Source organism: Athene noctua, chromosome 11, assembly GCF_965140245.1.
Source record: "Athene noctua chromosome 11, bAthNoc1.hap1.1, whole genome shotgun sequence".
NCBI classification, from domain to species: Eukaryota; Metazoa; Chordata; class Aves; order Strigiformes; family Strigidae; genus Athene; species Athene noctua.
The window spans coordinates 15296048-15357057 of NC_134047.1; the positions used below are offsets into that span (position 1 = coordinate 15296048).

Sequence of the window (61010 nt, forward strand, 5' to 3'; positions counted from 1 at the left end):
GGAAACTCCCACTGTGAACCGTGACACTTCCATCATGTGGGACCACTCTGTGAGACCTTGTCATTTTGTAGCTTTGGAAAATTAACTGCAAAATGATTTTTCCTGACAGTTTTGACAATGGAATGTGTTTTGTTTTATTCTGTAATGATCAGACTGACAGTCTCTCTGTAAATAATTCATACAAAACCCCATAATGTGTGACTATGCAATTCAGATCCAAAAATATGCACCTTTAACACTGGCAATATAGAGAATTATGTGCTTATTACAATGGATTTCACTGGGCAGTTCTAGTTAAATATGCCCTACATTTATTTAATTTTTATAGCTAAGAGAAAAATGATTAATGTTGGTGTGCGCCTTATTTATTAACACTTTGTTAGGTAATTGCCACCTTTCTGCAAGTTTAATTTTACTGATGGGGTGGTAAATAGTTAAACATAAAAAAAAGATGGGACATTACTTTATGGATATTACTTTATACAAGAGCTAGTACCTTGCATTAATGTTCTTGTATTATGTCTGAATTTATTACTTCGTGCTGCTCTCACCTCCAGGCATGGGAATGGCTCATCTTTCTGACCTGAAAAGGGTCTTGTGTGCCTGAATGCGTATTTGCCGTTCTCCTAAAACCAGAAGAAGATATTAATACTTGAACCCACATTTTTTCCTGGTTCTGGTGGAGGTGGTCAGGCCGCTGGGGAGTGTGAGGTTTCTCATTTGGGGAAATGCCTTCCCCCTTTTCTGGACCAGCTTTGCAGCTCATCTCTGACCCCCTGACTCCTCTCCATTCACCTCCTCTTCCCACAGCAGGTTTTTGCTTTTTCTTTCTCAGTTCAAGGCCTCTTTTGAATTAACTTCTCCACCACTTCTATGAAAAATCGTCCCTAAGGCCCTTGATTTCCTGAGCCCTTCTAGCAATTTTCAATGTGAATGTCAGTTTGGCAAATGTAGAAATTAGGACAGTTATGAGGCCACCTGTCCCAAATTGGACAGCCAGAGCCCAGGTGGGGAAAGGCTGTGGCAACACTCCCTGCCCAGAAGTGCAGAGTGTGGGGTGCAAGGGTCCAGGAACTTGCACCCCACATGCTCCTCGTGGGAGCCATGTGTCAGGCCAGCCCCTGGCTCCTCTGTGTGGGGAGCTCCTTGCCTGGTGTGCCCACCAGCACCAGCTTCCTCTGGGCAACCTCAGCACCACCCAGCGGGGTTGCTCCTGGGGAGACAAAGGGAGATTGGAAGGGAAACCCAGAGCTCCTCTGCCTGTGCGGCTGGGCTGAGGGAGCCAGAGCTGCCCATGCATGGGAGAAAGGATGCAGTCTTGTTTGGGAAGAGGGACACAAGCTCAGGAGGAGGCAGGGATGCTTGCTTGTAGGGAAGACAGGATGCATGCCTGGAGGAGAGTTGCAAACTGGGGCAGAGTTAGCGATGCTCGCAGGACAGGAGGGATGCGTGCACGGGAGGTGGGATGCAGGCAGGCAGGAGGTGGGATACATGCAGGGCACGAGGGATGCAGGGCACGAGGGATGCAGGGCACGAGGGATGCAGGCAGGGGAAGGCAGTGCAGAGCAGCCCGGAGAGGACGGGGGCGAGCGCCGGCTGGGGCCGCAGCTCCTCCCCCGCCCCCTTAATCGCCGTGCCGGGACGCCGTGATGGGCAGGAGCGCAACCCAATCCGGTCGGGGCGGCGGGGCTGGGGCGCGCCGAGCGCGGGCAGCGGGGCTGGGGCACGGCGCGGCGGGATAGCACGGCTCGGCTCGGCTCGGCTCGGCTCGGCTCGGCTCGGCTCGGCTCGGCTCGGCTCGGGCGGTGAGTGCTCCCGGGAGCTCTTCCAGCGCGGCTCCATCTTGTGGGAAGTTGCCGGCTCCTGCTCGGGCGGAGCGTCCCGGCGGCGGGAGGGGAAGCGCCGACCGGCCCCGGCGGCTCCGCGGGGCCCGGCCCGGCCCTCGCTGCCGCCCGGCTCCGCTCCCGCCCGCCCGCGCCGCCCTCCCGGGGCTTGGGGACGGGGTGGCGGGTGTCCCGGCGCAGCGGGACGGGCGCGGAGCGGGGCGGCGGGCGCGGAGCCCAGCGCGCATCGGTGCCCGCCGGGACGCGGAGCGAGTATCCGCGGGGCGCGCTCCTGCCGCCCCTTTCAGCCTCCCCGCGGCGATGAAAAGGCACTTGTCTGATCCCTTCCCCTGGAAAACTTCAGCCCCGGGCGGAGCCGGAGCGGGCCCCGTGGCCGGGTTGGCGGGTTCGGTACGGCCGGGCCGGGGCTCCGCCGCTGGGATGGAGCGCGGCGCGCAGCGAGAGCCCCGAGCTGGGCGAAACTTCGGGCTTTGTGCGAGTTGGTGGAAGCGGAGCCCGGCTGCAGCGAGGGGAGGTGCTGCTCTCCCCGCTGCGGGTTCCCGCAGAGCAGCCCTGAAAAGGGGATTCGGTTTGCATTTCCCTTTTATCTTTTGTGCGAGGTAGTGTTCCCAAAAGCAGAAAAAGTGAGAGAATTGGAGCCGGCTTCTCGTCTAATTGAAGCGGGGTGAAATCAAATGAATTAGCGAGACAGCTGTATGGGTTTATTTTTATACATCTCTAATTTGGACTGGGAGAGGAAGTGTCACCCTGCTCCCCCGAACAATGGCTTCTTGTTGGGAGTCTGCGAAGGGGAAGAGCAGGGAATTTTTCAGGAGGTGAAGCTTTAGACTTGCCTTTGCATGGGAAAGGCTGGGGCACCCTGGCACTGGGTGTAAGTATTCTAATGGATAGCATCACATCCCGCTGCTCGCAGAAGTAACAAACTCTGCAGGCATGACTTTTCTCCAGTGGTTAAGTTTTTATCTACGTGGAAATAGCAGTGAGACACGTGGATGGGAATCTATTCTCCAGTTAGTGCTTCCTTGTGACGGGCTACATGTGTCTGCTTTATAATAGCATCCATATTTTCAAGCAGGGCATCACTTGAGCTCATTTATTTCTTTTCAGGAGAGCTGTTGGTATAGCTCTGAGCAAATGCCATTGAATCAGCCTCCGAGGTTATTGCTGTTACACAATCCCAGTGGAATGCGTGTGCACACGAGAGCTGGGCTTCCTGTTTTTGGTCAGTCTGCAGAAGAGACTATAAAACATAATAGATATCTCAGATAAATTGCTTTTGCATGAGAACTTGGAGCCATTGTTCAACCGGTAACACTTGTGACTTCTCCAGTGAGCTTGGTAACCTGAGAAGAAAAACTCCTTAATGCTGGGAGACTTGCTCGGAGTAACTTTAAAGACAACAGCTGGAACCTGGGTATAAAGAGGGAATAGTTACAGAGATCAACATATGTTAGTGCTGTGCATAATGATGTACAGAAATTCAATCTGTTTTCAAAAGAAATCTTGTGCAAAGAGGAGCTGCTGGTAGTTTGTCACTGGAGAACAGTGTTTCGGGGGATTAGTTGACACAGGGCGAGTCCCCTGGGTGCAATATTCTGCAGCTGATTTCTGCCCTGGGGGTGTTTGATGGCCTTTTGTGGGGTGTGTGCATGCAGAGAACTTAAATACTAGATCTGCTGGTTTGGTCTGAAAGACTTTTTTTTTTTCTTTTTTTTTTTTTTTTTTTTTTAAAGTATGTCATCAAATAATTTGTTAAGAAAAATCTTTTCGAAACACTGCTCTTATCATAGCCCGTTAATCTTGCCAAAAGTTTAACAATTTGAGGATGTTGCTTGGTTGTAACCAAGCTCCTTCGAAGGAATTCTCTGCTTGTGAAAGATGAATTACTCATTCTTTGTCTGGGTTAAGAGATCATTATTTGATTATTAAACTCTGTTATTTAGTGCTAGATATAAAGAATTATGCTTAACCAGGGACTTTGTTCTCTTACCAAAACTAATCTGACAAAGTTTCCCCTCCTATAAAGTAGGCAAACATCTCCCCAGATTAAAGAATGCCCAAAACTCCAGAAATCTGTTTACTGGTTTTGGCTAGATTAGCTTCACAGTGGCGGGGGCTCTGGGGGCTGACGACTTCATTAGGTATTCGGCTGATGGATGCTCGGATTTGGGATAAATGCAGAGGAACTCCTTCCCCTGGGGCTCACTCACTGACTTCTCTAGTCTGGGTTTCAATTGTTGTGAGATTAAGATGGTGAGAGAAGGAATTGCAGTCTTGTTAAATGGGTTTGCTGCTGAATCCACTCATGCGGGATCTTCTAGTAACTCTTTCCTGTGTTTACTGGGCTCTCTAGTTCAGCAACTTAGTTTTGGAGAGGTGGAAATACAACAGTTATGACTTGAAGGAAGTGGATGAGAATGCTACTCAATGATTGATTGAAAAGGATGCTGGGGACAGTAATTCACTAATTTTGCTTAAGCAGCTGCTAGTGATCCAAGTGTCTTGTGGATAGCTTTACAAGTAAACTTCACGTTGGAAATAGTCTTGTCTTTTGTGTAGTAAAACTGTAAGTGTTCCACTTCTTGGAGCATCGGGGCAGGGGTTGTGTTTTTGCTAATGTGTATTGTGTAATGGATTGGGAGAAGTGCTTTTCTTTTTACATGATTGGCAGTGGGTTTAGGAAGGATGTGCCCATCATCTTTCTATATAGACATTTTAATTAACTTCCTTATCAAAGTAGATGGTAGTGGTCAGTACTAAGTGCACATGGTCACTTAGAGAGCTTCTTTTAGCTCTTGAGATTGCCTTGGTGGTGATATTTCAGGTCACAATAGTTTATTTGATGATGTTGCCTAGGTATACCCTATCTGTGTTCTTGGTAATCTATTTTAGATAGCATTAAATGGTAGGTGGTGAAACACAAAGAGGCTCTGTTTTCAGTAAAACCAAAGGTGGAGTGAGTTCTGCTTTATAGCAAAATTTCAGGTGTGGTTTGTTTTTTGTTTGGGTTTTTTGTTTTGTTTGTTGGGGTTTTTTTAAAGTTACAATGTTTTTCATCTCTTTTCGTCTTAAAATGCTGAATGCCGTGAACCAGAATCCTCTGGGGACATTTGACATTTGTCCCTCTTTACTTACATACAGGTCTGTTAGCTTGATTTTCTTGCATGTGAACTGCCTGTACCAGAGGAGGTGATGGTAAAGCAGCGCCTGGCCTGTTGGCACTATTCTGGGGTTTTGTATAGATCCAGCGGTGCCCTGCAAAGCCGTCCCAGCTCACTAATGGTGTTCCACAAGGGTGTTTAAGGATTGCTCTCCACCTGCCATGTTGGGAGGTAGGTTAAACCAGTGCAGGGACATGGTGATGCTTCTGATCAAGAAGAGAGTCAGAAGGCGAATGTGGAGAAGGAAGAACAGAGATGTCACCTGCTATGGCATTGCTTTGCAGTTTGCAGAGAGTTGGACAGGTGAAATTTATGTGGCTACAACTTGATTTTTGTCTGTGTGCCACAAGGTAGCAACAAACAGCAAAAGAAACATGGTTTCAGTTGGTGTTTTGTTCAGGCTTTGAGTATTACCTTTGCCTCCGTGTATGTTAGAGCAGTCATTCAGCACAGAAAAGCAGATTCTCATCTCTCGGGGCCAGCTGTTTAAACACGTGACTAACAAGCTATCAACCAGCATGGTGCAATAACATATTAATTTTTAACTTGTTACTACTGAGAAATATTGGGAATAGCCACAATATGATGTGTTAATATTTATTAACTAATTACTGACCTTCTCATACTCAGCAGTTTTTGAACTAAGTATTATTGTGTATTAAATATTTTGTGTATCTTTTTGGACATTGAGCTCATGGAGTAATTAAAGTTGCTAATTACAACAAAAAAGCCAAACACGAATCCAGAAACATCTACCAACAGATCTGTGTGAAAGGTAAAGTTTAAATACTGAGTTTTAAAAGTTTACCAAATAACCTTAACGTGTATGCAGAGTAAAACATTCCTGAATATCTTTTCATTTCAAGTACATTGCAAAACTGAGACTAACTCTTTTAATGAGGGTGATGCAATATTGTATGAAATCACTATTTGTTGGGTTACTCTGAACGTCACAATACCACCTTTCTCTTTTCTATCCCTGGTCCCCTTCGATAGGCATCTGTTGACATCTTTGCACATACATTCCTGTTGGCACTTTGGGAATTGGATTATTGCACAAGCTGCAGTGGCTGTGTTTGTGGTGAGTAGGTCTTGGCTGAGCTCTTCCTGCAGCGCTACTGGTGGGGGCATGTGTGGAAGGACTGTTTCCCCTCTGACCATCCCAGAGAATTGCTCTGACTCTAATGTAGAATCAGCTTTCCCTGCTTGCACCATTAAAGCCCTTTTCCAGCCTGGAGGTACCTGCTGTATCACCTTCCTGGAGGTGGGAAGGGTGAGAGGTGTGATCTCATGATTGAAGGCAGTTGGGTGATGGTCTAACATTGAGGCTCTGGATGGTGTGGCTGGGAGAAATGATGCTAACAGGCCATCCTGGAGGTCCTCTGAGCAGTGGCTGCTCAGCTGACAGTGGCTATAATTGCTATCAGCCATGTGACTACTGCCCATGAATGTGCTACTGTTGTATCCCCTGCTCCACACACTTGAGTTTGAGTGTTCATACGGGTCTCTCTTGGATTTATTGGATGGCAGGGAATTAAAGCAGGTATTTTCATCATGGTCTGTGCTGGGAGCAGGTATGGGGTGGGTGGTGCTTAGGCACAGCAGCATTTAGTACAGCTTCAGTCTTAGCAGCTGCCTACTTCATACTCTTCAATGCTGAAGTTGTAGGTGATGGGTCAGGCTTGTTCTGTCCTAGTGTTTCCTGCGCTGGATATTCTTCCTGACTCTAGGTCAGGTTTTCCTGAAGTGGAGACTTCGATAATGCCTCTCCATCATGTTCTGTACTGTGAGATTCACCTGGAGTGCTGCAGCGTGGCCTGCAAGAAGTCTTCTAGTTTGTGCAGATCCCTTTCCCAAGTGAAGGGCGAGGTCGGGTGTAGATTTCATCTGCTTTACCAGCAAGCAGCATGAGCCTGTCTGGGTGGCATTGCAGCACTGTGCCATCAGCTTGGGGACAGGGAATCCCAGCTGTCAGAAATCTTCCTGCCCCATCTCGCTGTGCTGCAGCCCCCAGCCTACCCAGTCTCCCTTGGCACATCACACCAGTATACCTCCTGGGGTAGGTGTGCTGCAGCACTGAGTACGTGCTGCCTGTGGAGGGTGATGGATGCCCACACTTTTAACGATCAAAGAGATGATTTGATTGCAGCCAAAATGTGGGACTTGTGAATGTTTGTGGCTGCAGAGCCCAAGCCTGGGCAGCAGCCGCTGGGTTTTGAAATTCCAGGTATTTGGTGTGACCCTATGTGATAAGGTGTTGGTGTACCCTATGTCATCTGCCAGCTATGTGAAGAGCAGCCTGTCTTCTTGTACCAGCTGAGCAAGAAAACATAATAAATTGATGGAGATGGAACACCTAAGTCTCCACTTAAAAGGGCTGGACAGTGAGGTGGGAGGAAAGGACATGCCCATCTCCCTCTGTGAATACCACAATGTTTGATCCAGAGGTGGTGGCATTGGAGGTAATCGAGCTCTTCCTGGTGGTGGGCATGTCTGACGTCAGTGCTGACAGCAGCCCTGACAGCAGCACTGCCTGCTTGGCCCGGTCTACCCTCTTCCAGCAGGTCTGTTCCCATCAGAGGGGTGTGGACCTCCCTGCACAGGCTGCTGAGCTGTGGTGGCCAGTGCACTTGGTTGCTGTGGCATCCGCTGGTCTCTTGGGAATCTGGAATCTGTTGGCTTTTTTTGGTAATAGATGAAAAACGCCAGGAATGACAAGCAAGTCCTGTCTAGCCTGCTTATATCATCTGTGCTCCTCTAACAGCTAGTGTTTCACGTCTCAGTTCTGTGGGTTAATGCTTGTGCTACTCAAAGCTAGTTTTGTCACTGGGCCTGTGAGTGGCATGATGATGAAGAGGTAGCCTCTATGTCCCCAGAAGAGTTGCTATCAGCAGAGACAGAGCTATCGAGAGCCATTCTTTCCCATTTGTTTATTTTGCCCTTTGATTCCTGCTAGTTTATCTCCACCTTTCAGCAGCTGTGAGCCACGAAGGCGACAGCTGCCCATGGAAATACAGAATTCCTGGCAGGTGGGCTGCTTGCCTTGGGTCCCCTTCCTTGTGTCCCTCTGCGCCGGCGGGTCTGTGCTCTCCAACACCCTGTGCTGTGGGGTGATGTGCATGTCCCAGGGGGTGAATTAGCCCCTCCTGCAACATCCAGACTCCCCACGGGGCGCGGCAGCCTGTGCACTGCTGACATTTGGGAATCAGTATGGAAGAAATAAAATTATTATAGGTTTGACATGCATCTGAGGATGTGGGGAGCAGGACAACTGTCTGAAATGGGAAACTCTGGTTAGGACTGCTGCCGATTGCCCATGTCAATCCATATGGGCCATATGCTTCTAACCAGTCTCCTTGTCTCATTTCCTTCTCTGAAACGATTACAGCTGTTTTTCCTGCCTCTTCAGTAGGTTTTTTGTTCCTGTAAAAAGAGTGACAGCTCACAGATGCTGCTGGGAGTCCCTACTGCATAGCTGGGAAGAGAAACTATTGCTGTGATATTCAAGAGAAGATAAGGTTTTGAAGTAAGCTTCTTTGTTTTTTCTTTTTAAAGCAAAGAGAGTTTGCTGTCTCATTTACTGTTTTCCCATCACATACTGCCCTTAGTGGTGGAAGTTAGAGAGAAGGTGCTGTCACTTATGGGTGGAACAAGGAAGGAAGAAGTAATGTTGGCCATGAACGTATTACCCAGTGTTAAGAGGCATTCAGCATCCAGTCTTGCTGCTATGCTTGTAAAATTTGGGTTCAACCCAAAGTGTTGCTTAGGTGGTGACTTTTTTCTTAAGAAGTCCATGACTGAAATGACAGCAGTGCATGAGATTCAAGGTTCATCATTGCTGGTCCTCCACTTAGCACAGTGCACCTTCTCTTCTGTTCTGCCCTTTTTGCATTTGGACAAGTAATTGCAGACTTCTGTAGTGGGGTTAATAATCCAGCTCTGGTCAGGTGAAGAAGGAGTCCTAGAGATACTGAAGCCTATGTGAGTGTTTTACAGTTTATGGATGGATGGATGGATGTTAAAGGGGGATCTGAAGACAGTGAGAGAATCTATATGTACCCTCTTTTAGACAAACGACCCATGTAGTGCAAGGAAGGTGGGGTTAACATGACGGAGTATATAGCTGTGTTGAGTTGGTTTGAAAGCCAAGTTGAGATGGTGCCTGTAACAAATAAAACCTACCGGTGTGCTTATGTGGGAAGTCTGTGTGATCTTGAGTTTTAGATGCTGAGAGCATACAGAACTTCTATGCTCTGAGTGGGTTGGTTGTCTGTTGGCCATAAACCCTAAACAAGCAAAGTTTCTCTTATTTTCCAATCCTCGGGTCACTTTGGCTCTGTTTTGCCTTTTTTTGCTGTCCCAACATAACAAAAAAGCAAGGTGTCCCAATAGCTGTTGTATTGGCGTCTGAGATAAGAAACTTTCTTGTACAGGATCCTGGTGATATGTCTGTGGCTGGTGACCATTTTCCTGCCTCATCTTCCCAACGGTCTCACTGCTGTTCAAGGAGCCACAGGCTGGCTCTTCTTCCTGTACAAAATATACTGGGGCTGTACTCTTTTCAGCCCATGTTATAAATGATATTTCATAAACTGCTGTAGGAAATGGAAAATAAAGTAATTCTGATTTATGTTCTTCTAGAGCCCTGTTCTTTAGACCAAAATACACAGGATAAGTTTGGCCCTTCCCTCTATTCACTTTTCATAGACTCCTTTGTTTTTAATTTATATATCTTTTTATTCTAAATTCCTCCCATCCCTAAAATAGAACAGACATCAGCCTGCAAGCAAAGGTTGCCAGACATTGGTCTTGTGGATTATAGTGGCTTTTTGGCCTGGTTGGAGACTGAGCCCCACCCTACGTAGGCTTGGATTAAAAATAGCTTTTCTTTTCAGCAGGCTGAAAACTGCACAACATATTCACATCTTGGTTTCTGGGGCACTGGCTGTCATGGAAAGTCCTTCAGCTATAAAATACCTCAGCAAATATGTTTGCTGCTAATTCATCCGAAAGTGCTAAGTTGACCATGTTGGAGCGGTGTACAGCCAAGTGTCTAACTGACAGCTATGTAGTTATTGTAGATATTTGGTAAAGTCTTAGTTGTGTTTCTTGCAGGACCTGAAAGAGCTGAAAACTGTAGACCACAGGCTCTGTAGTCCAGCAGCCTGGAAAGAAACCCTGTTAGTCCTTGTTAGTGGAGAGAGTTGACTGGATGGGATAGAGGTGAATGGATGCTGTATCGCTGAGCCTCGGTGGCAGGAAGCCATTTGATTCCTTAAATACTTACCTTAGCTTAGGCAGTTGTTAAGAGAACACCAGCAGAAGCTCTTATGCTTCATTACCTGTGATGGTAACATCTTAGTGTGATAGCAAGGTGTCTCACAGGTGGCAGGAGGACCCTGAGGCTCTGCTCTTGGGGGAGTGTTTAGGGGTGGAAGAGGTTCCTGGATGGAGAGGTGCTTTTATGGATGAAGGTCTGGCAGACTCACAGGTCACTAGCTCTAAGAAGGAAGGACAGAGCTCTGGCCAGCTGAAAAATGAAGGCAAGTGCTTCCCATCTGGTTGTATGAGCTTGGCAGGGAGTTGGGTGGAAAGGGCTCTGATGGCTGGAGGTCATGCATTCAAGAGGAGAGAGCAATCCTGACCTATAACCACAGCCTTTTATCATTTTGCCTTCATGTTGACTGGTGTTTTGATACCTGACAAGAACAGCAACAACATTTTGGGGCTGCACTAGGCATTAGGCTGCCAGTTTAAGTATGTCCTAGTTCAAGTGCTGTGGGGAAGTATGAGGGCCAGAGGATTTCTCCTGCCCTACAGCCTCCAGCTCAGTCCTGTCTGCCTATACCTCAGCTGCACACTCCTCCCTCCTCTTATAAAATGGAAAGAAGAAAAAAAAAAAAGGGCAAGAGGTTGACCAGTATCTGGTATGGTGATCTCACTCCCCACTGCCTGTTGGAAAAGACAGGCCTTGAAACCAAGACTTCTCAGGCAGGCCTGAGTAGCTGGCTGTGGGATAGCAGGAGGGAAGAGTCGAGCATCTCCTTGCTCTGGGTATCTGTTCTCTGCCTCGTGAACCTCAGCTGTTGACTTCTTGCATTGTTTAATTTGTTTTCCACTGTCCGGGCCATGCTTGTGTGAGGCAGTAAGTTGTTTTACAGGGTGGTAGCAGATGCCAGCTACTTGCAGGATCCTGTGCTCTGCGGGGGGAGGCAGCATGTGGCCCATCCAGGATGTGGAAGCAGGCGGTGCTGCCTAGCAGTTGAAGCCTCCAGCTTTGCCGTAAGCCTCTGCGGTTGTTTAGGGCTGGGGTAGAAATAAATGAGCAGGGCAGTGCGATGGGAGGAGGGCAGGAGGACTCTGCCCATTGCCTGTTCCATGTCTGTTTATGACTAGCATGCTCTGTGGGCCTGGAATGGTTTACGTGACCTTGTTGAACAAATATGTCTCTGAAAGGCTTTCTTCTCTTCAGTTTTTCTTAGACTCCTCCTTGGCCTGTTCTGTTTCTGGTTCTTCTATTCTAGACTAGACTGTGAAAAAAAACCCCTTAAAAATGTGAAATATTGCATCTCTCATAAAGCCTTTGTAAACAGTCATGAAACTGGCTGTAGAAGGACACTAGGATTTTGTTTCTTGTAAAGTCTAGGGACAGAGCCTTAAGCCTTTGTCTCAGTTGCATGTTTTCACTTTAGTTGCAAGTCAAGGGCCTATTTGTTCATATCTCAAATTCTTAAAGAGGAAAAATTGACTCCTGCAGTTATGCCTTTACTACAAACATTTTTTTGCGAGAGGAAACTGAATTTTTCTTGAAAAAAAATGCTAGCTGGGCTGTTTTTAAAAATTGTATAAATACAGGAACTTAAACAAGGCAGTGTGACCTGTTGCCCACTGCAGGTCAGGTCAAGACAAGTCAAAACCTGCAAAACACCAATTTGGGAAAAGCATAAAGAAGAAAATCAGAATCTCTGGGAGATGAACCAGGCTGAGTAACATCAGAAGTGCTGCTGTCCTGTATCAGTGTTTCCAGTATCAGGTGCTGAATGAGGTTGTGCTTTGGGGAGATGCTGTGTTTTGCAGGAGGTGTTGGTGACTGCTGGTGCAGTAGCCAGAGAGGGCTTGGCATGCAGTAGGTAATCCTGCCCCTGACCTGGGTCCCATTAGTGCAGCTCCTGCCGGAGTTTTGTTTGCTAGAAATGCTACTGTTGCCTTGACTCCTGATGATGGGGAGACTGTCTTGCTAGGGGAAAGAATCTGAATTAATTGCAGAGCTCTAGGGACATCCTCTTGGATTCCTACTGAAATTGTTATGTCTCATTGAGGTGGTGGAAATAAAGCTTAAGAAAAATCTCCTTTGTTCTCCATTACTTTTTTTCCTGAAGATTGACATATGAAAAGTATTTTGATACTAGAAGGAAAATAGGAATGCATGTGATTCTGCACTCAATTTATATATATGGGACAGATTGTTTTGCCAATATGTTAGGGATTACATTAGGGCTCTCCAGAGCTGAATGCACAAGACATTTAAAACGCAGGTAGAAGACTTTGGATAACAGAAAGTTGTACACTGTCTGGATTAGATGGAAGGTGATACATAGTGGGTTGTTAGTGAAACAAGGTTTCATGGTCACCTGTTACACTCTTTTTCTTGAGGTACCTTTGCAGCTTGGCATCGCAGGAGCTGACTGGGCGAGCAAGGTGTGATCCTGCTTCTGCATGCTGGAAGTACCATCTGCATTGTTAGTGCCAGAAACAGTGCCCACGAATGATGCAGTCTGTGCCAACATAGCGTAACAAGATGAGTGGTTTTGATTCACGAGAGCATCCCACCTCTGATGTACCCATTAGTTTTCAACAGAAGTTGAAGACTGGAGTGCTTTGGGTTACCCTATTCAAAGCAACGTGTTTCTCTCTTCCTAAATTTGATCAGGTTTGGAGTTTTAAAATGTTTGTATTGGTCTTTGCCCCAGAGATGTTGCTAGTGTATGTGGTACCGTCTCAGCCCTGGCCACAGATGTCCATGGTGCCAGGACATCTGCTTGATGGGCTGTGCTCAAAATTAAGAGAGAAGGGGGATTGTTGATCTGCTTTTTCCACTGTTTCTCCAGTGCTACAAGGCAGAAGAGTGTCTTGCTCTACTTTCACAAACAGTAGGACTGAACTTGCTGGCTTTGACTCTGCCCTGCTGGGAAGGACGAGGATTGTGGATGAGGTACCATGCTTTTTCACAGTTGCTGCTCCTGTTTTTAAGGAAGAGCTCAGCACAGCCCCTCCTGGCAAGCAAAACTGCTCCGTGAACACCAAAGTTCTCAGTGCGTCCAGAACAGGCTAACCAAGTGGAAACTTGAATTTAAACTACGCATTCCTGTAACTGGCATTTGTATTTTGTGAAGCAGTGCTTCATCTGCGTTGTTTGCTAAATAACCTCTGAAAGATCATAAATCCTGGGTCCTTGTTTACGCTGCCATTGCAATCTTATGCTTCTTCCTGCTAATCAGCTGGGAAGGGTCTGGGGAACGTTGTTTGGGTTTGGAGCAGTGCTGTGGCTTTGAGATTCCAGGATGCTGAGTCTCATCCTAGGGACAGGCTTGGATGCTCTCCTGTCTTGGAGCCTCTGCAGCAAGACGCTAATGAGCAGGCTGATGCTCCAGCCTGTTGCTGTTTTCCTTGGGTTAAAACAATGTTTGTCTTCTGCTATAACTGCTGAGCAGCTGCAGAGCTGCAATGGTATATGCATATATATATATATATTCCACTGTAAATCCTGTAGTTAAACGTTTCCTTGACCCAGCATAGAACAAAGTGCTTGTCTCCAGCTGGTCACGGAAATAAAAGGAAGTGAGTTCCAAAACAATATTGCAATTAAGCTTTTTCTTCCTGAATTCTGCACAAAATGTTTTGCCTTCAAGAGATGATTGTGAGTAAAATCACTTAGGGAATACATAGGGTGTTGTGGATATATGTAAAGTTATCCTGTTATGACTGGTATTGTGCAGACAAGCAGGGAGAAGGTTAGCCCCTGCTTATAAGAATTGTTTCTGAGATGCAACACTTTGAAGGAGGATGATAGAGAACAAATGGAAATACATCTGCAAATGGATTCATGTTTCTCAGTGCTCCTAGAAGTAATAAGCAAGTTTCTGAATCCTCACTTTGGTAGAATTCACCATGCCATAAGGAGAGAGGGGAAACTGGGCCTTCTGAAAACTGAAAATATTTTGAATAAGTGGTCTTAATGTCTGACTTAAACTTTAGCCTGTTCCTTTCTGCATTGTTTGTCCAAAACTGGGACTAAGCTTTCCTTGGGGACACGGATGGGAGGTTCCAGTGCAATCCTGCCCCTGCCCTTCTGTTGCCCACCCTTTTGTAACGTTCTTGTTGATCTAATTTTCAGCTGGGCTCTTGCCACTGTTTTATATAAACCAAATGCTCAAGCAAAGGCAGCGTAGTCAGACTTCTTGTTGAAAACTTGAAAAGCTTACATTGCTTTTGCCCAGAAAGAAGCTTCTGGAAGTTATCGTAGCTCTCCTGGATGGATGGTTATGGCAGCGCCCAGCCTACCTTAGTTAGATGGCAAGACCTTTTATGCCTCCCTCTCCCTTCTCTAAGGGGTATATACCCTTTTTCTGGGTTATATAGGGTTGTTTTAGGCAGTCCCTTTGCTCCCTGTCTTCTGAAGGTCTATATAAAGAGGTCTTGGAAAGCCATGAAATGGAGTAAGATTCTGTCATGTGCTAATGGCCTTGAAACCCCTGTTATGCAAGAGCCTTTACAACGAGTACTGGTCAATAATTCACTTAAACCAATGCACAAAGCTGTAATTGCTAGATATCAGCTTGGCACATAGCAAGGTACTGCACTTTATTTTAGTGCATTGCCCTTTCATGTGTAACACTCGTAGCTATATTCTTCATCAGCATTTGGACCTCTTTGGTGTAATCCATGTAGTACCTTGTGGGGTTATTGCTCCCAGCTATAGATCTTGCCTTCCCACCTGAGCTGCAAAGTTGCTTCATGCCTTCTATCAAATGACATGCCTTGCTTAGTCTTGGCTTTATGTAGGACCTGTAGATACTTTTGGTTTTAATTTGAGAGGATGAGGGGTTCTTTTTAATACTAATTCTTAAAGCATTAAACTCGGCAGCAGCAACAGACTTGAGAGTATAAGAAATCTGCAAAGTAAAGACTGCCTTTGCAGCATAGAGATCAGTCTGCTACTAGTAGCTGTTTTTTATGGGCTAGAAAATGTGAGACAGCTTACTAATTAACAGTGTAATGAGCTGTATGGTGAAGATATGGTGCTAGGGACCTGAAGGCTATGGGCGGTGACTTGCAGTGTATGTGTGAGTGGTAACCTGCCTCTACCTTACCTTTCTACACATCTGAAAAGAGTGCAATAGTTGTGGGAGCCCCTGAAGTTAACCTCTCCAGCAGGTCCATCCTACAGAAGATTTTCTGTTGGGCTTCGAGACAAAAAGACCAGTTAGGGGGGAAGCCAACAAATGCAAGCATGAGATAAATACCAGGAAAAGCTTCAAGGTCCCTTGAGATGAGATTCTGGACTAGTTCAACACAGCTGAATTTGCAGACCCACTTGCACAACATGATGAGCCATGTGCCAAAATCTTCTACCTCCAGCATCTGGCAGAATGTTCAGATGAGATACCAGTGACTCCTTAAAGATCCTCCTAGGCTGGGCTGGGTGTATGGGCTACTGCCCAGGTTGGTCTGTGACGGTATCAGCTTTGCCTTGACTACCCAGCACCGAAACTTTTCTGATAGTGGCAGGTCACCTGCAGATGAGCTGTGTGGGACTGAAGAGCCACCCAGTGGCAGTCTCCCACAGGCTCCCCACAGGCCAGCAGTGGTTTGCAGCAGACTGGTCTGGACAGTGGTCAACTGTTGGCTAATTGTCTATTTGCTTGTCAGAGCAGACTGTGACTGCCGTGATATAACTTCTTCTTCTGTATAGATGGAAGATATTAAGCAGTCCCTGACTGTTGGTTCTGAATAATTGCCAGTCTTGTTACAGCCCACGGATTTATTTGTTAAGCCACATCCTTTTTGCTGTTGTAATCTTATTTTGAAGATTACACCAATTTTATTAGTAATCTAATAGGCTGTTTCTGTAGGCAAGTCGCTGGTGGTGCTTGGCACTAGAGGTAGTTTTTGTTTGCTGTTGACTTTTTAAATCAAAATGAGGTACAGTGCTTGGCTTTGGTAAGAGTATTAATGTTTCAGTATTTGGGAAGTGAGTCTTCTCAGGGGAAAAGTCTGGCTCAAGTAGCTGAAAACTTTGCAAAGCTGTTGCTGCTGCTCAGAATGAAGAGTATTTATCATTGACAGAAAGTGGAAAGGCTTAAGACAGACTTGCATGAAAATATGAACCTCTTGTGAACAAATCTACTCCTGACATTTGTATTGTGGCAACAACCTGCAGTTAAGATGGTTTTCTGGTGTCAAAACTTCTTTTTTCTGCATGTCAAAAGACCTTAGTACAAAGAACTACATTCCTATTAACTAGCAGCATTTGCAAATTAATGTGAAGTTTATTCCATGAGGGTGCAGCCCATGTGACTGCTTTATACTTCTCAGCTGTAAATGTTTCTGAACTGGATGTTGCCAGAAAATGGATCAGAACAGCTTCCCTGTTTAGAAATCTTGGGTAGTCATTTCTGTTCCACAGTAGGGCAATTTTAGTATAAAACACTATTTCCTTGAGTACTGACTTAAGGTGGATAGTTGTCTAGAGCATCTTCTTGCAGAGGATTGTCTAAGCCATGTCAAGGACTAGCTTGGGTGATGGACAGACCTGGCAGCTGAGGTGAAAGACAAAAAATGTTTGTGCCTGCCAGACCCTCCAACTGGACCCTTTCTCCAGTGGCCTGATCTGTGGTGTAGCTGAGCTGGGATAACTGGGGTGCCGTGCAAGGGTGGTCCCTCTCTGCTCTGCCTCTCCTTCCCTGTGCTTATGTCCATTTGACCCCATAGTGAGCTGGGGTGGGGAAAATAAAATGCTGAGGAAGAAGAGGACAAGGTCACCTTTGGATGGCAGCCTGCAGTGATGTCTGCCCTACTTGGATGCAGCCTTCCAGGTCAGCTCCTCTTTGCATGCTTCAGTCTTCATCAGCCTTCTCCTTAGGCCATTGTAATCACACAAAGAAAAGTGTTTTCTTTGGTGCGTGATGGGTGTAAGATGCACTTCATAGTGGGTTAGGTGGAGCTGCAAAACTGGCTTAAAAATATTCTCTGCTTCAAGTTCCTTCCAGCAGCTTCTCTTTCGGCTCAAAGAAGATATAGCAGAAAGGATGGGAAAGTGCCTCAGAACTGGTAGTGCCCTGCTCAGACCTGAGACCTGCCAGAGGGACTGACTGGAGCAAACCCCAATGGTACCGCAAAGCCCTGCAGCATTTTTGGCGCTGGCTGTTGCTCCGGGACGTGCACCAGATCTGGCAGCTGCTTTTCTAGTGAAAGTGCAGAAAGAGTTCCCAGGTCGTCTTTAGTTTCTTTCTCCCTTTACAAAAAAACCCACCCAACCCTAGACTGCCCATTGCCCATGATCTCAAGGGAATAACTTGTTCATTTTTTTTGTCCACGTAGCCCCTCTCCACACCCACCTTTTGTGTCTTTCGAATTCAGTATAGTGGGTGACTCAGTACTAAATATAAAGCCTGCTTCCGGCATCATCTGCCTGTGGCTCATTTCCTGGAGCTGACATCAGTGGAGCCTCCGATTTCCTTATGAAATAGCGAGACATGAGATATCCTTTGCACGGTGTTCTGGGCATACTTGCTGACTTCTTTGGCGACTGCATGGCTCCCTGCTCAAAGCTGTGAATAACAATTACTAAGCTGAGCGCTGTTGGAGCACAGGGTAAATTGGGTGAGTCCTCAGATCTGTTTTGCACTGCAAAATCATAATGTAGCTTGCAAGTATTTTTAAAATAAAGACTAACTTTCAGTCCCTACTGCATATGCAAGTTTTTTATTAAATAAGCATGAGTCTGACTAATGTCTTGCTTTCTTCCTGATGACAGGCTCGCTGAAAGAGCAGCTCAGGAAGCTTTTCGAGGGGAAATCTAGCAAAGACTGATCCTTTTTTATTTAAAAAGACTGATAAATTGAGGAGTTAAGGTCAAATGCTTGCTCCAAAGTTGTCAAATCCTTCCATAGCTGTTTACACTGATGAAATGTACTCTGCAGTTAGTCGCAACTGAAGGTGAAGGCAAGAAGAGCCTAAAACCTCAATCTGTATTAAAAAGCACAGGGGAGAGTGCTTCTATCCATCTGTGCATAATTTCACTGAAATTCTTATCTTTAAAAGACAATGTGGGCAGAACTGGAGGAGAGGAGTGTCTGGCACATGGTAGATAGTCACTGATCCCAGTACAAAATGGGATGGTGGCTGGCCACTCAGCCTTGCTTTCTAAAGCCCTGGCTCATCAAGTGTGGTGTTTTCTTTCTGATGGAGTAGACTATTCAGGTTACCTGGTTTCTCTTCCAGCTAGTTACTCTTTTGGCCCTGTCCCCCTCCCCCCCCCCCTTTTTTTTTCTTAAGGAGAGGGATGCTCCTGAAAGTGCTTCATATTCAGCATCAGAGCAGGCAGGGCCAGTCGCAGGCAGGAGGTTGAGCCAACTTTGCTGCTCCTAGAGGCCTACTGAGGTCCACTGATGCTCTGCTGGCTCTGGAATCTCCTGGGGCTGGTGTGGCCCAGCCCTCTGGTCATAGGGATTTCTCTAGCATGGGGATGATGGAGGGGGCCAGCATGCCCTACACCACCTTGTCTGGATGACGGTGGAGCTGGTTATATCCCATCAAACAGCTTTTTTAGGCAGGAGCTGTAGGTGCCTGCAGGGAAAACCCTTCCCAGAAATCACTAGGGCTGGTGTAGCATGCTCAGGGACTTGTGCATTGCCATGGGCTTCATTAGTTGTCTTGTACAGCTTACAATATTAGTATGGCATTTCTTGGCGTTGCTAACTAGGAGTGAAAAAGACTACTGGAGTGAGCAGGAAAGCCTGGTTGTCTTCTCCTGGGCAGTGGGACTCACTGGGGAGAGCAGTGGGGCTGTAGAGCCCACTGTAGCTATAGGCCAGTGCACTGAATGCTTTCCTTCCCCCAGAGCTTTGCCACAGTGTCTATTCTTGAGGGTTAGTGGTGAGAGCAGAGGGACAAGGTGACTCCTGGATATACCCTCTCTGCTCCCTTGTCATCTGGAAGGCAGCAGCTGCCGCTCCCACAACCGTAGCTGAGTAACCTCTGGAGGGCAAATAGGTGTTAGTGGCCTCCCAGTGAAACTTGGCAGCTGGAGCTGGGGAGGAGATGCATCCTTGCGCAATGATGCGCTGGAGGGATCCTGTCGGTGCTGCAAGTCCTCCCTGTGTGTAAACCTCCATCCCAATGCTCTGTGCAGGGGAGCAGACATTACCTGAGTAGAGTAACTTCTGAGCACCTTGGGCATCTTGTGCTTCCCTAAAAGGCTTTCTTAAAGAGGAAGGAAGAGGAAAATACACTGGTATGCTGGCTTAACCATAAAACTTTCTATTTTGGAAGAGCGATGTCTGACCAGCTGTGCTCGAGGAAGTGGGCTGGGAGTGCTGAGGAGCTGCGTATCCGCTGCCTGCTGTCACCGCACCCCGGCACGGTGGGTCTTGGGGCATGACGCGGAGATGAGTGGTGCTGGCACTGCTGAAGGGCTATTTTAGTTTTGAGTGTAATTGCAGGTTGGACCAACAGGACTGGATTTGGAGTATTTGGAGAGCAGAGTGCCCTTGAAGCTGTGGAAAAACTGGCTATCACTGATCTTTTGCAAATGTGAAAGATAGGTGTTTCACATGCACTGTGTACGCAGCAGTTAAACTTCTCCTCGTGGTGGAGCCACTGAGGATCTGTGCTGACTACAGTGGGTAGCAATGCGCTTTTTCTTCCTGGCAGAGGGAATGGTAATAGCTGTTAGCCCTGTAGGATGCATTACACTTGCCTGAAAAGTGAGTAAGTAGAGGTTGAAGATCCATGGGCTGGTAGTTTTTAGGTGTCTGCCTCTGCAGTGTGAATCTGACACCTGCACACCTGCAGGTGCTGCTTTTCTATCCCAGCAACACAGATGCCAGAGACAAGAAGAGGTTTTTCTTTTGCATCCCAAAAGCAGACGTTACTCCTGCAATGATAGAAGTCGCAACCTATTTTGGGAGCTGAGTTTTGGCATGCTCCCCCCAGGACCTGTCAAACCCCAAATCCTCAGCACTTCCCAAACCTTTTAGCATGAATTTATTCTGTGAAATGTGCTCACACATAGAGTGAAAGTGGAGGGGCTGAACTTCCTGAAGTAAGTTTTTCTTCAGTTTTGTTGGATGTTTGCCCCAAGATTTCGCAGACTAGATGCAGTCACTGGTTTGGATCAGAATACTCAGATGGGCTCCATGCACCCAGGGACTGATGTGATGCTGAAACCAGTTGCTGATGCAAGTCGGAGCAGACTCAAAGTTGCTCTCCCCTAAACTCTGCCTGATGCATGGTGGAGTGCAAAAGTATTTTTCAAGCCAACTTCTTTCCTTTTAAGTTGCAGCTGCAGTTCTGGGCATAAAACCCTCTATTTTTATTTCCATTATATTTACCATCCTGAGGAAGCTGGCAAGTTGTGGGTTTTGGGTTGGTTTTTTTTTTGTTTTGGGTTTGGTTTTTTTTTTTTTTATATACCTCTTTTGAAGCTTTACAGCTGGAAGCTAAATTTTCAGGTGACACCCAAGAAATGGGACTAAGCAATGACTCGCTTTCCTGGCTGATGTAATTTTAAAAAGAAACAAAAAAACCCAATGACCCTATTGGTCAAGTATTTTTAATTTTTAGAACGGTCATGGGTTTTTCAAATTCTTCACTAATTCAGGTATTGTGTTTATTAGTAAGTGACATCATTTCCTTTTAGCTATAGGAGGGCTCAAACATTATGGACTCGATAGGAAGAGAAGTTTCTGAAATACGTGATTATAGTTTGGAAATCCCACTTAATGGTTGTGGTGATTGATTCTGCTCCTGCGCATTGCATCAGCAACCACGTAGTACATGATGCTTCTGTTGCTTGTGTCTTCCTGGCTGGTAGCAGATGTCTGCCTGTGTTCTGTCTGGAGCAGACAGGGATTAATTGTTGAGGTAATGCAATATATTACAGTACGGACCAGCTCTGAACTCTGTATTTACCACTCATTCAGACTACTTTTTTTTTTTTTTTTTTGAGGAACTGGGGGTGAATAGCAGGCATCCTCCTCAAGTGCAGACTGAGGCCAAATAGGTCTGGATCCTGATTGTTCTGTTTGTGAGTTCCTGGGTGGGTTTAGCGACATAAGTACATAAAATACAAACTCCACGTTGCTGTTTGGCTGGACAAGCCGGGAGCTAGCGCAGCGAAATGCATTTAATTTAAAACATTAAAGGTAAAATTCGGTGGTTTTTTGTTTTGTTTTTTTTTTTTAAGTTACAAAACTTAGTTTGCTTACCTGAAAGCGTTATCTCCTACTACCTGCTGCTCCAAGGGCCTGGCAGTAGAACAGGAGCTGGTTGGTGGGGGGGACACCCCCTGCCCGTGACCCGCCTGGCCCCTTCTGAACGTCGGTGGGCGGGGAGAAGGGCGGAGTGATTGGCGGTGGGCGGGGAGAAGGGCGGAGTGATTGGCGGTGGGCGGGGAGAAGGGCGGAGTGATTGGCGGTGGGCGGGGAGAAGGGCGGAGTGATTGGCGGTGGGCGGGGAGAAGGGCGGAGTGATTGGCGGTGGGCGGGGAGAAGGGCGGAGTGATTGGCGGTGGGCGGGGAGAAGGGCGGAGTGATTGGCGGTGGGCGGGGAGAAGGGCGGAGTGATTGGCGGTGGGCGGGGCGCCGCCCTTCCGCAGCCGCGCGGTGGGCGTGGCAGACTCATCAGCGCTCGGGCCGGGCGCGAGCGCGGGCGGAATTCTCCTTCGCGGCGCGCGGCGGACAGGTGAGGGCGGCGGCGGGGCCCCGCAGCGGCTCCTTTCGCTCTGCTCTTCTCCCCAGAACGTCTGGCGGTGCTTAATGCTGTAGGAGGGGAAGGAGAGTAGCCATAGGCGGAGCGGAAAGATTCGTTTCAGGTTTTAATGCGTTTTAAATTCGGTATTTATCTGCGCCGCTGGCTGAGCAGCGGCGAGTAAGTTAATTTTTCAAGTGAAGGACTGAGGGTGTGCCTTCCCAGAAACCTTAGTCTGGGGCACATCTTACCCCGTCTCAATCTGCAGCAGGCTTTTCAAAAGCAGAACTGCTTAAACCTGCGTGTTAGAAGTGTTAAAATATTTAAACCGTTGCCTTGCGGAAAGTGTGAGGAGCACCGAGTACTTTTGGGAAATGGCTGTAGGCTGCTGGCTGTGGTGACTCTCTAACTTTTTGGGATCTTTTGCTTGGAGAGACTGGGCTTTGCCGTGCTGGTGGGAATGGTGTGTGTCATCACAGCCTGGCAGCAGTTTGTTTCCCAACTAAGTTTATCTTGCTTGTTTTCTGGTGAAGACTGGCTATACTTGGTGCTGGGAGCCAGTGTAGACCCTCTCCAAAATACTTTATCAGTTGTTACTGGCTAAAACACTTATATACCAAGTCCTTTTAAGTATGGGACTGAAATGCTGAGTTTTTTGTGCTGAAAAACTTAGACTTGATGTGTCAGGAAACCTGTAAAACACATCTAGGGTAGCTTCTTCATGTCCTGATTTTGTTTATACTGAATGTGTTGCTCTGAGGTTTTGCTTAGTTACATTTTGCTCTTCCTGCATTTATTCTCCAAAACATCTGGCTGTAAAAAATGATTTCCACAGCTGGAGGACTCTCACACCCTCCTGAAATTTGGACTAATGATGAGGTTGTGTGCTGTTTACAGTGCACACATCTCTTTAACCACTACATTTGTCCTAGGGGTATCGGGCACTGCCTGAGCGATAAATCGAGGGAGGAGGCAAAGCAGCTTGAAGGGACCCAATGAGAAGTTAGTACTTGACTGCAGGAGTGTGCTGGATGTGTCTTGGGAGATCCTGCCAGGCCTTGAAACCTGCTAATTAGGGTGCATTTTGCAGAGATTATTAATGCTTGTCAAAAATCCAAGTGTCACTGAGTAGAGCTTGCCTGATCCTGGACTGGTGACTGCTACCTTTTGCTCCCCATTGCTACTCCCCATATTAAATTAAATTATAGAGAAGTGTGGGAAACACCCTGCTGTCAGAGTAAACGTGATTTCACTGTCATGGCAGCCTCCTGGGAGGCAAAGACAGCAGCTTTCCTGCTCTTCTAACTGTTTCACATTAATCTTTGAGATTAATCTTTCTGCTTTTGTTCAGGGTAGATAGGATCTGTACTATCTTCTTTAGAGAAAATCATTGTTGAATTTAAGGGCTTTTTTCTACTTCCAGAAGCTGCTAGGACATCTTTGCAGTGGCACTGATTTATTGCAGTCCAGTGATGCTTTCTTGCTCTGAATCAAATTATTTTGACTTCTTTCCCTTTTTCCCAAGTGCTTTCTGGACAAGATTACAGGCAGCAGGGGAAGGATGGAAAAAGGTTTTTCTCCTTTTATCAGTAGCTCTTACTAGTAAGAGATCAGTTACTGAAATTCCTGATTTTTAAGAGACTTTTGAAACATCATTCCAGTGCTTAGAGTATGGTTTATAGTTTCTAGTGTTTTGTTTCTTATTTAAGAAAACATTCATTGACACACTTCTCTGACTGTTTATCATCTGGGCAGCAGTTGCAGGGCTGCCGGGATTTCAGCCCTGGCTGTGCCATTTCAGGACAGCTCTGTTTACCTTCAAACTGATAAAACAGCCTGCAAAATTGCTTGACTGCTGCTGTACCTTCTAAGAGATTGCACAAAACCCACCCTCCCAAAATTAATTGCTGAAACTCCCTATTGTCCAGCTTGCCGGGGATCGGCACCGTCACGCTGGGTGTTTGGCTTGCAGGAGCTTGTTTGCTGGTGTTGAAAAAGCAGTGAGTGTACTGTGATTTAATTTAGGGATCGAGTTGATTCCCCTTCCTGGGCGGGAGGGAAGTTTAACAGACTGAGTAATGCTTCTTGCTTTATCATGGCATATTGAATACCAGTCGCTTTACCTGCCAAGCAAAGGTGCTACTTGAGAACGGAGGCTGGAAGTGCGGAGGAGGATGGAGATGGGTCTGGGCTGCATGGTCTCAACTCCTTTCAGCCTTTGAAGGGCTTTATCCACCTGCCAGGGCTGGGGCACAGGCTGAGGTCTGCAGCTCACCCTAGTGAGGAACTGGTCTCCTTTTGAGCTGAATCTTGGGAAATGGAGAGACACATGCTTAAAGCATGTTGAGGGCAACCTGCAGGTCTTAGCAAGCAGGTCCCAATCACTTCTGGGGAAGGAAGTTTGCACTGATTCAGCCTTGTGATCCTCATCCCTCCTTGCTTATGCAGGCAGGGAATGTTGGCTTTCTTACCATCACCATGAGAGTCTGTACTCAAGGCATCCCTCATTTTATGACAAGTTTTGCAATGAGTGGTAAGAGGGGGGGGTCCTTTCTTGGAGTTATTTATGGTTAAGATACAGAATAAGCAGAAGAGTTTAATGCTGCTCTTTATTTGGGGAACTATAAAAGAAATAAGAATTATCAGTATAAGAATCTTCTGAGAGGTTAGCATGATTTTTCTGTACCTGAGCCAGGAATTTATATTAAGCCTTCTGAGTCTCAGTCCATTAGCTGATATCTGACCCCTGCCCCCCCTCTCATTTACTTTCTTGAATTTAGATTTAAATTATCTCTGAATGTTACTTGCATTTGCAAGTTCCAGGCAGGATGAGCGTTCAGCTCCTCCTTTCTTGAGAGGTCTTGAAAGGATTACCTGTTTCATATAATAATTGGTTAATGGAGAATATTGCTGTTCTGTTTCCACTAAAGTGAATGAACTATAGAAATTCAAAAGTGAGTTAAACCAATCTAGCAGGTTATCTTCTCGATTGTGCTCTAAGCCTGGAGTAGTTGCTCTGCTAAAACCAGAAGTGTGCCAAAATGCAACATTTAAAACTATTTAGCAAAGAGGCTTTTGAGGACTGATTCATTGGTGCCTTTAGCAGTGTTTTATCTGGTTTCTACTGTGCTCTGCAGATTATAAGTACTCTGTAGATACATGCAATAGAATAGGAGCAGTGAGGTGGTTGATATGCTGTAGCTGTGAGCCTGCAGCATGATGGGGGTGTGTGATTGCAGTTGCAAGATCTAGCAGGCAGCTGCTCTCCTTGGAAATCAGCACTGCCCCCCTGCTTTGACCATCCATCCGATCCAGTTGGCCCTGGTCCTCCACATCAGGAGCCTTCAGAGAAGAGTGTAGGCCTGCAGAAAGCTTTCTGTGCTTCTCCCTTCCATTCAAGTCCCAAAGCAGTTTTAAGTTTCTTTTGGTTCAGCCTCCTCGTAGTAAACGCTGGGTCATGAGAGTAAGCAAGCATCTATCTACTCTATTCCAGGATTGCCTGTCAGCCCCTTAATGCGCATCAGAGGCAGATCTGGCTCATAGTCCTTTAGGGCTGGATGGGAATGTGTTGGGGTTGACTGCATTGAGGACAGGGAAACCTTTTTCTCCCCCATCTCGTGCACCTGGAGTGGAGGCATTTGTGTTACTCTGACTTGTGCTCCCCTCCAGCCTTTGGGCAACTGGATATCACGTGGCTGAGTGTCCTCAGCTGCTTGCTGTCCTTCTGTTTTCTGTATCTGTGAGACAGGGGGATTTGTGTACTCTAATCCCTACAAATTTCTGTGTCCTATCCCCAGCTTTCAGTATTCTGGATGCTGGCCTGAAGGACATGGCTTTCCTGGGCTCTTAGCAAGGGTCTGATTCCTATTTGATGCTGTGAGCAGGTTTGATGCTGGTTTGGGGGTTTCTGTGGGTACCTGCTATAGCTCTGTTCTGCATCAGGGCGCTGAACATATTGACTGTTACCTGGGTGTGGCTGCACCTCAAAAAAACCTCCTTGGCTGTGCAGAGGAGTCAGAGGCATGTGAATTGGCTGATGGGTCAGCAGTTGTTTTTAATGAGGTTTTAAGATGATCAAAGCTAGTGAATCTGGTTCTGTCTTGAAGGGGGAGAAAACACTTTGACAGCATCCAAAAAGTGAAGGACCAGGTTGTCCAGGCTGTCCATGGATGTTGTGGCAGTGGTTAAAGTCTAAGCAAAAGGTATAGGAAAACTGGTTTGCTGCAGTTGTTCCCATATTGTTGGAGTGATCCTGCCTCTGTGCAGCCCAGATCCCTGCTAGGCATCTACCCAAGTGCTGCTTAGAAAAATCTCTGGCATTGTTTGATTCAGCTAGGAGACATTGGGTTTGTAACCTGGACCTGCTGGAGGAAAGTGTGTGTCCAGAGATGGATACCCCATAGAGACATGCCTCCAAATGTAGGAAGAGCCACTGGCAAGCAGTGCAGTGACTAACTTCAGCATGTGTCTCTGCTCATGTTGGATTTGACAGATTTTTCCCCTGCAGCATCAGTGAGTTGTGTAACAACGGGACCAAAGTCTCACAGTCGGCTCCCAGGTGAAAATAAGCATAGGAGGGAGCTTGTCTCTCCCAGCATGAGGGTTTCAGGGACTTGAAAGAATATAAAGCAAAACCCTTTAATGGGACTTTTGCTAATTTAGAGATGCTTCAGAAACAGCGGCTGGCGGTAATCTCTGTATGGGATTGGGAAGAAGTGAGCCATAAGTGTCTGTGCAGTGGGAATCGCTATCTGTGGTCCTTGTGTCCTTTCCCTGTGATGCAGCAAGTGGCTGTATATCAGCTGGTGGGCTACACAACCAGCATGGACAACTCAAAGCATGTACTCTGTGTGTAAAGGCAGTAGCTTGAGGAAGCTGGAGAACTGGGAGGTGGGAAGTAGTCAGTTCAAACAGCAAGACAAGTTTAAAGAAATTCAGTATTAGAGTTGAGTTTCTGTGCAGTTGGTCCTTGGCCTGTTGACGTGGGTTGTTTAGTGCTGTGTATGGACAAGGAAAGCTGGATTATGAAATAAATGGAATAAGTCATAAAGCTGGATTTGAGTGATTGCTTTGCAGGTGTTACAGCCCAGTGCTGTCAATAATTAAAGCATTGCAGACCTTCAGAGCAAAGCTGTAGTTTTATCGGTGTTGAGCCAATGTGCATGAGGCTGGGGAAGCCTCGTTGAAGGGAAGAACCACAGATGAGAGATGCAGCTACTTGACCAAGTCTGGCACAGCAAAGAAATACCTGCTCAAATCTTCATGTGCCCCTTTCCCCCTGAGGGAGGGGAAACAGCTGAGTTGATAGGAGCACCTCTGTGTTTTGCGTGCATGAGCGCCACATTCATGCAAAGAGCAACAGCAAAGGAATTTCTGGGGGACAGTGGTTTGTAGCAGTGTCACAATGTTGGTAAATTTTTAAGACACCACAGTGGTGCAGTCTCTGTGGATGGGGTAGCATCTCCTAATCGCTGCTCTTATCAGTATGACACCTATTGCCATGTGGAAGGACAAATGCATGGCAAAGGCCAGGTTTCAGACTGTGTCTATGGCCGGTGACTGTCTGGAAGGTAATTGCCAAATGAAAAGTCATGTGCTTCTAGCAGCCTGGTATTTGATAATAACCACATGTAATGAGTGGGTGCTGTCTTGGAGGAATTTGATGAACAAAACATTGTTTGAAACACACAAAGTGATTATGAGCAGGAGAGGATGGATTGCATGATAGGTTTTCATTCACAGGCCATCAATCTCTGAATTTCCCTGTCTCCTCCCAAAGCAACAGTAAGTATTTATCTTGGAGGACTCATCAGACCAAGTCTGTGTATCGCAAGCTTTGACTTCCTCCTGTTGCTGTCACGTTTGAAGATGGCTTTGCTTGGACTGGACCAGAAAAATGAGCCAGCAGAACTGTTGGGTGCGCCTGATGATGAAGTGCAGGGAGGAGTATGTGTGCCCTCTCCTGCCTGCAAGCATTTCCAAATGCAGCATGAGTGTAGGGCTGGCTGGTGCCAGAGGAGGAGGGTTACTGCAGTCAGGAGATCCCTGCAGCATCCTCTGCATCATCCCAATCATCTGGGAAGGGATGTAAAGAAAATCTAGGCTTTCAGCCCTCACCAGGAAACTTGCTTCCCTCACTGCTTTGCCCTGAGCAGAGTGCCTGCCCTGGGCTGGTCCAGCAGCTCTGGAGCTTGCAGAGCCATGCTGGGGTGGGCACAATGCTACTGGCCCTGCAGAGGCAGTCTGTGTGGCATTAGGGGAGAGGCCCTTGCAGCAGAGGGCTAGAAAGGACTTTGTGGTGCCCGAGATTCACACATCTTGCAAAAGGAGCCAGGCTGGAGAGGAGCGGTGTCAGTGGGGCAGAGGAGCGCGGACAGTACCCCATTCTCTGATGCGGCTCTTGGCAGGGCCCAGCCTTACCTGCGAAACAGAGAGGAAGAGGAGGATGGGGTGAGCCACAGGAAGCCTGGGGGCCAGATCCTACGTCAGCTGAATCACCAGGATTCCCTCCAAATTAGTGAGGTGGCTGCGTCAGTGCCCTGTGCTGCAAGCCTGGGGGCTTTGGCACTTGCCATGGGTTGTGGGGGACCGAGTGCCTGGCTGTCAGGCTTGTTATTCCTAAAGCAAGACTGATATGTACTGGGTTAGTGGTCAGAGATACACGGGTTTTGAAGTATTTTTAATTGGCTAATGCTGACTGACTTGCCTTCTCATGTCTGGAGCCTTTGTCATGAAAAGGCAGCAAAACCACAGGTTCCTCTAAAAAGGGGAATACATACAGCGTGAGTCAGTGCTCCAGACTAGGCCTAACTTGCTCTTTTTTTTTTTTAACCAGATGGAAAAAGGACATATTAATACCATTTTGTTGACACTTTAATGTGTCTCTGTTTCCCTGTTTGAGTAAACAAATTGATGCTGTTCATCAGTCAGTTGTAGAGATATTAAAGCAGGGCGGGTCTGGGAGGGACGAAGCAGCTCGGTTTTCAAACTAATGTGGGGCTGCTAAGAAAGCAAATTCTTCCATTTGGATCAGCAGCAAATTCCAGCTCTGTTTCTGTTGGAAGTGTTCAAGTGGCTGTCAGGAAATATTTGGTTGCCCTGTACTTTCAGAACTGAATTAATCCTCCAGCTTTCAAGGAGCTGTGCAAATGCCTGAATGTTCCTTTCACCCCACCTTTTTCCACTGATCCCCTGTGCAGGATGCAGCTCCCAGGGCTTCCACTCTTGGGGAAGAGTCTTGGGGACTTTTTCTCCGGGCTTGAGTGTTTTTAAGTTGCTGTCTGAGCAGTTAATCTACCCAAATGTCCTGGTTATCTTCTGGCACTTATGCTGGAAGTGCTGAGTGCCACAGTGGAGGCATTCTCTCTGGTGACAGTCCCTGCTGCAGTGGCGTGTCTCCAGGTGGCCTGCAGATGTTAAAGCACACAGGCTGGGGCAGCTTTATTTGACCTGCCCATATTGCAGTTGTCTGGAGAGCAAATAAACTAACCCCAATTCAGTGACTGCAGTGTGTTTAGAAGCTATAAAACTTGTTTGCACAGAAACTTTATACAGTCGCTCTCTAGGAAGGAAGCTGATACTCAAAAACCTGAGATGCACTTAAAGCAGCTCTGATCTGCAGCATGAAGTGAAGTCTTCAGAGGACAGAAATGGGCTGCACTGTCTGCCAGCCACTCTTCTGTGAAGATTCTGTCAGGCATTTGTGTGTTACGCAGCTGCCTTTGCTTTTCTTCTGTAGGGTGGGGGATGAAGACACAAGCAAAAGGGACCTGGAGCAGGAATTGCTTCCTTACACGTGATGTTTATGTTGACCGATGGACCATCTGTCACCAGGGTATAAAATGGGTGTGAGATCACTAGATCACGTCTGTCTCCTCTTTTCCCCTCGTTCTCTCTAAAAAAGGAATTTAAATGTGAGTTTGTCTTTGGCTGTGATTGCATGCCCTGGCAGAGACTTTGCTCGTGGTAGAAGTGAATGTGATGTGGTGAGGCGTGAGCAGCGTGGTGCTGCATCCCCACAGGGCTTCGAGTGAGGCAGCTGATGTGTGATCCCCATGCCAGTGTGATAAAAGGGCTTTTTATGTCCATGAAGACAAAGCCTCTTGTTTAAAAATGCAACTGAATGAAAAACATGATTCTGAATGCAGTAGATTCGGCTATTAAAAACAAACAAACAAACAAAACCCACACAACAAAAAACTGTAAAGCTCCCCTGCCCCCCTGGCCCAGTGTGCCAGTGATGGTGTAATACCTCTCCATTGCAAAAAAACCCCTCTGTAAATTTGCTTCGGGAGCTTGGCAGTCTCTGTCAACTTGCAATTTTGTGGCCCACTAACCTTTTCCGTATACTGTTTTGTTACATCGTAACATATTTCCACTTCCCAGACAGCCATAACAAGGTCAGGTGTCTGCTTTTTCTCTGTTGGTTCAAATTCTCTCTTCTCAAACAGAGAAACAGAGAAGGAGGAAGCAATAAGAAAACCTGTTTTATAGGCTTACTGACTGAGCTGAACAGCATAGGGACTGGAAGGGAAATTTTCTTCTAAGTGAAGTCCCGCACAAACAACTGCAGGGCATATCCAGAGCTTGATATTTCCCTGATAAAGTCAAACAGCAGCTTTTTTAGAAACTTGGCTTATTGTGGTGTTAGCAGCTTGTTTTGGTGTTAAAGATGTTAAGAGATAGTCAGCAGCAAATTAAATTCCAATGAAGTGGTTAGCTAATGATACTTTTGGAAATCCCTTTTTAAGGGAAATCCTCATGGTTTCAAAATGAATTGGTGCAAATGAGGATTAGGAAGAAGGCAGAACTTGTGAAGGAGGGTTGGTGGAATTTTTTTAGTCTCGTAGCTTGGCCTCTCCTGCCTGGCAGCTCATGCCACCAGCCTGCCTGCATAGCCAAAACTGTCTCTCTTCCTGATAGTGTTCCCAAGTGTTTCTGCCAGTGGTGAAATCCACCTCTTCTAGTGTGCACCAAGCTTGCTCAGAGCTGATTTTCTTGCTGAGCAACTCCTTTATCCCCTGGAATAACAGCCAGGTTCTGTTGGCTGCTGGAGCACCTGTGGGAGTGTGGCAGGGAAGGGGCTGCTTCAGGAGCAGGGGTAGATCCCAGTCTGGCCGACTGGGCATCCAGCAAGACAGGTAGTACTGCACACAGCATTCCTGCACCTTGCAAGAACCTGCATGATAGCATTTCCTTGGTAACGCCTAATTTGTAATCTGTGAAACAATATAAAAAATCTACTGTGGTGAATTTTTTTTTTTTTCCCCTGACGCAGCTTTGCTGCACTTCCTCCCCCTGCCCCATTGCAGTATGACCCCAATGATGAAGTTGGCCGTCTCAGTGTTGGTGGCTTTACTGGCTGCTAAACATCTTGTCGTGTCCACTGGCAGCTCTGCAGATGCTGGGAGGTGGGGTCTGATGTGCTTTTCTTCATGTCTCTGCTAGGATGCAATTTCTTGTTGACTTTCTCTGCTGCTGGCACCTGTCTGAGCTGCTTTCCCAGGCTGCCACACCTGCTCATCGCTCTCATCTCTAACGACTTTGTTCTTTCCAGACTGAGTGAAGTGTTACAGAAAATGAGTATTTACAGCTACAGGCAAACTTGTGTTCTTAAGCTAACAAGTGCTTGTGAAGGCAGCTGGAGCCTCAGACAAAAGAGTCTTGCTAATCAGAACACAGGCATTTGTGAAACTGAGCCTCTTGTCGCTTGAGCGGCGAGCCAGCCTGTTCAGGATCCTGCTTTCTGACAGTCTGTAAACCTGAATTCACCCCTCATCCTTTTGCTTACAGAGGAGGAGACAGCTGTGTCTGTTCCCATAGGCAGAGGAGGAACCTTTTATTTCTGAACTTAGAGCAATTGTAGCTAACAGTGGGAGCTGGAAAATCTTGGGATGCAAATCTCATTTGAAGTTGTACTGATCCTGCTCAGATCCCCATTTTTAAAGACTCTAAGCTAGAACTAGCATATACGTGTGCTAGAATGTGCTAATCAGTGCCTACCTTTTTGTTCATGAACAGGGATTGCTTGCCTTGTTTGCATTGTTCCATCAGTAGTTGGTCTCCCTTGGTCATATTTGCCAAAATGCCAGCAGGACATTTGATGCTGCTGTCACGGTTGTCCTGGGAAGGGGACATGGACAGGTCACTGTCCTTTCCCATCTTTATGGTGATACCTCCTGTCCAGGCTGGCTGGGTGACACCAATCAGTGCTTGGAAAGGAGGATTATAACAGATGGCTGTAGGAACTGTATGCTTCATCCTCTCTGTTTCTTAAACACCAAGCAGATCTGATCAACGTGGAGTTTCTGTGTGCTTGGTGTTTGAGCGTGGCTGATGCTTGCTGTTCTGCAATTGCTTGCAGTGTTCCTGCCGTGCCTTGCTCGGGAGGGTGGAGGGGGTCAGTGGCAGTGCAAACAGCCTCTTGCTTACATGGCTTATTGAGAGACCGGCTCTGGGGACATAAGCAGGTGTTTATTCAAACAGTTTTCTTGTAGAAAAGCAGACTATTTCCTTTTTGCAAACAGTATCAGGTACACAACTTTGTGCAAAAAGACTTTTTTCAGGTGCTGTCCACAGTCTTTATTATTGGGTGTGATAGATTTGTACTCGGGTGACAGACAGGCAGAGCATTCAGTATCTTTTGCATTAATATTTTAACTCTAGATTCTGACTTTGTTCAAAGTTGTGGAAAATCCCTGGAGATGTGAGCTTTTTTGACCTACAGAACACACTGGTAGCACCTACCTTAATGTGTGCAGAACAGCATAGCCCATAAAATAAATACACAGAGCTAAATATTAACAAAGCTAATGGGATTTTTGACTTGTTAAGGGGTGCATTTCCCATCTTCTGAGTTTCACACATCTGGTTTCTTAGTGGAAAGATAAACATGGCTTTGAGAACTGTAGTGACCTGGTACTGGTTGTTGCTATACTGCTGCTGAAAACTGCATGCATTTGAACACAGCCTGGTTTCACACAGTGTCCTTTTTCTCTGTTTAGGTACTCCCTAAATTCATGAGATGGCCAACACCACGCAAATCTCCAAAGATGAGCTGGAGGAACTCAAAGAGGCCTTTGCCAAAGTTGGTAAGTCACAGTGAGGAGGGCACCTTGCTCCTGTCTGCGGTACATTTGAAATGGTTTCATCTCACCCCTGTGAGCAGCGGTGCCAGCAGGATGTGGGAAGTGGTGACCTTCTCCATGCCAAGGTGTCCCTTGGCAGCCTTGTTGCTTCTGGCTTGTTGCTTCTAGCCAGGGAGCACAGAGGAAGGGACATGGGCTGTCAGTGAGCACTGACAGACAGCCTTGCCAGGGTCGTCTTTGTTGGTTTCTGATGTCAGAAGAAATATCCAAACAGGTATCACATTACTTTGATTCAGGCAGCACTTCAGGGCTTGCCGAGCGCTTGGTTATGATGACGTTGGTTTTGGCAGAGCCGTGCAGATGGTCAGTGTAGGTGCTACATTTCTGGTTTGTGCAGGTGCATTTGAGGCACCACGTTTGGTGAACTTGTAGGCAAAATCTAATTAATGTCTGTTTACCTGGCCTTTACAGGGTAACTTGCGGTGATAATAAAATGCTTTGCGGCTGTGGTGCATGTGCATTGCCCTCTGGTGGCTCAATTTCTTCTCTGGTTCTCACCTCCCTAACAGCCCAAGCTCCCCTGCCTGCTTTCCAGCTTTCCTCCTCGCTGGCGTTGCAGAAGCCTCTGGCAGGCTGCTTTGGGAAGCTGAAATGGGCAGAAAACTGACATCATGGAGGAAATTGTTTTCTGCTGGTTTAGTTTCCTGATATGGCGTACTGGAGGATCAGAGAAAGGCCAGGGCGGGGTGGGATGGGCAGCTGTACCACAGCAGTGTGGACTGAGGTCAGTGTATGCAGCTGGAGAACCACACCCAGGACTGGCACCATCCAGCAATGAGTTGCACAAGTGATCAGAGCCAGTTGTTTCATTTTCCTGACTGGACATCAGTATCGCTTGAGCACTGGTTATAAATACAAATTGGTATTTGCCTTGCATTTGTATTGGGTAAACTGCCCTCTAGAGCAGGGTGACTATTAAAACTCTCACTTGCTCAAAATCTGCAATCTGCATAGAAAAAAAATGAATTTCAAAGACAACTGGTTCTCATGGACCAGTATTCCCTGTTTGGACTTGAAGCAAGTTGCATTTTAGGCAGTTCCCTCTCCTGTCTTGTTCTTCCTGAGACTTTTCCAGCAGCTGCAGAGGGAGATGAGTGACCATCATGCTTCTTGCTGCCTAATGTGCCTCTGAGTACAAACCTTAATAAGGCTGGGATGCAGGCAGACCATTCTGTCCTTTGAATTTAAAATGATTAACCTGGCTGGAATGTGGTGGCTTTTTGTCATTAGTGTGGGGGGAAATTATCGAGATTATGTTGGCTGGCTACCTTTGCACCGGAAACACAGAGAAACCCAAGTCGAATCCTGATTTGTTTTAGGAAACCAGCTCACCCTGCTCAGGAGGTGGGTCCCTGTTCGGTTTTAAATTATAAAAGCAGTGTCAAAAGTGTTATTGAGAAATGTGATAATTAGGTGGACATACCCACAAGTGAGATAGGATTTGCTAGTTCTTTTCAGCTGTCTTCTGTTTTGCGTGCTTTAGGCATGGTACAGCCCACAAGCATTGCTGTGGGACATACCTGTCAGGAGTGTCTTTAATGCTCTCATTCCTTTTATTCTTGCCTAAAGGAGCTATATTTGCCCTGGGATATAGAAATAGTCGCTAACTGGGTGACTTTCACTGGGAACTTCTAATGCCATCTCTAGGAACGTGAAGAAAAGTTGGGCTAAGGCTGCTGTCTAAAATAAAGCTTTTTTTTCATCTCCAAGCTACATGGAAGACTTGGCATGCAGCTGAGAAGCATGACTATAACAAAGCTCAGCTGGTTGGCTTGTAGGATGTTGTAAAGGAGATGTGGGGAGAGGAAGTGTCTCATGAGGTTGTTTCTGCTCACCAAGGTGTGCCCCTCTCCAATGCACAGCTGCATGGACTTCCTGGAGACCTGCTTTAACTCTAGCATGGGGCAGGTTGCTCCTCTGGATCTGTAGGTTGATGGGACTTTAAAGGTGTGTGTTTGACCAGCTTTTCTGTATGCAGCTGGACTGAATTGAGACATCTGGTGATGCTGGAAGGCAGCAAGGTGTGTTACTATGTACTCTGTCACCACTTGCCTTCCATGCTACTTGAAGGTATCGTATCCCCTCTCTCCCATGCAGCTGGTGTGCTGTTCTCTGGCAGCCACCAAAAGGCAAGGGGCCTACAGACTACCTACTGCTTACTAGAAGCCGTCCACGGGTGAGAAATCATGGTTTAAGGTTAGCACTAAAGTCAGCCACAGCTCAGACAAGCAGCTCCCATCATCATACAACCAGGTATTTGTATTGGAAGTGTAGGGGGAAAAAAAGCACTTTAGCATCTAAAAAAAGTAATTAAGTGGGGCATAAGAATTTTCTAGACTTTGAATGACCCACAGGTTAGTGAGAGAAGAGCAGGCTGCTCCAAATCTCAGCTGATCTCTGAATTTGTTCTGTAGAACACGTTTGTGTGTGTGTGTATGTATGTATGTACTTGGCCAAACTGGCCCTTCATAAGGGCAGAATGGCAGAACACAGTCTGCAAACTTGCTCTGTTTATTTTTCTGCCCGGTTTTAATGCATAGATAAGCATCTTTTCTGGAAACATGAAGTACTTAAAAATCGTAACCCAGCTGAACACTTTGTTGCTGCTGCAAGGTGGTAAAACAATGCTCTGAAATGTTAGCTTAAGGCAAATAGGGATCTGTGATCCTGCTAGAGTGTGTCCTGCTGAGCATATATCCTTAAAAGGAAACGTGTGGGTTACTTTCCCCTCTTGCATCCTGTTATTTAAGCTATTTTAAGTACTTGTCGGGAGGAAGCTGAGCCAGAGCTTGAAGCAGCTTTTGGGTTTTGTTTATTGCGGCTTTGCTGCGCCACCTGCATATGGGCAGAAGATGGTGCCGTGCATCACTGCAGTGACCTTTCCCAGGTTTAGTACGCTGGCATGCATGCATCTTTCAGTAGAAATAGGAAACTTCAGATGTGCTGTAGTTTCCTTTCCATCAGGCAGATTATAATGAATCCAGGCTGTAGCTTGTCTGTTAAAACAATTTCGCTTTCTTCCATTAGTAATTCCGGGCTGTATGCTGGAGGATTCAATTTGGGATAGCTTCTATTTTGACAGCCTCTTCAGCTGTTGAATAGCATTTCAGATTTTGGTAGAGAGGGCTTTTAGACCACCTTCTGACTGAAGTCTGGCCCTGTAGCAGGACATCCAGCAAGGCACCATATGGTGGACCTGCAGTAATGCTGGAAATAATTATGAAACTTGCTGGTGCTGCAAAGGTGACTACTTTTTTCATTGAATGCTGCTACTTTGTACATTTGACTGTGATGCCAGAGGAGGAACAGACAGCAGGAAGGGCAGCAGCTGCCCTGTGGGATAGGGGTCTCAGGCCTATTTGTCGTGTTTACAGGGCTAAAGGCTTTTTGACATGTTAAGAGAAGAATGGGTCCATGTTCCACTACACTGTCAATCACTTGTTAAGGTTACTTAACTCTGCAAGCAAGCCAAAACCACGGGGACTAGCACATCCACCAAGCTTTAACAGTTAAATCTGCCCTTCTGTGGCCAAGAAGTTAAAACTTGAAATTAGAGCATCTTTACTGCAAAACCGGTAACTTGGTGTGGGGCCTTGCGGTTGAACCAACAGACCTGTCTTGCTTGTAAATCCCACTCCCCTAATATCTGGGACATAGATGCTCTTTTAATATATGAAATAAATCAGTGATTAATTTTTTCCTCAGCATACTATGGAAAAGTAACTCTTACAGGTGGGTGTTTGGGATGTTGTTAAGAGTTGGAAGCATTTAGGTCCTGAGAGCCAAGGGTTTTGAGTGAGTTATGGTGCATTACTCAACAGTGTGTGTCCTTCACATTTAATTAGGTGCTGTCTGTCTGAGCCCAGTGCAGCTGCTGAAAACCACTGGTGTGCAGCCCCTCCTGAGGGACAGCATCTTTCTGGCTGCCATGCTCCTGAGTCGCATGAGCTCAATGTGTGGGCATGTGGCAGAGCTGCTTTTTTTTTTTAATGTTGGTGAGCAGAGGTGAATCTTCTTTGAACTAGGCACACCTGGAGGACTGGGAAGATGCTGCTTTGCAGGGGTAAAAAATGTTGACCCAGACTGCAGTAAATTTCTGATATCTGCCCTGCAGCCAGGTTTGATGCTTTCAGGCTGAGATTGAGGTCTGCTGAGCAAGTGTTGATAGACCGAACAATGGCCTAGGCTTAACTCCTCAGTTGCATTTCAATCAGTGTTTTTAAGTTATGGTTTCTGTTCTGCAAGCAAACCAATATAAATGCAAGGCTGGGGATTAATTCCTTGAACTAGATTGTACCCTTGAAAGATATGAGGGCTTCATGTGTAGAACTGAGCTCTAAACAGCTTTAAGCATCATTTTACCTGTGCATCCTTCCAGTGTATTAGAAACAGGGACTTTGGAGCTTGGTTCCCTGCTGTCTCACCCAGCAGGCCTCTGCCTCATGAAATACCACATACTGTGTTTTCCCTTTCACTTCTGAATAGGCGCAGACATGGCACATGCAAGCCTGGTTCAGAAACACTTCTGAGTGCTTAAGCGAGACATATCAAGAGGAAAACCTTTATCAAATTTGAATCAGTCACACCCGTGATGGTATAAAGGATACAATATGTATTTTAAGTCTTATTTTTCTCTGTCCTTTGCCTACTAACATTTGGGTAGATGTAAAACTTAGGTGTTTAGGTGGTGGATTGATTGAAAGAAGTGATGAACAGGTGTTTCTGGATTTACTTGCTTAATTTGGCAGGATGGCAAAGGATTGTGGTTGGTTCAGTCAAGCACAGGGTAAAGCAATAGGTGTTGGCTGTAGGCATGCTGATGGTGAAGCAAACTTTGGTTTTGGGTCCATAGGCCCTGGAGATTACCAAATCCCTTCTTGTCTGATTTCTTCACTGGCTGTGAGGCCGGGAAAAGATGCTTATTGTGGAGTTAGATTTAGTAATAAGAAAACTGTAACAGAAGAAACTGTGATTTATCTAGAGGGGAAATAGTTTTCTGATGACATCTCAGGCTGGACTGTTTAATAAAGCTTGCCTTTGTAAGCTTAGAATTTTTTGGAATAAAATTCTAAAATTGAAGACCAGACAGTAGTATGTTGCTATCATTAATCATTGGCTCAAACCACTTTATTTCATCAGCATTATTGTAAACACTGACATTTCATAAAGTAGTTTAATGTATTTATTAATCTGCTGGAATTGATGCTGCTCTTTAGTTTGAGATCTAGGGACTGGGGTGTAGGAAGGGAGTACAGGTTTGCTCTGTGTTATTCTGGATGTTTGCCACTAAGCATTTGAATTTCACTTTCTTGCTAACTTATAAAAACAATTTTAAAATCCCATATGGATCTAGAAAATGAGGAAGATTGGAGTGGTGGTGTGGATGTACTGCTTGCTGGAACACTGGTGTGAAATAAAACCTAAAAACCACAACCGACACTTCATTAAAAGTAAATTGACTTTCAAAATTTTGCTAAAAAAAGGACTTTAGAACTATCCTGATTTTTTTTCTTTTATTCTTGAAAGTATCTTCCTCTAAGCATAAATACTGATCCCAGTGGCTGTGGTGTGGGATTTCCTCTTGAACAAAACTAAATACTGGGATTGGCGCAGCCTGGGGAGCCAGCAGCAGCCTGCAGTCAGCGAGGGTGTTCGGGCAGCAGAAGCTGTTGCTTGAGTGGAATTTAACTCAGTGGCTTTAGGGAGAAGCTGCTGCCTTATAAATAGCAGAAAAATCCTCCTGTGTGGTATACGGGCAGAACGGTGGCTGGGTGCCTTGCAGCACGGTCTGCTTTTGGCAACTGTTGGTGGTGAGCTGCACTTGGCAGTGCGCTGTCACAGTGCCAGGAGCTCTGGAGGTGCGGGAGAAGGTAATGCAGCTGCTTAAATGTGGAGACTGCTCTCGTTTAGCCTTAAAGGGCTCAGCTGATGTCTTCAGTGCAGACAGTGTGTCGACTTTGCAGAGCCCGTGGTTGAAGGATGGTCGTAGGAGACTGCCAAATCCCCACCTCCTCAGCCCATCCAGGTGTATTCCTCACCAGCAGCAATCCATGGTTGGTATCTCCCCACAGCCCCAGCCCTGGGGAGGAGATGGCAGCTCAGGCACTGAAGTCACTTCCCTGGGCTGTCAGTACCACTTGCCTGCAGCAAGGGGATTAACGTCGCTACTGAGCCTGTAACACCACAACGTGCCCTGAAGCCCTGTCTCTCCGAACACGCTGGAGGGTCATGCTTATGTCTTGGGATGTGAATCTGGGCTATCCGACTGCTTCAAATGCTCTGGCTGCTCATGACTCAGCTGTGCTGAAAGCCAGGTACCAGCTGTGCTGTGAACTGTCTGCTCATCCTGGTTAGCCTGAGGAAGGAAGCACTCAGCCTGTGCCTGTCCATGGTGGCAGCAGAGCCTCACTTGCCTAAAGAAAGACTGGGGCTGATGGATTTGTCCTGTGCAGTTAATAGATGTGATGATGTCCCCAAAGGGTTTGGGATCTGTTGATGTGAAAAGCTCCAGATACACACTAGATTCTTGTTTTCTTTCTTCCCAAATCTAGTAGGCTATAATGTCTCACTAAGCTGCAGTGCTGCTGTGGCTTGGTGGTTGACTGTCAAAGCAAATGTCCTCGCAGAGCATTCTCGGGCAGCCCTAAAATATCTGGCTGCGGTTTTTGTTCAGCAATAAACTGATAACATCGTTATCAACATGATAAAAAAATGTAAATGCAGAGCTGTCTTAGTGTTTTCAGTTAAGAAAGTGCTGTGTTTCATTACTGTCTATTTTTAACATGCAAAAGCCAGCTGCAGTTAGATGTAAAAAGAAATGTTCTGGAGATCATTTGTGAAATCGCAGATGGTCTGTTGTGAAACTTTTACACCACACTGTCCTGTGTGCCGAGAGCCATCCTGGTCAGGTCTGCTTCAAAGCTGCTGTTGCCCAAAGCTGGGGAAATCTCATGGTTTGTGCTGGGACCCTCTCGGAGGATGCGCTGTGCGTATTTAGCACGTGCTTTTGATTCCTGGTGTATTCTCGGTGGTGTCTATTGAATTGTGTACTCTTGGGCTTGGTATTTTTGGTGTGGGCATCCTGCTGTGTGTCCTGCTGTGCATTGTGGCCCCCAAACAGGTATGCAGTGATGGGCCATATAGATTTCTCCTTACTTTTGTGTCTTGTGGATGTCCCAAGTGCACAGGTTTCTCTCCATAAAGCACTTCTGAGTATGGGGGCTGTGTTTCTGCCCTGTTGTCTGGGGCTGGTCCTGACAAGGTACTGGCATGTTTCTAAAACGTTCTCCTGCTCCTTCTCTTCAGACCTCAACAGCAATGGGTTCATCTGTGACTACGAGTTGCATGAGCTCTTCAAGGAAGCCAACCTTCCTCTCCCTGGGTACAAAGTGAGAGAGATCATCCAGAAGCTCATGATTGACAGCGACAAGAATAAAGATGGGAAGATTAGTTTTGAAGAGTTTGTCTATGTAAGTGATATTTCTGAATTTCCAGCAGCCTGGGGGGACCCCTTTTAGACAAAGCCAAGGAAGCAGGTAGAAGAGGTTGAACCTGGCTTCTCAGCTGCTTATCCTCATCCTAGTTTTCTTTCTACAAACTGATTGATCACTTTTGAGGACTTGCCATGTAAAAATCAGTTCTTTGTACAGATCTCTGCATATGATCAGTCTTTTGTGCTGTCACTGCCAGCCTTTAGATTTAGACAGAGGGGAAATATGTTGTTTTTTTAAACAGAAACCAAAAGGAATCCACATGCTTTTCTATTTGAAAACATTGTTAGAGGCCAAAAGACCATTTCCACATGAGGTGACAACTGGAAAAAAAGACCTCCAGTTCTCCAAGCTTACAGTATTGACTGGAAGCTACTCACTTTTTCCAGGCACATAGATGAATGCTTGTTTTCCCAGTGAAGCAGTATAATTTCCTTTCTCAGTTTAATGGGACTACAAGTATTTGCTAAAGACCTGAGAGAGCATTTCAAGACACACTTGGAGATTAGTCCTAGATGCTGATCTAGGAAAACTCAGATCTCTTCCTTGCCTTAAAAGGGAAGAACAGGAGTAAGGAGAAGCTAGAGGATGTGTCTAACCTTCAGCCTTTTTTTGGTAGAAATAGGTCAGAATTTGAAGGTGTTTTTATTTTTACAAAAGCACACTTCTGAGGTACTGATTCAGTATCCATTCCTTCATCCTTTTTATACTCTGATGGAATGCTCAAAGAGTAATAAAAGTATGTGCAGTACATTGAGGGAGCTGTTTTCATGTCAACTATTTTTCTTTATTTTCTTCTATTTATCTATATATATTCTTTATTATATTTCTTAATTTATCTTCACCTTTTATTCCTTAATTGTTTTCAGACCCTCTGAACTTTTTGAGTTCGGAGTCAGCTAGTAAGTTGGAGTTTGCAGTTTGTGAACACTTGCATGCTGGGTGCATGTTTCAGCTGTTGGTTTGAGCTGGTTCATAACTAACTTTGCACTAGGAGGAAAGAAATAAATCTCTTCTGTCACATTTAAATGGTACCAATGAACAAGTAAACATGAAACGTCTTACAGGCAACTAAGCTATACAGTAAAAGCAGTGGTTAGTTTTAGGACTTCTACAAACATAACTGCTGCTGTTCTCTGAGTATTTTTTCTGGGGTTTATGGTACAAAGGATGACATGAACTCCCTTGAGGTTGGGGCCAAGTGACTTAGTGGTACCTCAGCCTTAAAGCACATGTTTTCAAAGAAGTAATTAGTCCAGCAAATTTTAAAATAAATAAATAAATCTGTATCAAAATATTTTTTTTTAAAACCACCAACCAGAAAACCCAAAACTTCTGGGTTCTCGAGTCTTCACTCAGCTCTACCTGATCACTGAGGAGAGCAAAACCTCTGTGCCATCAGGAGATGGTTTAACTGCACTGCATCATCATCTTGACTTGCCACCTTCCCTGTATTTAAGGGATGGGGAAGGTAACTTGTGACAAGCAGCAGGCTGGCCCTGTGGTGACACCTCTGCAGCCAGATGAATAAGTCCTCCGCTCTTTTTAACAGAAGCATTTTGCTGTTCTGCTTTACAGGGCTGTTTCACTGCCTTTTTCTGGGTAGTGTTTAGAGAATCTGCATATGTTTCATTTGTGTTTTCAGTGTGGTTGAAACTAATCTGGTTACATTTTGAGGGAGTTACAGTAGGCTTTTAAGCTGTTGAATATATTTTTTTTCTAATAGTTGCTCAGTTCTGCAGGACCTCAGGGCCACTAATAGTAACATACAGCCTGCACAAATGACACATGTCATCTTTCTGCACTAAAGCATCTCTTCTGCCCCCAAACGTGAGGGCGTTTTGTCAGCCCAAGCTTGCTGTTGGGGAAGGAAGAATCCTTACCTGGAGCGCTTGTTGTTACATATTATTGCAGATTTCAATGTTATACACTTAAAGAGAATTGTTTCTTGGGTTGTGGACAGTCTTTTGTGTGAACTGAAGTCACAGTCACCTGAGCATCTGGCTTATGCAGAAAGGTTAAAATTGCACAATGGCTTTCTCAACTTTGGTCCTGTGGAAGCTGCTGCATGTGTACCTGCTCACTGTAGACTGTAAAGATTTCACGTTTTTTTTCTTGTGGTCTCTTGAAATCTACTTCAAAAGGTAAATGTATGTGAGGTACTTCATGTCTACTGCTTCTGTTTCAAGAGGCACTTGCAATATGTGTTTGAGAGTGGAATGACTCTCTACCCACTATCCATGTTAAATTTAATACCACTACACCCTTGCTGGGCCCTTCACATTCGGTGATTTTACTACAAAGTTTGCTTTAAAGCCAAAAAGAAATAGCTTCTTCTGTGGTCCTTTCATTTTATGAAGACAAGTTTTTCTTGTCTAACAGAGCACTTTCAATTGTAGATTTTCCAAGAGGTGAAAAGCAGTGATATCGCTAAAACATTCAGAAAAGCAATTAACAGGAAGGAAGGAATCTGTGCGATCGGGGGGACCTCGGAGCTCTCCAGCGAGGGGACACAGCACTCCTACTCAGGTATTGCTCTGCCTTTCAGCTCCTCTCTTGGGTGAGTGAGGGCCATGTGCCAAAAGCAGTAGATTTCTACTGCCCTGCTGTGTGAGCAGGACAAAATTGAAGGGTAATGCAAGATTAGCAGTGTGCTAATTAAATGTATGCTTATTTGTTTTGTTAACTGCTTGCTGTAGAAGCCCTTGTGTTACACTTAAATATAACAAAGTTGTTGAGAAATTAGTAAATAGGAATATTCTGGTAATTGGAAGTGAATGTGATATCTCTTTAAACTTTGTGTGACTAATGAAATAGTGTGTTAATGATAGTAGGGCTTTTATTTCCCTAGGCGATTGTACACTGATTCTTTTGGGAAAATCTTTGCTATGTTATAAAAAATCCTGTATTAAATTTACAATTGGTTATCTTTAGAGGAAGAAAAATATGCCTTTGTAAACTGGATAAACAAAGCCCTGGAAAATGATCCTGACTGTAGGCATGTTATTCCAATGAACCCAAATACAGATGACCTGTTCAAAGCTGTGGGAGATGGGATTGTGCTATGGTAAGTCATGATGGCTCCTGAAATAAAAAAAAAAAAAAAAAAAATCACCAAAATAACTTCCTAAAACTCTACTTGGGGAATTTTCATTCTATTCTAGGCTGGTTTTGTGACGTGTGTATAATGTTTTGCATGTATAAAAAGGGGCTCAGTCACCCAGGCTTTCATTGTCATTGTGTGTTGTTTCAGCTTTGATGCCAGCTTCACAAGCTGGTGTTTTTGTCTAGGCTTGAGACTGAGTTTGCTGAAGGGGAGAAGGTGCTTTGTAGGAGCAGAAGTTGTCTTGGTGCAAACTCAGCCTGATGCTAGATAGCTTGGGGGAGGGCAGATGTGTTAAATAGCCCATTTTCTTGGATGTTTAAACAGATGGTAACTTCTCCCAGAATGTAGTGACCTTATGAATTAACCCAGAATGGATTTTCTGGGAATCCTCTTGTTGCTTTTGATAATGACTGCACAGAGTTAGTAAAGTAAATTATTTTGCTGCATGCTGAAACCAGAAAGCATCCCAGGCTTCTTCTAGATATGGGGATACTTTTGGTTTTGTGATTTTGATTTGGTTTTTAAATGTAAGTGAATTAATATAGTGGAGAACTGGTTCAGCCTGGAATTTCAGTAACTCTGTTAATACATAAAAGGTGTTTAGTGGGCTGCCCATTACCTTTAATTTATTTTCTTTGTTTTCTTCAACTTATGATTTCTTTGTATATCCCTAGTTTAAACTAGTTCAGGTCTTCAGGCAAAGTCTGAGCTGAGCAGAAAGTAGTTCATAATATAAAGCAAAAACTTGCCATGTTTTCTGTTGACTAAAAATTTATTGTGCTCACATGCTCCCCACTGAGCTCTCAAAGTGCTTGCACTTTTTTGGGGCAGTTCTTTCTTGCCAGCAGTAGTACACTTCTACGATAGGAGGAAGCGTGTTGTCTTACTAGAATCTGCAGTGGATGTCAACAGAGCAATGAGTCTTCACTAGTTCAGTGACTATGCTGTGAATAATTCATGTGCTCTTTTTGCTCCAGCAGCTGAGATCAGTAGTGGCCAGTATAACATGTTTAAGGTTTCAGTTTTAGCTATTAGTTCCAAATACATTCTTGATAACATAAATATTAACTTCTGATTTATACAACCTTGATTAAAAAAAATACACAAAACCAAACAGACAGAAGGAAATGTACTGTGGTGAGTATTGTAACACTGCATTGAGTTCTGTTGAGATTAAATACTAAATGTTGTTCAAATATTATTGTTTTCTTCCTACCAGCAAAATGATCAATCTTTCTGTTCCGGACACAATTGATGAAAGAGCAATTAACAAGAAGAAACTCACACCATTCATAATTCAGGTATAATACATTTCTGTATTTTTTTCAGAAATTCATATTCAGATAGAATTAATGAAAACGGCATGGTGGCTCGAGGCGTTATTGTGGAACTCTGGAGAGGAGCGAGTTTTGTAACTTGAGTTTAATTATTAAAGGCAGTTTTGTACTGTGCATAATTGACAGTGCTGTGGGTACAGTTCAAAAAATAAAAATGCTAACAATGACAAAATGGGTAAAATGGCTGAAATGCTGCGTGCATCTGATATTGATGCAGTGATTATATACAGCACTGTCTTTTTTAAACAATGTGGTTATTGGCACTGGCTATCTATGCGTCATGTCATAGTCTGACAGGTTGTTTTTGCAAGAATGCCTGTGTGTGCGTGTGTGTATAACTTAACACTTCTCTAGCCTTATTCTTGTTGACACCACTAGATGCGACTTAACTCAGAGGCTGAAACTGGATACCAGAGGCTGAAATTAAACCCTGGTGCCTAGTTCAGTTCTTATTGATTCAGCCTGCTGCCACCACAGCTTTGTTAAAACTTCAGCAAGAGAGCAGCCAGGAGTGTTTCCTCTGAGCTGCTGCTGTTGGAGCAAGGACGAGGGGGGGAAATCTCCTTGCTGGTGCTGGATGAAAAGCAAAGCATCATCTCCCCTGGCTGCATCTCACTCGGCTGTGTTGTTCACAGGAGAACTTGAACCTGGCGTTGAATTCTGCATCTGCCATCGGATGTCATGTTGTCAATATTGGTGCAGAGGACTTGAGGGAAGGGAAACCCCACCTGGTCCTTGGGCTTCTCTGGCAGATCATTAAGATCGGCTTGTTTGCTGACATCGAGCTCAGCAGAAATGAAGGTAAATGAAACTATAAATGAGTACTTCTAAAGCATGAACACTGCATTGCTTGCGCTGTCACCTCCAGCCCCACTGCTGCCTCTTGCCTCCCCTCCTCTCTGCTGAAAGGGGGGTGCTTGCCTTGGGGTTCATCAGGGCATGTGCCAAGCTGAGTGCTCTCCAGCCTGTTGTAGCTCTGAAGCAGGTTCAGGCAGGTGGGTTGTGCCATCCTGGTGTAATGTGTCAGCCTTGGAGAACTGGCTGAGCACAGGTCTGTAAGTCGAGATGTATCTTGGCTCAAGCCTTGTGGTGTGAATGAGCATGTTGCTTTGAGATGCCTTGGCCTGGGCAGGCTTTCCCAGTGTGCTTTGGCCATAGGTGCATAATGGTGCTGGGAGGTGGCAAAAGCTGCTTTCATCCATTTAGGATTCTAGACAACTGCACATCTTCCTAAAAAAAAAAAAAAAGAAAAAAAAAAAAAAGGCTTTAGCTCTTTAAGAATGTGTTTGCAATGACTTGGTTCTTCTAAAATCCTCCTCGCTACTGTCAGTGATGCAGCTGAGGTCTTGCTTCATTTTTGGCAGTGCCACAAGTGGAGAGTGCTACCACAGGAGAGTGGTGCTACAAGTCTCCCCCTGTGCTCACTTGGTCCTGCATGACAGCATCCAAGATTTAAACTTTTCAAACCCTTCAAAGAGCTCTGTTATTCCTGCATGGGCTATCAGAGCACCCAGATAGATGGAGGGGCTTCAGTATTTTTTATATAAGTTTCCCAATCATGAAGTGGTAATATTTGCTTAGATTGAAAATTCATGGCAAAGGAAGCACTGACCAGCTGAAAGGGTGCTTATCTTGGTTTCTCTGGCTTTTTATAACAGTGCCTATGAAAAATGCTTGGGAAAACTTTTTCACTGAGATAGAAGTATATTTACATTTAGCTTACTGTCATCATCTTTAAAGACTGCATGTAAAATCCAGAGAATTTTGTTATACAAGAAATTTGAAAGTATTTTTTACACAGTTTTTTACATCATTCATACTCTTCTCTATGTAACAACCAACTCAGGAAAACTCCACTAATAACCAGTGTATTTTGATTTAATCAGTAGTTGGTATTGTCCCCTCCCTTCTCCCCCGGAAATGTTGATGCAGCTCTAATTCTGGCATGCAGGTTTGCCTCTTGAAAACTCTGTCCTTCCCCTCACAAGCATTTTTGTTCTAGCACTGGCTGCCTTACTTCGTGATGGTGAAAATCTGGAGGACCTTATGAAACTATCCCCAGAAGAGCTGCTCCTAAGATGGGCCAACTTCCATTTGGAAAACGCAGGCTGGCACAAAATCAATAACTTCAGCTCAGATATCAAGGTACTGAGAGCTCTCCTGGCCCACACGTGCCTGGGGAAAGGCTGGGAGCAGGCCAGGGCTGTGTTTGCATGTGTAAATGAGGCCCTTCATCCGTAGAGAGGACCTTTCTTAACCTTAATACACTGAGTGGGCTTAACAGGGGCTTTATGGACAGTATATTTAAGGTACTGCAGTGGTGTTCTCTTTTGCCGTGAGGTTGAGCCCAGTGTTGAACTGTCTGTTTCCTCCAGTGCTAGTGAGATCCTGCTGCAAAGCTAATGCGTGTTTTAATCAAGTAGGAAACTGGTATTACTCGTGTGTTTTCAAATGTTCTTAATCCATCTTTTTTGATGGAAATAATTTTTCACGGGCATGCAGCTTGGCCAGGCAGGATAAAATGCTTAACTGCATCCCTGGAAGAGTGTATGACTTGGCAGGTGATAGTATTTTATCCAAAACGTCATGGGTTGGAGAGAGGAAGGGAAACAAGACCTCTTATTCTCTACACTTGGCTGAGTAGAAATGGGAGCGGGAAGTCTTACCGCTATTTTTCAGATCTGAGGGGGTGGCTCTCTTCTCTCAGAACTAGTGAGAAATGGAGTGTGGTAACTCCTGATCAGTGTGGGATTTTGGGACACTGGTCTCAGCGGATTTCTGGAGCTTATTCAAATGGCCAGCAGTTTAGAGGAGGAGAAAGGGGACTGAAGTGGATTCCAGGTTAAAGCACTGTTGAGGTGGAGAAAAAAAAAAATTATGACTGATGTTCATGGGGGAGCCCAGCATATGCACATGGTCAGTCTTATTTCCAACTTCAAAATTATTTACAGTTTTGCTGATAGCTGTTGGCTTGTCTGGTGCAAACCATATGCTGAGGTCCTTCTTAGTGCTGAGAACTTAAAAGGACTTACAGTTGATAAATAATTACTGTGGCTATTTGCTCCTCCTAGTTTGTGACCATCCCTGGCCTCCCTCCTTCAAGCTATCCTAACTAATGGGCAAGCACAGGAGAAAACATTCAGACTGCTTGTAATCAGCTTTTTGCCTGGACTTTGTCTCTGCTAAGCCATTTTCATCATTGCTGCAGTAGGAATGACTGCCTTGTTAAGGGATTAGAGCTGTCTTGGTGCATCTGGGTGTGAGGGCGATGAGAGTGAGCAGCAGTGGGGTCACTGCCTCCTCCAGCCATTGGAGAGAAGGCTGCAACACCAGAGCCTGCAACAAAGACACCTTTTGAACAGTTAAAACCCATAGTTTTAATCCTAAATGTTTCTAACCTTTTTCCTTTCTGTTTCCTTTTCTGCTGCCTGGATTTCTGCCATTATGCTCTCTTTTAAGCTTACAGATTTTGGTAATTCAGTAAAGGTACATAAGTCAATTATGCACAGTGACTTGTTCAAGATGATCTTGAAATGAATTGTTATGGTGTATTCACTGCTGTATGGGAGACCTGAATTATCTTTTTCATCCATTTCAGGATTCCAGAGCTTATTTCCACCTCCTCAATCAAATTGCACCTAAAGGGCAGAAAGAAGGAGAGCCTCAAATCGATATTAACATGTCAGGTTTCAATGTAAGTATTCAGGCTGTCGTGTCCTCATGCTGTACAGTCAGGAACTACCTGTACGCTATAATAGCCCCATGACATCTAGTTAACCTGGTATCTTAATTTCTAGAGCATGTGAAGTGTCAGTGGGCATGTGTGTACCTTGGGTATGTGCTAAATAAGCGGCTGTTGCAGGCCTGATCACTACCCACCAAGTAACACGTATGACTGAGAAATCATGTGACCACGTGGTCAGTTTGGGAGCATTCTGACTCTGCTTTTGAACCACTAAGCTCAAAAAGCATAGAAGTTGGAAAGTATATAGACTTAGAAAGTACCATGCTAGGAAAAATATCAAGACAAACCGGGACAATTACATCCACAGCAGCAGGGATTAACCTGCGTGCTTCATCCCTTTGTTTGATTAACAACTGGTGCCTAATGAAGGTGGCTGGAGTTGTGACATTGCCCCAGGTCACAGTCAAGAGTTTTCCTTCTGCCTTGTAGCCCTGTCTCTTCCATGACAGCTCTTGTCCATTGCATTCCTGTCAGGAAAAGGATGACTTGCGGAGAGCGGAGTACATGCTTCAGCAGGCAGATCGACTTGGCTGCCGGCAGTTCGTCACGCCGGCTGATGTGGTCAGTGGCAATCCCAAACTGAACCTGGCCTTCGTTGCCAACCTGTTCAACAAGTACCCAGCACTTACCAAGCCGGAAAACCAGGACATTGACTGGACCCTACTGGAAGGTGATGGCAGTATCAGTCACAAAATAAGCAGGAGAGAAATATCTAAAGTAAACACTTGTGTCACAAGAGGTTGTGCTCAGTGGAAGGATCTCCACTGAATTAACACCTATGATTTGAGGCTTCAGTGCTGCAGTGGTTTGGGGCAGATGAAAAGGATACTTGCCAGACACTTGTTCAGCTGCTCTGACCCCAGTGTGGAGCCTGAGCCTGTAAGAGCACTGCCAGCAGCCTGTCAGTCCCCATGCCAGGGCTGGGAAGTTAGTTTTGCCATTTCCTGTGGTGGGCAGGAGCACCTCATTAGTGCAGCAAGATGTTCGTGGCAGCACTAATTGTTGGCAGAACTGGGATTAGGGTTTTGGCTGCTTGGTTTCCAGACAGCTAACACCTGTGTGAAAGACCTTCCTGCTACTTTTTCTTGCAGAAAGTGCAAAAGGCATGATCTTCTGACGCCTGGAGAAATCAAACTGATATCCAAAACTAGATATCAGGGCAACCCTCTTCCTTTGAAAAAAATTGTAGTAGAAAAAATACCCTTTTTCTGCTAGAAAACCTAATCAATGAGCTATGCTGCTCAAAGCTCCCTCCCTTGCAAGGTGGAAAACCCTGTGTGGCTTTGAGCTTGCATAAACCTGTTTTCTCTCATCTAGGAGAGACACGTGAGGAACGGACCTTCCGCAACTGGATGAACTCCCTTGGCGTGAACCCCCATGTAAATCACCTCTACGGGTAAGCATGAGGCTCTTGGGAGAGACCCGACTAGATCAGACTAGAGATGTGCCCACACCAGTGTCCTGTTGCCCACAATGCTGAGCAAAGAGCTTGAGAAATGGTGATGGAGCGGGAGATGCTACTGTACCCTTCCTGCACTTGGCACACCAGCAGTTGGCTTTAAGGGCTGAAGACTGTTTTCCCTTATCTTGTGTAAATTGGTACCCTGAGATCCCAATACATTTAGATCTGCTTGAGCAACTGCATTAGAGCAACTGGAACTAAATTCCCTGTCACCTAATATTTAGGGCTTAACCAAGACATGGTAGATGAGAAACAAGATACTCTGGGTCCTGGTAGTCAGTGGAGAGAGATATCTATGGATTTTATGTAGCAAAATTTGTCCGTGGATCTGTTGCTGATTCCCATGCTAAAACCTGCTTTAGCTCAGTAGCTAGCTGATACTAAGCTTGGAGCATTTCTCCTGCCTTGAAAACTACAAAATGTTTAATTTTTTCCTTTTTAGGGTTGTTGAAATTGCAACAACCTGTAAAGAGTAGTAATTATTTATGATGTAACAAAGTCAGAGTGCATTTAAACCTTGAAGCAATGTTTAATCAATGTTTTCCACTTCAGCGATCTCCAAGATGCACTGGTAATACTACAATTATATGAAAAGATCAAAGTTCCTGTTGACTGGAATAAGGTTAACAAGCCTCCGTACCCTAAGCTTGGAGCAAATATGAAAAAGGTTAGTATTTCAGAAGACTTTAAAAGGAGCCATGGACACTAAAAATTCCTATTGGAGGCTTCCAGCCAAGTGAGTGTATTTGTGAGTGATTTTCTGTTTAAACTCTTTTTCCCGTGCAGCTAGAAAACTGTAACTATGCTGTAGACTTGGGAAAGCATCCAGCTAAATTCTCGCTGGTGGGCATTGGAGGACAGGATCTGAATGATGGAAACCCAACGCTGACACTAGCCTTAGTCTGGCAGTTGATGAGAAGGTAGGACCTGTCTCAAACGTGTAAAACTTGTGAATAAAGTACAGAGTTTGGAAAGTTTTTTGCTACAAGAGCACTGCAGCACTGGAACGGGTCACCCAGAAAGACTGTAAATGCTCTGTCCTTGGGGGTTTCTGGGACACAGCTGGACAAAACTGTCAGAGCTGTTCCTGCTGTACGTGGGAGGCTGGAGCAGAGACCTCCAAAGAATGCGCTGGTGGATCTGTGAACATCCTGCTGACCAGGATGACTTCTCACCTGCTCAAGTCAGGTCTACATGCAGAAACCCTAGGCAGGAACATTTACACAACTTTCATGTTCTAAGTTTTAATTGGAAATTGAGAGAGAAAGATTCCAAGGCTGCTTTATAACCCCCTTCTGCATTGGAATGGAAGAAGGAGAAACTTGGTAACAGATAAAGTTCACTGTCCTTTTTCTTACTTATTTCTGAAGAGTTCTAAGATGATGTAAATAGATATTTGCAAAAGAGCTGCACGGTAGCTCCTTCTTTGGCGTTAGAGGTCAGAATGCTAAACTGTGAGTTGATTCACGCTTTTGTGTGTGTAATGTGTTACCCCTGTGGAGCAAATGGTCAGTGGTGAAATAGTTTAACGAGTGTCCTGAGCCCAGGCAATTTTATGAGCTCATATTAGAGGACTTGAAAGGTGAGAAAGTCTTAATGTTTTAACAGAAATCACACTTCAGATAAGATAGATGATTCTTCCTTCTTGCTAAAGGAGGTTAAAAAAAAAAAAAAAAGTCTGAGCTCTGCTTATGTAAAGACTTTCCAAGCTGCAGTGGGCTCACATTTCATCCTGACTGCACGCTCACCAGGGCTTTGCCCAGACTCTGTGCCTAATCTTCTTCTTCTCTGCTGGTTCTCAGGTACACGCTGAATGTCCTCGAGGACCTGGGTGATGGTCAGAAAGCTAACGATGACATTATAGTCAGCTGGGTCAACCAGACTCTGAAAGAAGCTGGCAAGTCCACCTCCATCCAGAACTTCAAGGTGCAGGTTCCCCTCTTGCATCTCAAAAGAGATGGGTGCCCAAAAAGTATTTCCTTGGCTGGAGAAACAGCAGAGACATCTTAGAAAGGGATTTAAACAGGACAGGATTCGGTCTGTGCTGGGAACGAAGTTGTTTCAAACTAGCAGAGAGGAGACTTCTTAGGACTGCCTGTGGTGGGGTGTAGTGGTGGGACGTGAGAGCTGATGGGGTGACAGAAAATGGGAGTGTGGTTGGGCTCTGGGGCAGCGCTGGGGGCTGAGATGCTGGCAAGCACAGGGGCTGGAGCTGGCGAGCATTTGTAGTTCTTGTCAGTGGGGCAGACCTGCTGCCTCCACATTGGTTACTGCTTAGTATTTTCAGAGCCCTTGCAGTAAATTTCAGTGATAATCTTGTAGTATTACCAGAGGAGAAGTGGCAGTTTGATTTTCCGTGTGGTCCAGCTGGGAATAATCACCAACACTGCTGCTTTGAAATGGCTGGTTTAAAGCTTGTTGTGTTGCATGTTGCAGAGCAGCTGAACTGAGGTGAGAAATATGCTTTAAGGATTAGACATTCATCTTTACTTGTCTGTTCCTCTATCTCTAGGACAAGACTATCAGCACGAGTTTGGCAGTTGTGGATTTAATTGATGCTATACAGCCTGGTTGTATCAACTATGACCTTGTAAAGACTGGTCATCTATCGGAAGATGACAAACAAAATAACGCTAAGTAAGTTTGCTATCTCAGAAGCTGTTTTGCATTGAAAGAGTGCACCTTCTATGCAGGGCCTTATGCTACAAGTTTATTACTGTGGTTTTCAACTTTAACATCATACCTTTTAGACAGGCAGCACTTCTTGAAATCTAATTGCTGTCCTGACCCATAACGCTGGAGGGAGTAGTTGGCTGGACTCTTGCTTGTTGAGAGAAATGCGCAACAGCCCAAGCATTCCTTAGCAATGATATTCTGTTTCTCATGTGTTTGTTCAGGCATATGAAGTGTTCAGCTGGTGGCTCAGGGTTTTGAAATTGAACCCTTGTATGTCTCATGTCTCGCTGAATTGCAATAGGTTGTCAAGTTTAAAGTGTGCCTATTAAAACATGCCTTTGAAATGCATGTTCTGTGACTGTTCTGCAGTGGCAGAATGACAGCAAAGTTTCTTGCAGATAATAGTCTTGCTTGATTATTCTTAAAGAGCAAACAGACAGGGAAATGTAACTGTTAGCTGATTAATCTTTGGTTGTACATGCTAGCATTAGCCCTAACAAATAATTACAGTTTTTTAAACTGTTGGTTAAAGGGCACTTGACACTCAAAGGTCAACTTCTCCTTAAAGACACTTTACTGTGGAAAAGAAATACAATGAAAGTTCAAAAGAACATTTATAAATCAAACAAATGTGGTGTGATTTACTATTGCACATCTTGAATCTTAATAAAGAAGATAATAGCTGAAATTTGGCTGGATAGGGTAGGAACTGACTTGTCACTTATTGGTAGCAGTCTCAGTGCTGACCCACTCATCTTTCCATGGTGAATAGGTATGCTGTGTCCATGGCAAGAAGAATTGGTGCCAGAGTTTATGCTCTTCCAGAAGATCTTGTGGAGGTGAAACCGAAGATGGTCATGACCGTGTTTGCCTGCTTGATGGGCAGAGGAATGAAGCGAGTATAAAAGGGTTGATCCTTGTAAAGAAAAAAACCCAAAATGCAACAAAAACCCAACCTGCCACCCTGGGTGCATGAGTAGCAGAACAGCTGTGACCACGTTGAAATGCTGTTGACCTAGGAACTGTTGAAGTTTAAAGGACTTTGTTTTGCTTTGCAAGACAAACTCTTACCAAAATTCTCAGGGAGAGGAGTTATAACCAACAGACTTGCTCTTTTCCCAAAGGAAAGTTTAACTTGCCAAGAGCTCACAGAAATGCATTCATAACAGACCTGCATCTTGCAATACTGCTCTGGAGCTGTTTTCATTCCGTTATTTCTCAGATACTTGGTGCGTGGTTTTTTTTACTCCTGAGGGCTACAAGATGGTTGGTATGAGTTATAATGGAAACAAATCTAATTTCTATCTGCAATCCAGTTTAATTTCTGTCATATGGTCCAAGCATATTCTAGGTTTGACCACTTCCTTTACTTTGCAAATAAAACTACAGTACAAGTTGGGACCTGCAGGCCAGCTCGCAATGCTAAATGAGAAATGTGTAATTAGGAAGATGGATCTTCCTCTGGTATTCTGTGTACATGGTGCTTTTTTTATACATCTAACTATTTTGATTACAAATAAAGCATGGCAGGTTTTTCTCTTGCTGCTTATAAAAAGAGGTTTTTTGGTTATTTTGTTTTTTTTTTTTTTTTTTAAAGTGATACTATATATGAGAATACCACCATCCTTGGACCTCTCGCAATAACATGATATCATGTTGCTGATGGCACGGTTACACCTGAGAATGGCAGTGAATGCATTTTTGTATGCACCTTGGTTCAGTTCTGTGCACCTAGAAAATAATTTTTACAAAAATCTGCATGAAAAATATAACTTTTTTATTTAAAATGCTGTTGGATATAAAACCATACTACATTGTGGGGAGGTTTTGTGCAGGGAAGAAGCAAATGTTAAAAGAAGCAGGGTTCAATAAACTGAACAGCAAATGTGCTGGAACATAAAACTATTTTTACAGATAAAAGGAAGCGTTGTCGCCAAAGAAGGAAAATGCTGTATCCATAGGATTTAATATTATCTTGCTTTGGCAAGCTGTTTGCTATATTTTGAGATCATATTGCTATTCCAAGCTATTCCAAGTGATGTAATATGGTGGCAAAGCATTAGTTGAAATAAAAACATTTAAATACGTGCTTCTCTCCTTATTTACAATGACCCAGCATGGCAGCCTGTCGTCAGCTTTTAGCTTTGCTTTGGTTGATCTTTTTTTGCACCAGATCCACTGATCTGTAAGATACCCTAGAACTGGGGTGTGCTTGAGGAGCTCTTGTTTTTCAAAATGGGCACTGGCAGTGCAGTTACTCTTAACCTGTGTTTTGGTGAAGCTTTGCTTTTATGGTGGCTTCTGTAAAACCTTGCTATTGAAGTCTTACCGTATGCCCACCAATGATGGTGTCTGTGAGTGTAGGGGAAGAGCCCCATTAGGGCAAAACCCAGAAGGGGGAAGAACAGTTGTTCTCTGGCAGGGACATGCCGTCTAGGCTCATTTCCAGAAACCCCAGGTCTGGGGGCGTCGTGGCAGCTGACCCAAGTCTGGTGTGCCGTGCCAAGTCTGAGTCTTGGGGTGCCGTGGTGGGAGAGGGGATGCCCAGCAGCCCCTGGCTGCTGCAGGGGGGATTTGCCTACTTGCCATGTCCAGCAAGGTTGGAACAGGGCTGTGAGTGCTGGAGGGACGTGGTGATCCCAACACACTAGTTCTTTCACTCATGCAACCCATGGGTGAGAGCCTGGGTGTCTGGTGAGCTTTGCCAAAGCAGTTGGTCTGACAGCACAGAAGTCCCCAGAACCACCAGTGGCTTTGATGAAAATCAAGTTCAACTTGTGTGAGACTGGTGTCATATAATAAACAAACTTCTGTGACCTTAACTCTAAACCTGGTCTGGGTTGTCCCCCTCCTGACCCGTCTGCAATGATTTGGTTTTTTGTTTTGTTTTCAGTGGTGGAAGCAGGTAGGTGTGTTTTGTGCAACAGGCATGTTGCAGTTTGTCTGCTGATGGAATGGGGATGGGTTTGTGCATTAACCCAGATTATAGGTTGATGCACGGCCTTCTCCTTGGGCATCATCTTGGGCAAACAAGGTGGCACAGCTGTGGGCTTAAGTCACTTCAAAACTCCCACAAGCCAAATGTTTGGATGTGTGTGGGAACCCAGCTACCAAATATGTCATTCCCCATCCATGCTCCAAACCATCCTATGGTGTGAAGGAGCTCTGTTCCAATGCTATGTTGTCAGTGCTCCTGAACCATGTATGTGGTTGCGTCCTTGCTTTTTAAAGCAATGGGGGGGGGGGGGGGGGGGGGGAACAAACCACAACAACAAACAAAACCAAGCCCCTTTTACTGTGACCTTGTCCTCCATGAGAAGCAGATCCTGCTGGAATTTCTGTTGAAGCAGATGTTAAATAGATCGTCTGGAGCCCATGGTAAGAATTGCACAGCTTTGCTTTGTTCCCCTCTTTGGGTGTTTCAGGTAATGAAGTGTAATCATATTAGCAACATTGAGGCCCACAAGGCTCTGTCTAGGCAGCCTGGTGGGGTGGGTGTCTGTGGGTGCTGGATGAGTCCCCGGGGGTGCAGGTGATGCTGTAAGCACACAGGTTGTGCAGTAGAAGCTCCCAACGTGTGAGACCTTTTTGTTTTTGCGGCCAGATGCACAGGTCCCCTTGCAGTAGCAGGCAGTGAATGTGTCTCTAATATAGGAGCACCAGAGAGAAGGCTGAGGCTGGGTGCAAGTGGCAGGTTCAGGGACAGGTGCTTAGGCCAGGCTGTGCCCCTGTGTGTACCGGGGTGTGGGGTGACCTGCTCAGGGTCAGGAGGCCAGTGGGGGCAGTTTGCAGTGGGGAGGATGGGCTCTCACTAATGCTTGAAAATGTGGAGGGCTGTGATGCTTTGGGAATCACAAGTTAGGGACAGGAGAGTGTGGAGATGAATTATTCTTAGATAATCTTTTGGGTTTAGTGCTTGAAATGTTACGTATTTATCAATTTTCCTTGCTTGGTTTGAAAATGGCCGAGTGAGATGCTGCTGCCTCCTCAGCCTCACTTCTCTGTTCAGAAATCTTCCTGTGCCCCTCCTGCTGCTTCCAGCCTGCAGTGCCACGTGCCATCTTTCCTCATCTTTCATGGCCAGATGTAAATTTGCTATTGGGTGCTGGTCCTTCAAAGCGTGTTGAGAGGCTGGTGCTGCTGGGAGCACATCAGGGAACTCTCCATTAAAAGCAAAGGAGGAACATGTTTATTTGAAGCAGAAGCCTCCTCTGTAACATTATGCCTCGTGTGGGCTTCAGAGATGACTTTGTGAGGGCTAGCTGAGTGATAGGGACTTAATTTTTCTATGTGTAGGAGATGAAATTGATGCAGGTGAAAGGGAGGAATTTTGTCGGAGAGCTGGAGAGGGGCTGGTGCACCTGAGAGGAGACATGCAGAAGTCCTGGCTGCTGCGGGGGTCGGGGCATGGGATGTGATGGCACTGCTGGGAGCACTCGCTTCTCAGAGTGCTGGCAGTGTCAGCAAACCCTCCCAGTGGTTCATTGTATGAAGCCTCACGTACAGCCAGCTGGGAACTTTCCACTGGTACAATTTTTTTCATAAGAAAATATGTAAACAAAGCTTCCCACAGGAAACTGCATATGTTTTCACTGAAGATGGAGCGATATACCGTAAGTAGAGTCACATCCATCCCACTGAAACTGTGGTCTAGTGATTTATAGCACTGGCTGGAGGTATGGTATAAATAAGATCAAAATTCTTGGATTTTGGAGGTGACCATGTGCATCTGCCCCTTCTTACCTCTTTTGCCTCTTGGTACCAGGTTAAAGGGGGGAAAATGGATACTCTCTCAATTACTGAATTGGGAAAGCATCTCCTTCTTGTGTTGGATGTGTTTAAGAAATGTGCTAACTCAATGAAAAATTTTGAGTCAAAGCAAAGCAGAGATCTCACAGCGAAGGTCCAGTGAAAGGCAGGCAGGACAAACCTCCATGCTTTCTCAAAAGAAAGCCCCTGGCAAGCAAACTTTCAAATTATTTTTTGTTTTGTCTAACACTTCTAAAAGTTTCCAACAGAAGCTTTAGCCTATTGCTTTGTTTCTGGAAGTATTTTTGCTCTTTCATATTCAATTATTAGTTTTTATTTATTCAAATACATGGGGTTTTTTATTCAATAACATGCTTTTGTTTCCAAGATTTTTTACTAGTGTCAGCTTTGTTCATGCTGAAATTAATTTTTTATAAACAACTGAGTTTGCTGGTGCCTTTGTGAGTGCGTGTTGTCCTTAATCTCAGGGATTGCCTTCAAATATCTTTCTAAACCCGGAATGCTTCTTCAGGCCTGTGTTTTTTGATGGAAGTTTTTCTTGTATTCCTTGCGAGTTTCATTTGTTCTGGATAAAAAACATAGCTACATGTTCTTCCCGAGTGTGTTGGGTACAGCTTGTTAAGTATTTCTATCGCTGCATCATCGTAGCACAGAAGCAGTTTAGTTGTGCTCCTGTTCAGTGTTTAACCAGGTGGTGGCGTAAAAGTGGAAGGAATATTTTCTGCAAGCACCAGAGGAGACAAGGCTCTCCTTCATATAAACTTTTCACCAATTTATATTTTTCAATGGAAAAAAATCTTTTAAAATTTGCTGAGGTGGATTTTGTTTGCTTGTTTTTTACTTCTCTCTTTTTGTATTGCAGATAGATAGCAGAGAGGAATGCAAAAGCAAGAAACAAACTGGAGATTTTTCTCATTACCCCCCAAAGTATGTGAAGCTGAGGAGAATAAGGATGGTGCTGAATGTACAAACAAAATGGTGAAACAGCACAAACAAAATGTAAGCTAAAATTTATTGACCACCAAATACTTTGCACAAATCTAATCACAAATCTAATCACACATCTGAAAGCCAGGGACACAGCATGTGCTGCCCCAGTCTGTCCCTTCACTGGTGCAACAGCAAAGGTTGGTCCTGCACTCCGCAGCAGGTTTCCCTTGTCAAAATGTGCTGGTTTGTGTGTTTCCAGCACTAAGCAAAGGCTTATTTCTCTCTTACCTCTTACAAGTTTGGGATAATTCTCTAAGTACAAGGACAGATGTGGTGTATCTGCCACATGTTCTGTTGCTTCCTACTGCAAGAGCTCAGTAACCACTGGGCACATCTTGTGGCAAATGTTTATACAGTGCTAACTGCTGTACATTTTGTCATCTCTCTGCAACGTTATCTCGGCGTTCTTGCTTTTAGAAGTCAGATGAGAAATAATCACTGAAAGCATCTTGGAGAAAAAGGCAAGGAGCTGTAAAAACCAATGTTCTTTAGACCTGGCTGTGCTGCCACCAGCCCGCATGGCCGATGGCAAGGTCAGAGGAAGAGGCAGCCATGGTCGGCAGGGGCTCTGCTCACTGTGGCTTTAGGAATAACTAAATTCCTTAAGTCTCCCAAATGTGGAAAACAAAGAGACACTGTGAGGCACAAATGCTGTCTGTGCAGATCTTATCTTCTGCACACTGACAGCCAAAGCCACGGGAAGACCATGTTAATTCTGCAGGATAGGTCTCCATAGGCAGATTTACTCACTCTACCTGTGGTGCAATTTAATCTCTGCAGGAATTCCAGATGTGGCCAGTGCAAATAGCCAGCGTTGACTGCACCTGGTGCCTGAAGGACAGGATTTGCCATTGCTGTTACTGTGAGCACCGGACACCTTTGTTGAGCACCAGCAAATGGTGCTGCTGGTTCTGGAAGTTGTGGAGCTGCTCCTGCAACCCAGCATCAGGAAGTGCTTCCTGCAGAGCAGGCGGATTTCTCCTTGCAAGGGGCTCTGTGTGAGGCAGAGGTTTAGCCCAGCAAGGTGTGCCATCTGGCCAGGAACATGTTGCAAGTCAATAATCTTTCAAAGGAAAAAGCATCCGAAAATACTTAATATTTCTGGATGTGACTACATCAGTGGACAAGGGAAGAGCTACAGATGTCATCTGTTTGGACTTCTGTAAGGCCTTTGGCATGGTCCCCCACAGCAACCTTCTCTCTAAATGGGAGAGAGATGGATTTGATGGATGGACTGTTTGGTGGATGAGGAATTGGTTGGACGGTCACATCCAGTGGGTAGTGGTCAACAGCTCAATGTCCAGATGGGGACATGTCATGTCCCTCAGGGGTCCGTACTGGGACCAGGACTGTTTAATGTATTTTTAAGTGACACAGTGGGACCGAGTGCACCCTCAGCTAGTTTGCATATGACACCGACTGGTGCAGTTGACACACCCGAGGGACAGGATGCCACCCAGAGGGACTTGGACAGGCTTGAGAAGTGGGACCATGTGAACATCATGAGATTCAACAAGGCCAAGTGCATGGGTCAGGGCAAACCCCAGTATCAATACAGGCTGGGGAATGAAGGGACTGAGAGCAACCCTGTGGAGAAGGACTTAGGAGTACTCATAGATGAAAAGCTTGATGTGAGCTGGCAATGTTCACTTGCAGTCCAGAAAACCAACTGTATCCTGGGCTGCATCAAGAGAAGTGTGGCCAGCAAGTCAAGGGAAACGATTCTGCCCCTCTACTTCCCTCTAGTGAGACCCCACCTGCAGTGCTGTGTCCAGCTCTGGAGCATTCAGCACAGGAAGGACATGGATCTGTGGGAGTGGGTCCAGAGGAGGCCACAAAGATGATCAGAGGGATGGAACACCTCTCCTGTGAGGACAGGCTGAGAGAGCTGGGATTGTTCAGCCTTCAGAGAAGGCTCCAAGGAGACGACATTGTGGCCTTTCAATACTTAAAGTATTTCTTATAAGAAAGATGAAGACAAACTTTTTAGTAGGATGTCTTGTGGTAGGACAAGGGGTAATGGTTTTAAACTAAAAGAGAGTAGATTTAGACTAGATATAAGGAAGGAATTTTTTATGATGAGGATGGTGGAACACTGAACAAGTTGACCAGAGAGGTGGTAGATGCCCCTCTCTGGAAGCGTTCAGGGCCAGGTTGGACGGGGCTCTGAGCAACCTGATCTAGTTGAAGATGTCCCTACTCATTGCAGGAGGGTTTGGACTAGAGGACCTTTAAAGATGCCTTCTAACCCCAACTATTCTACAACGCTACGATTCTGTACCAGCTTGAGGAAGGCTGTGCCTTTGAACCT

The 61010-nt window shown here is 45.3% G+C and overlaps 1 protein-coding gene across 5 annotated transcripts; it reads left to right on the forward strand.

The window, feature by feature from the left end:
• Window positions 1-1711: 1711 nt before the first annotated feature.
• Window positions 1712-55020, forward strand: PLS3 (plastin 3). 5 transcript variants are annotated; one of them, XM_074915241.1, is made up of 17 exons: window positions 1712-1805; window positions 32980-33066; window positions 40429-40592; window positions 43013-43142; window positions 43548-43680; window positions 44939-45020; window positions 45692-45857; window positions 47059-47201; window positions 48516-48542; window positions 48655-48750; window positions 49276-49471; window positions 50119-50197; window positions 50816-50930; window positions 51050-51183; window positions 52066-52189; window positions 52776-52900; window positions 53712-55020. In XM_074915241.1, the coding sequence occupies exons 2-17, from the start codon at window positions 33000-33002 to the stop codon at window positions 53842-53844; spliced, it is 1914 nt and encodes a 637-aa protein (XP_074771342.1). In that variant the 5' UTR covers window positions 1712-1805; window positions 32980-32999; the 3' UTR covers window positions 53845-55020. The 5 variants fall into 5 exon arrangements, with proteins under 5 accessions (XP_074771342.1, XP_074771346.1, XP_074771345.1 ...); XM_074915244.1 differs by lacking the exon at window positions 1712-1805 and adding an exon at window positions 8415-8531; XM_074915242.1 differs by lacking the exon at window positions 1712-1805 and adding an exon at window positions 21914-21970.
• Window positions 55021-61010: the final 5990 nt, after the last annotated feature.

What these genes read in the sequence shown, in the direction of transcription:
- PLS3 (XM_074915241.1), top strand. Translation starts at nt 33,000, where the DNA reads ATGGCCAACACCACGCAAATCTCCAAAGATGAGCTGGAGGAACTCAAA. An exon ending in GTTTTGAAGAGTTTGTCTAT is followed by an intron (nt 40,593 to 43,012) that starts GTAAGTGATATT and finishes TTTCAATTGTAG; the next exon opens with ATTTTCCAAGAGGTGAAAAG. An exon ending in GACACAGCACTCCTACTCAG is followed by an intron (nt 43,143 to 43,547) that starts GTATTGCTCTGC and finishes GGTTATCTTTAG; the next exon opens with AGGAAGAAAAATATGCCTTT.